The 67,622-nt window shown below is 53.4% G+C and overlaps 4 protein-coding genes across 4 annotated transcripts; 3 read left to right on the forward strand and 1 right to left on the reverse strand.

Annotated features, from left to right (window-relative positions):
* Positions 1 to 10,748: 10,748 nt before the first annotated feature.
* On the forward strand, positions 10,749 to 12,312 carry ITPRIPL1 (ITPRIP like 1). Its single transcript, XM_044417445.1, has one exon. The coding sequence runs from the start codon at positions 10,749 to 10,751 to the stop codon at positions 12,309 to 12,311; it is 1,563 nt and encodes a 520-aa protein (XP_044273380.1). The 3' UTR covers position 12,312.
* A 3,483-nt stretch (positions 12,313 to 15,795) lies between these two features.
* Positions 15,796 to 27,037, forward strand: NCAPH (non-SMC condensin I complex subunit H). Its single transcript, XM_044417392.1, has 18 exons — positions 15,796 to 15,831; positions 17,006 to 17,243; positions 17,461 to 17,554; positions 17,663 to 17,755; positions 18,427 to 18,565; positions 19,258 to 19,379; positions 20,031 to 20,220; positions 20,629 to 20,720; positions 21,181 to 21,386; positions 21,588 to 21,742; positions 22,791 to 22,897; positions 23,362 to 23,484; positions 23,619 to 23,732; positions 24,319 to 24,480; positions 24,788 to 24,904; positions 25,497 to 25,582; positions 26,236 to 26,311; positions 26,463 to 27,037. Exons 2-18 carry the CDS (start codon positions 17,011 to 17,013, stop codon positions 26,520 to 26,522), a joined length of 2,169 nt encoding a protein of 722 aa, XP_044273327.1. The 5' UTR covers positions 15,796 to 15,831; positions 17,006 to 17,010; the 3' UTR covers positions 26,523 to 27,037.
* A 12,376-nt stretch (positions 27,038 to 39,413) lies between these two features.
* GKN2 (gastrokine 2) lies at positions 39,414 to 44,632 on the reverse strand. The gene is made up of 6 exons (XM_044417367.1): positions 44,616 to 44,632; positions 43,336 to 43,392; positions 42,533 to 42,664; positions 41,620 to 41,730; positions 40,406 to 40,556; positions 39,414 to 39,496 (listed from the first exon to the last, which is right to left on the reverse strand). The coding sequence occupies exons 1-6, from the start codon at positions 44,625 to 44,627 to the stop codon at positions 39,414 to 39,416; spliced, it is 546 nt and encodes a 181-aa protein (XP_044273302.1). The 5' UTR covers positions 44,628 to 44,632.
* Positions 44,633 to 47,811: 3,179 nt separating this feature from the next.
* On the forward strand, positions 47,812 to 55,766 carry GKN1 (gastrokine 1). The gene is made up of 6 exons (XM_044417369.1): positions 47,812 to 47,820; positions 51,531 to 51,572; positions 53,013 to 53,150; positions 53,855 to 53,965; positions 54,279 to 54,420; positions 55,669 to 55,766. Exons 1-6 carry the CDS (start codon positions 47,812 to 47,814, stop codon positions 55,764 to 55,766), a joined length of 540 nt encoding a protein of 179 aa, XP_044273304.1.
* Positions 55,767 to 67,622: the final 11,856 nt, after the last annotated feature.

The raw sequence follows: 67,622 nt of genomic DNA on the forward strand, positions 1-67,622 counted from the left end.
TGGAAATCTTCCTGTTCTAAAGCCTGATCCTCGCTGGGGGCTCCTGGCCCTCTTTCGCGTGCTAAGGACTCCTCCGAGTCGTTAGGCACAACAGCCAGCAGCCTCCAAGTCCAGCTCCACCATTGCTCCCCCCATTTCATTCTTCCTCTATCTTGCCCTTTGCTTAGGGGGAAGGCCTGCAGGTCTCTCGCAGGCTCCATGTTGTTGTTGTTTTTATAATAAGTTTTATTCAAAATAACCCTAATACAAAGAAAAACTACAAACAACATCAATCATCAGAAACATCAGACCTACTGGGTCAGCTCCCCACATTTTTTCTTTTTATGATAACTTAAAAACATATTTGAATCTATACGAAGTCCCGTTTCTCTAGCCAATAATAAAAAGAGTCCCAAGTTTGATAGAAATCAGTATCTTCTTTCTCCTTCAATGACAAAGTCAATCTGTCCATTTCTGCACAGTCCAGGATCTTTTTTAGGATCAGTTCATCGGTGGGTGGTTCTTCACTTTTCCAGTGTTGGGCAAATGCAATCCTCACCACAGTAATTACATGTAAAATCAAGTACATTTCTTGTTTACTAATATCAACAGGTAGAATGCCTAATAAGACAACTTCAGGTTTAAAAGCTAAGGATTTTTGTAACATTTCCTCGAGCCATTTGTGTATGTTAATCCAATACTTTTTCGCTTTATCGCAAGTCCAGCACATATGGTAGAAGGTACCCAATTTATGTTTACATTTCCAACATCCATTTGACATATTTGGAAACATCTTGGCTAGTCTATTTGGCGACAAATACCATCTATAAAACATTTTATACAAGTTTTCTTTATATGAAGTTGCTAATGTTACCTTAATATCTCTCCCACAGCTTTTGCCATTTTTCTAATTCAATATTGTATCCAAAGTTTTGTGCCCACATTATCAGTTTCCTTAACCTGTTCATCTTCCATTCTCCTATCTAGTAAGAAATTATATAGTCTTTTAATCATTTTCTCATCTGATTTAAGCATCACCTGATCAAATGCATTTAAATCTTTATAAAAGCCCCACATTTTATAGTCTTTAGTAGATCTCGATTGTATCTGCACCTTATGCCACCAAGAAATATTAGATCCTTGTTCTTGCATTTCTTGATTAAATTTCAATCCTCCATCATTATCCAAAATGTCGTCATATCTTACGATCGTTTCTAAGGTCAAATCATTTGGATATACAAGAGCTTCCATAGGTGAAAGCCATCTTGGTAATTTATTATACAATTTTGTCTTTAACTTTTCCTACACCGACATTAATGATTTCCTAATATAATGACTTAAAAAAGAACCATGCCTTTTCATACCACATATAAGCATGACAACTCATTTGCAAATCATGCCCTTCAAGATACTCAAGATACAAGATTCTCTTATTTCTTAAGGTTTTCCAATCTTTTAGCCACGTTAAAACAGAAGCTTGGTAATACAGCATCCAATCAGGGAGACCAAAGCCCCCATTCTCTTTAGCCTCCTGAAGTATTTTTAGTTTAATCCTTGGTTTCTTCTTTCTCTATATAAATCTCGAGATTTGAAAATTTAAATCATCAAAACATTTTCTATCAATTTTTATGGGAATCATTTGGAATAGAAACAAAAGCTTTGGTAATATATTCATTCTAGCTAGTGCTATTCTTCCCAGCAAGATAATTGCAAATTAGCCCATTTTTCCAAATCACTCTTAATTTCCTTAAATAGTTTATCATAATTGTCTTCTTTCAGAGTGGTACGCTTAGCTGTAAGATAAATCCCCAAATGTTTGACCTTTTTAACAATCTGAAAGCCTACTTGTTCCGTCAGAGTTTTTCTCTGCTCCTAGGTGAGATTTTTTGCTAGCAATTTCGTCTTTTCTCTGTTTATTTTAATCCCAGTAACCTCGCCATGCTCTTCAATCCTTTGTAGGAGTTTAGGCATTGCTACTAAGGGTTCCTCCGTTATGAAAACCAGGTCATCTGCGAATGCTTGCAGTTTATAGCTTTCCTCTCTGATTCTAGTGCCTTTAATGTCCATATTGCCCCTGATATTTCTGTTTGACACTTCTAGGATCAATCTAAACAAGAGAGGTGATAGCGGGCATCCTTGTCTTGGACTCTTTGCAGGTTCCATGTTTAACACGCAACAGCTTCCCATTGCAATCAACTCCAGGCAGGTGAGATTCCCCTCTGAAACCCTAGTCTCCAACCTGGTTTCCTCCAGATGCATTTGCCTACAACTCCCATCATCCCCAGGCAGCTGGCAAGCACCCAGCTGGAGCAGACCCTGTGGAGCTAGGGCCTTTCTACACAACATTGCTGTGCCAATGTCCAGTTTTGGAACGACAGCATGGAAATATGCAACTCTGCCCCGACAGCTCTTCCCTCCCAGCAGTTCCACCATGTAGCCTCTAGGTGGTGCTGTGCTCTAGCGGAATAACATGGATAGACCAGTAGAAGCTTCTCTTTCAGAAATAATACCCCATTTTCCTTGTTCTCAGAAAGTGCTCTGAAAAAAACAGAAGCAACCCTGTCCTCGAAAGAGCCTGTATACAATCAAGAATAAGTAATGATAAATGCACCACGCATGCCTCCCGTAGAAATGCTCCTATAAACACTCGCACTGCTAAGAGGCAAATTCATAAATGTCTAAAGAGATCTCCCATTTTTGCCCATCTGCAAATGAGACAAGGAAAAAGGGAGGGAATCGTTTCAGATCAGCCCTTCTTTTTTTCTGAGCTGTCCTCAGGTGCAATTCACAACTGGCAGGGTAAAAAAATTAAATAAAATTATACATTGATGACATATTTCGGCAGGATTTGCACATGGTAGCACATCATGAGTGGGGCTGGTTGGAGCTGAGGGTCAGACTAGATGGCCCGGGAGACCCTTTCTGACGTGCTCTGTTTCTATATCAAATCCAGCATTTATTTCATTGTACAAGTCTAGGATATTCAGGCAGGTGAATAGCTTTAGATCACTGATTCTAGCATAGAAGCACCACATCTTCAAAGGACCCCATTGTTGGGATCTGTTTTCACCATTTTGCTATTCATGGAATCATGGAATAGTCGAATTGGCGATCCATTTTCTTGACTGTGCTTGGCTTTTTCCAGCCACTCCTGCTGCATCCTTCCGTTTCTGCACAATCCGCAGTTCCTTCAAGATAAGCTGCCCCAGGCTTTCCGTGCAGCTGCAGCAGTTTCTGGTCACGCATCTTTCCTCCCCCCTCGCCCAACAGCTGTGCTCGGGCAGAGCTAGACAGGATGGAATTTGAAGACAGCTGGGACAGCTGGGAGGTCAACCCGCTGGAAATATTTCTCCCCTCGGCAAAAAATGGCTCCAGCCCTGAAGTTCAAGGACGGGGTGATCCCCCGCCAAATCCCTGGCTTCACAAAGGCAAGATTCAAGGGGGGGGGGCTCTGCTTGACAATGCCCAGGTATGCTGGTGCATCCAAACAACCGGATGATCTGTTCTGGATTTTAAACTCACAACAGCCCTGCAAAGAAGGCCAAGCTGCCCCAACTAAGTTCATGGCAGAACAAGAACCGGAATGCAGCTTTCCCTGGCCTAAGTCCAGCTCATGACTCACCACACCAGAGGTGGGGACTTACCCATCAGCCTCTAGTGCAACTGGTGAGTTTAGACCCCAAACGTCATTTGACAGCAGCTCATGGGGCGGCTTTGACGCCTTACACCAGTTGTGCAGCACAGAGCTAGCATCTCTCTTTCCACCAATCAGACCATTTCATGCTTGACAGTTTCTATATTCCTGATAGGTTAAAACAACCAAAAAGAATCATGTCTATCTTGATTAAAACAAATTTTCTAACCATGCCCAGTTTCACATTTTAACTTCACCTGAAACATGGCACCACCCTAAAAACAGGAATACAACGGGCCTTGCTTTTGCCACACTGATGCAAAGTGTGTTGACTTGGAAATAAGCTGTGGAAAGGGGTATTTTGAGCAAGACAATGAACATCTGCAATCAGGTATGTGCCAGGCATCCTGACTGCATTGTTGAGTAAGAAGAGAAGACACCGTCTCAGCAGCAGTGAGCCTCATCCCCAGTCCTTTTGCGGGGGTCATTGTAAGGGCGCCCATGATGGATTGCTGTGTCATCTGAACCCACTGAGCTGCTCTCATCTTGCAGCTCTTGTAAAGCTTGCCTGGACACCCACTGGTGCCATCCGCCCTGCAAAAACCCACAGGGCGTGTGGGGCAGCCAGCACTGGCTTCTTGCCCTCGACATCCTGATCGTGGGCTCTTTGCAGTTCATCGTGGTTTCTTCTCTCTATCCGTTTTCTTTCCCCAGAATCTCCAGCTTGACAGGCAATGTCAGGATCTTCATTATGACGGCCACTGATGCTCCTTCTTTTGTACACCCCACGTAGATCCCAAGGGGTTTCCATCATTTATGTAGGCTGCAGAGAACAAGAGCTTCTCTCGGGCAGCGGTGGAGAAGGTGCCTTCCGAAAGAGCGCAGCAGTTCCAAACCCTGGGCATTGACCCAGGAGGCGCCAGATAAGCTTCTTCTTCCCTTTGCCTCCTCTTGCCAGCTGTCAAAAAGGAATCTGTCAAGGAAAAGCCAAGGAGCGAGAGGTCTTTGTTCACAAATAGGCGATGGTGAGATTTACACTCCCTTTGTGGTGATTTTTTAAAGTATTATTATTTTATTGCCTGGGCACTGTAGATTTTGCAGTTTCCCCCCAAACTCTAGCTGCTCCGGAAAGTGCCAAAATGCAGCCCAGCCCATTTGCAAGAGAAAAAGGGACCCGCTTTTGAAGCAGGGAGGGCTGGTGGGGCGGTGGGTGGTTCTTCGTTCAGACATGAATAGCTATCTGTGTCAGCTACCCCAAACAAGGCCTTCCCTGTAGGGCACCGAGGGAGGAAGTGGGTGAGCCGTGCAGCCCAAATCCCTTCTGAGCAGGCATGCAGAGTTTTGCCCTGCTTGCACGTAGACGCAGCGCTCATCCTCGTTCCTGGGAAGACACGCTTCCGACCGAAAAACAAGGACTGTGGCATCTGTGGGGTAGATTCTTCCAGCCCTGCTTGGTCTCCCCCGCAGCCTTGTCCTCCACCACAGCGCATTTTCGGAGCGCTTCTCCACCATGCAATCAGGCCCTCAGACTTGCAGAGGAGCAACGTTAAATGCCTTCCAAGCAGAGAGCTAGCATGTCAGGAAGATGCTAGGTTGAAACATGCTAGTTTTCTACAAGGAGGGGATTTGCTTTGCATGCGGAAATGATCCGCCACAGGGGTCTTCCTGCCCCAAGGCCTGAAGCGGTACAGCTCCAAGTGAGCCATGCTTGAGCTGTGGTGTGTCTTCGTGCGTGCGGACCGCTAAGAGAAGGGGGGTGAGGGAAGGCGAGGGGGTACGTGTCTCCATGCCCTCGCTGCCCCTCCAGCCTCTTCCCGTTTTTCACAGCCCTCTCCTCCTTTGGTCGTGAAGCTCCAAACATGACAACCATTTTAATGGATGGCTATTTGGAGCCAGACTGGGCTGCCGGCCACGGTGACCTTCTCTGGACAAGCTAAATTTGTTCCACGGCAAACAAGTCACTTTATTTATAGCTGCGATGACAGGGTCTTTGAGGCCTCGAGTCTCTCCAGCCCAATGGCAGTGTGCTTTCTATTCCACCCCAGAAAATATGGGGTACTGATTGGGCCCACAGGTAACAAACTGCGGTGGACAGTAATCCCAGCTAAGGAGGCTGAGATTAACTGGCTGTCGTTACCAGGAGACCCACGTAACCCAAGCCAGCCGCCGGCCTGGGGGATATGAGGGGATATGGAATCACTGAAGCCTCAGCACCACTTGGCACAGCGGGGGGGGGGGGGGCAGAGCCTCAGCATAAATAAACCCATAAAGGTTATTCGAGCACCCTTGGCCTGCGGTGTCTTCAGCTCGCCCTGCCGCAGGCTGCAAATACACCAGCTGTTGTCGAGTCACACCTTCTCGGCATGCCTGGGCACTGCATCCTCCCAGCATGGCTGGGAGGGCCTCCTGCAGGAGCCGATTAGCTGGCCTGAAAGGGCGCTGGGGTCACGCTCTGCACAGGCAGCCCCTTCTCAGGACGGGCTCGGCGCTCTGGTGGAAAAGCAGGGAGACCACCAAGACGACCAGGGGCATTTTGCACATGAGAAGCTGGAGCTCTGGTCCCACTTCAGCCCAAATAAGAGAAGGTGGAGGATTTAAGGGAGAGGGGGAGATCCAACCTGTGTAAATACTGAGACTCACTCATACCGTTGATATTTTATTTGTTGGTAAATAGATATGCTTCATATAGGGCTTTCCTGTACGGATCATTTTTCCCTTTGTGTTTTGAAAAGTATCTCCACAGCCATGAGGACTAGAAGCATGCCTCATCTTTTAAAATGTTTGTAACAGAGCTGTTTGTAGAAGTTTTACTGGCCAACCACACGGAGGCACCTGGGTCCTGTGCATTTAAGGTCAGTCACCACTGGGATTTTCTACCGGGCGTCCTGCCAGCATCTGAAACCCGGCCTGGCATGTGTGCAAACCCAGAGCAGGTGGAACGACTCCGAGTGCAGCCTAACGCACAGGGTGCCCCAAGTCCTCCATCCCTGCATCCTCTCTGACCTGGAGCTGCCCCCTCCTCTTCTTATGAGGTGTCACGTGGCCGGGCACAAGGGGGAGGTGATGGAGGCGACATGAAGGGACTTTCCAGCAGAGGAGCGGCGACAGGGGACAAGTGTCCACAGGCCCTGCTCCGATGGGAGGGGTCTGCTCGCCGCCATCCTAACTCAGCAGCAGAATGCTTGCCAGCGCTGCCTGCGCAAACTCGGCTGCGAAAGCATCAGCGCAGTGGCTGATTCAGGGAGAGGCAATCTAGCCTCGCTTCCACGGGACCTGGCCACCCCAAAGGCCCCTTTCGGCTGACGAGCCCATCCTGCCACCCTTCCCGTGCCACAGGAGGGCAAACCGCCTGTTGGGCTGCTTCGGGCCTTCCGGGGGCCTCCCTGCCAGCGCAGGGCTTTCGGACCTCCCTGTCCCATAAATCAGCAACGTTGGCCCAGACTCTGCAGGGGGCCCGACAAAGGCTATTCCAGGCCCACCCGCCCTCTCATGCCTGCCTTGGACATCTGCAGCCTAGAAAGAAAGAAATGAGCCCACTCCAGGCAAGGGGCTGCTAAACTCTGCTCCGAGTCCGCCTGCATTGGAGCTTGCCCGAGCTGGCCCCGGTAGCCCGGCGGAGCCCGGCATTCCTTCCTGCTTATTTCTCCAAGGCTCCTAAGAACAGGCCACCCGTGCTGGCACGGCAGGGTCAGCCCATCTCCGCCACAGGAGCCCTTTGCTCCAGCAAAAGTTCTTGCAAGCCACTTGTGGGAGCAGCGGTGCTCCCACCCCGGCCTTTCCCGGAGCCACGGAGTGCCCGGACACCTGGGGACGGCGCTTTTATCTCGGTGGCATGCTGACCTGACCGGTGGGGGCTGGTCGGGGGATGGCGGAAGGCAGGACCGATGCACGTCCTCCAGGACAAAAGACCACTAGCACATTCGCTGGGGGGAGAGGGCAAGCAGCGCACAAGCCACATACGCCGTGGCGTCAGGCGGGAGCGGGGCCTTCGCAGCTCGGGCTGAGACTTCCCCCGGAAGAGCCTCCTCTCGCTTTGCTCGGAAGGACGCATCGCTGCCCGTGCAGGGTGTCCTTTCTGAAAAGCCAGTTGGAGGGACCGATTCTGATGGATCGTTGTAACTTAACTGGCCCTCCCTGTCGTGGCCAAAGCTACTGGGTAGGCCAGTAAGCCTAGTGGTGAGGGCTGTGGGGGTTCTTTTGCTCTCCTGAACTCAAGGAAGGGGAAGCTGTGATCCTTCCTGGCTTGACTCCAAGTCCCATGGTCCCTAGCCACCGGCCATGCAAGTAGGGGTTCATGGAGGTTGGCATACAAAGACATTTGGAGAGCCAGAGTTTGTTTGTTTATTATTTAAAGCGTTTATGTCTTGTCCTATATCCTATCAGGATCCCAGGAAGGCTTTCATAAAAAATAAAACAGCAGCACTTGAATAACATCTCCATATAAAAATATGTAATCAAATAATTCTAACCATTAAAATACTGAGAAATAAAAAGGTTTCGGCCCAGCACGGAAATGAATGCAGAGTCGGTGCCAGGTGCACCTCTCCTGGGAACAGGCCTCTTTCAAAGTGGGCTCCTGGGAAAGGACCTCACCTCCGGGCAGGTGGAGGAGGCATTCCTGCAGACATCAAGGCCCTAAACCAGAGTTCCCCCAGCCTGCCCTGAGTGAAACTCACGGGGGCGGTGGGCAACTGAAGGGCCGTCCAAGCGGGCGCAGCCTTCCCCCTGCCGCGGTGCGTTGGTCCGCCCGTGTGGAGCAGGCGCCCTCGCCCCCCGAGAGAGCGGGCCTCTTGCCCTCTCCTTGTAAGGGCAGGCAGCTGTGACTTCACAGTCAGGCAAGTAATAATGGGGAGCACTTGGTGGGTCAGCTGCGGGAAGGCAGGGGAGCTGGAGACGGGGTCCCCAGCCCTCAAAGCACGGGGTGGCGCAAGATGCTACGATGTGTGGGGGGAGTGAGGCATGGACCACCCCTGGGCTGAGGTGCACTGCGCTCCCAAGAGCTGCGTGCCTCTGAAGGTAGGTGGGGGGCGGGGAGGGGAGGGGGCACGGGCTCACCTGGGGCATGCTCGAAGGAGGGCTGCCGTGTCTCTTTATGGACCCTGAGCCCTACATTTTATCAACAGCCGGACACATATCTGTATATGTCCCTGACTCCCCCACCCCCAAAACCCCCCACCTGGGTAGCCCTGTATAAAGCCCATTTCAAAAGGAAGCCTGTGTTTTGACAGTCCTTGTCAAAACTGAGGGCTTCCATTAAAGGGGTGTCTCTCTCTTCCATCTTCGCAACAACCTACAGTCTCATGCAAGTGTGGGTGGGGGGTCGTGAGGACACCGAAAAGATTCAAGTCCCACTGATCAGTCCGATTAAATGAATAACATGGAGGCTCTTGGTGCCAAGGATCCCATGGACCAGCCTCTTTCACAAGCAAAGGTGACTCATGACCGGCAGTTTGACAGCTGTCGAGGGGGCAAACAGTAAGAAACCAAGCTGCCTGCAGCCCCTCCCGATCGGCCCCCAGGACTGGTGCTTGCGGAATTCTGCGTGCAGGCACCTTGCCTGGCGTTGCCCAGAAAGGCATCCCGACGTGGAGCTGTGGAGCCCTCAAAACACACTGCCTTCCCCCTTGGAAAGCTCAGTCTGGGAATGTGAATGAGGCAGAGCAGGAGAGGGGTTGGAATGTGTCAGGAAATGTCAAGGTTAACGAGTGAGATTTGTCGGACAACTGCCTGGGACCCCAGCAACCGCAGGTTCGGGAGGAGGCATGGTGCAGCGGGAGGAGATGGCGGCCAGGGCAAGCTTGACGAGGGGCTTTTACCGCCCTTCCTGAGCGGCTTGCCCACGGGCTACCCTGGCTCAGAAGCTGCAACAACCGATTGTGCATGCAAGGGCCCCTAAACAACCGATGGGGCTACAAGGGGGCCCATGACAAAGCCACCTTGCAGGGAACAGGCGCAATTTGCGAGACGTGATAACCCCTTGTGTCTTGTCACCCCAATAATGGCACGGCTTGGTTCTAGAGCTACGAAATAAAAACATGGGTTGCATCCAGAGTATGTCCCAACCGCAAGCGAGTGCAGCCATTTTCCACACATTGAGGTTTCTAGGATGTCTTTCCAGAGGACCATCAACTTAAGCTGCGATCACACACTTTGTTAGTTTGTTTCATTTTTATAAGGCCTAATAGCTGAGGCTTTCTGGGTGGTTAACAAAAGTGGTTAAAAACACACAAACAAGGAAGAGAGAAAGAGAGAAATAAGACAAGAAAATGACAGCAGTTGCAACCAAATCAGCATGGAGGTATAGCAGTGGTGCAGGATAAAATGCAATACTAAAACTAAAATTAAAAAGTTGAGCTGTTGAAATACTGGGAAAATAAATAAAAAGGGTTTTCACCTGGTGCCAACAAGACTATGAAGGAAGCACCAGGTGTATCTCTTTAAGGAACTCATTCCATGGCTGGGGTACCACAACCAGAAAGACCCCTTCTTTTGAAGGCAGCTCTTGGGGAACTCTTGAAGATGACTTCAGGGTCTAGGTAGGAACATACGGGATGAGGCATTCCTTCTGATGAATGGCCCCCTTTCCATACCCTGTGTGGCTTGACAAGATATATTTTTAAAGTTCAGCAACTGGAACTGAATGTCACGGTCGGATTCTGATACTGATAGCTTTATTTTTTCATTCCTTTTCTTCAACATGCCATTTGCCTTTTCCACAGCACACTCCCAATTTCAGTTCCCTATCAGTCATTTACTTCCCTGGACATTTGCTTCTCCAACAGCCCATGGGAAAGCCACGCGGACGAAGTGCTTTGCTTTTGGCACCAAGAAACCCCAACCAGGGGCAAGTGCTACAGACACCCTACCACAATCTCCCATGAAATTTTGCTAGTTTCTTCTCTACAGACTTGATGATACAATATACCATCCAAAAAAAGGCAAGCTTCCCTTGCACTCAGAAATGTACCTTTTAATAAGGAAGAAACACAAAGGCTTTTTCGGTCCAGAGAACGTTCTTGAAAATGGGACACAGCCGGGTTTGGGCAGCCCCACTGTCCACGCATCCGTCGCTTCCCATTTCTCCCGCTATAATAGTTTTCTCTCCTGTATGTCCGCAGGGGCAGCGGCTGTAGACATGGTTTTGGGTGCCCTGCTCTTCCTGGCAGTAGTCACTCTGGTGCATCGTCCTCTGATGGTCAGTGACTACACGGACCTGGCCACACTCCACCGACTTCAGGAGCACGAGAAATTGCTGGAAAAAGAAATGGGGCATCTGCAGGAAGAATTTGACCAGGAAGACTGGAACTGGGCTTCCAGAGCATGCCGGGAGGACTGGGTCCCCACTGACCTGACACCGGAAGATGTAACGTGGGACGGGTGGCCCTACGTGGGGGTGGTCATTCTTCTCCTCTTCGGGTGCTGCAGACACTCCATGGAGAAGGAGCCCAGTGACGACTCCAGTGTGGACAGCTCCAGCACATGCAGCAGCGAAGACTTCGACGACACAGAGAATGAGCTCGACGCCGACGAACCCAAGCAACGAAGGCTGCAGGCCTTCTACGACCACTACATTAAGGCAGACATGAGTGACCTGGCCGCCATGTGCAGTTTTGTTGAGTGCTTTGTCAACGACCTGCTGGAGGCATGTCGGAATGCCCTTCCGTCGCCAAACACCCTTCTTTTGCTGGAGAACTGCATCGGGGTCAACAGTGCCTTCGAGGGATGGCACGCGATGAAGGAGTGCCACCCGTTCAGCGTCCTCGTGCCGGTTCTGCCGCCCAAGGGGCACTCCCTCCACATCAAGACAAGTGACTCCGAGGGTGCGCCAAGAAAACATGGGCACGTTAAGGTCGACCTGGAGTGCGTGTGCAAACGGGAGAGGCTCCTGGGGGATGTAACCTGCTTTCTGCACCACCCAGAACACACATGGAGCAAAGACGAGGAGGGAAACTTGCTTCTGCACGCCTTGTGCTCCAGTTCGCACTTGGACGTGGAAAAAACGGTTCGTTGGTTCCAGAATCTTGTGGGCAAGGCCTGGAAGAGCATCCAGCAGAAGTACAACCTCAAGGTCTTGCCCCAGCCCTCCAGCACCACATGCCGGCTGGAACTGGCGTTTCGGTCGGGAAGGTCAATCCAGCTGGACATCATCCTTGGGGTGCAGCAAGGAGACTCACTGGTCTTCCTGGCCACTCACGATGCGGAGAGAGGGAATTCACCGGGCGGCGGGTGGCAGAGGACCTTTGCCATCCAGGAGCTGCTGTTTTTCAAATGGGTGAGCCAGCAGGCTCCCAAGGAGTGCTGCCACCTGAAATGCCTCCAGCTCCTCCTCTTTTTCAAGGAGTCCAGCCCATCGGATCAGAACGTGGTGCTCACCAGCTATCACTACAAAACATGCTTGATGCACCTCTTGCTCCTCCAGCCCCTGTCCGACTGGAAGCTGGCGAACATAGTGCGGAGGCTTCAGGACCTCCTCCTCTTCATGCAGGCTGCCCTGCGCGAGAAGCACCTCGAGCACTTCCTGGTCGGGAACCTCTCCTTGCCGGTCCAAATTCCTATGCCCAAGGCACTCCGAAGTGCAGACCCCCTCAATCTTTTTGAGCACTTGGCACAGGACTCCTGTCTCCATGCCAAGGCAGTGGAGGAATTTGTGGAGGTTGTCGAACAAGTGAGAGCTTTGCTGTCAGACCTGGAAGAGTAGCAAAGGTCCGCTCTGCCAGAAAAGAGGGCCTTTGTTGGCTGGCGGAAGATCTGCACATTCTAGCAGGGCCGGCCCTGTGGCCAGAGAGGAAGCAAAGCTGGGTTAGACACATGGGGCCAGTGTGACCATATCCAGCTGGGCTTGAGTGTCTTCTCAGGGTTCCCCAGCTTCAGAGACCTGGAGAAAGGCAGGTGAGCTTGCCAAGGGCCTCTCAAGCCAAGCCCGCTTACATTCCCCAGGCCAGCTGCTCTTCTGTATTTTTATATGCTCTGCTTTAAAATGAATTTGCTCTACTAGACTTGAAATAAAGGTTCCACCAAGCAGTGTGCTTAAAGCCCTAGTCTGATAGTTTCTCTTCCAGGCCTCCCGCCCATTCCCTGTCTGTCGTTAGAATTCCGGCCAGCTAATTACAGGCATCTAATGGCTACAGCTTCCCTGGGGAAGACAGTAGTGTTAAGGAAAACCAAAGGCAGAAGAAAAGTGGGAGCAACCATGAGGCAGCTCAATTTGATAAAGGAAGCCACAGCCTTGGGTTGACAAGGGCTCAGCTGAGCTACCTGTCACAAGCTGGACTCCATTTGCACTTCCAAAACACCAGACCGTTCTTTGCCAAAGATCTTTATTCACCAAGAGATTTCCGGTAAGTACAGTGAACAAAGAATGGATCTCTGAGCGTGCACAGAGCGATTATTTGAACCCCACCCAGCAGCTACTCCCGAGCATCCTCTTCTCGAGTACCCCTGGGCCCCTCCCTTTGGGTGTCCCTCCTTCCTGACCGTTGCCCCTCGAGTTGGCTGGCCCATCTCTCCCGACATCACGTCACGAGGTCAAGCGTTCTTCCAGGCTAGACTGGCTGCAGAAGCTCCTCTCCCATGCCCCCTCCCTGCATTTGTAAATCCGACTATTCTCCCCAGTTGATGCTTCTCAGCATCCCCCTGAGCATCTGGGGAGGGTGCCCATGAGATAAACCCCGCTACTTCTTCCACTCCGGCGTCTGAGGGTTCTGGTTCCCAGGGTCCCTCCACTCCTGACGAGTCTGAATAGGCCTGGCCGTGGAACGTGCGCAAGAGCAACTGCCCCTTTCATTTGCTACACTATCGTTACCGGACTGAGCCAGTCCACAGCTGGGGCAAACCCGGGTGGACCCCAGACCCGAGCCAGACAGAGCCTGAGACGAGACTTGGAGCCAAAACCAGCTTTCTTCTAGTGCACTATAGAATAAAGGGAGACAAAAGGGGACGTTCAGCCCAAAGCAGTGGCTCCAAAGTTGCACCCCAGTACATGCGTTTCATACCCGAGGTAGCCAATTCGGTCACCTAACACACATCTACTGCATCGATACATCAACGGATGCACCCCTCCCGTGCTGGAGAAAGAGTCCTTTCTTCTGTCAAGGACCAGACAGTTCCCATGCCTATTTCTTATCTGCTCGAGATTCACACAGGCTTGCCATGTTCTTACTCCCTGCACATGTGCAACGTTCATGGCGGCTGGAACCAGTTCGCACTGTCCCTTTGATTACTGCATTCGAGGTCAGGCTGGTGTGTTAGCTGTGGGTTACACAAAGTTCGTTTTGCTCTTCTCTGCCCTCCCTTCTGGGGCAGGATAACTGTGGTGTTTTTACTGTGTGGCCTTCCTCTGGCCAACTACTTTTGGGGTGTTGTGGGGTGCTGTGTTGGGAAAATTTGGATAAATCCTGTCAGAAAAACATTATTTCTGTTGCACTGTGGGATCAAATCCCGCCTTCCTTCTGAAAACCAAGCTGTCACTGTCTACAATGGCATCCCCCCCCCCCGCTCCTTTCGCTCACCTTTAGCTGTAGGCTACAGTAGGCCATTTTAGTCCAAATATACATTGTAAATAGTCATTGCTGGAATTCAGTTTATAATAATCTTTTGATAGCCCAGAGGGCTTCATGTGCCCTGATCATGCAGAATGTCTAGAGTCGAGATAGGGGTCTGAGCTTATCATGAATAGTTTCTAGTGGCTTGAATTTGCATGTCTGAGCAGACCTGGAGATGGGTTCAAGTTACTCAACTAAAGTGTCAATACAATGCAATTAGAAATATTGTAATCTCATTGTTACAGTATGATTGACTGGCATTCCTTTACCTGTTCTGTATGTGATGATTTCAGAACCTTATTGTAATGTCTACATTCTGTCATCAATTGCCCTGTACCTGTATGTGACTGGGAATGTATAAAAACTCCCTAGTTGTGTTGAAGCTTTGCAGCAGAGTTCACCTCTGCCTGCCCGGTATTATTGTGAGTGAACTGCGGGAACCTTGGGTTAATGCAATAAAGCCTAGATGGTCTGGACGCTTGATCTTTCCCACGAACCTGAGTTTCATTCCCTCTTCTCAAATTGAGATTCTGGGATTCTGACAGCTGCAACTGGTAACACTATCAAGGATGAGGCCTTCTGTTATTTATCACACTTCTCTGCTGCCCATAGCCCGCAGGCTCTCTGAGCAGTTTACAGTTGTTAAAATTATATACACAATCAATAGATATACACATTAAATAAAAATTCCGGAATGCATTCACTCATAGGGTCAGTGTTGGCTGCAGACAACTGGAAGACCCATGACAACAGCAATTACAGGGCATTTCAGCTACTGGGGGGGGGGATTTCAATGGGGGACAACGAGGAAGGAGGGTCTGTCCAAAAGCAGTAGGCATGTGGCCGCCAGGTCACATGCTTGCTGTTGCCCAGGACTGAGGCAAGAAATCAGGTCAAACTTCCTCCCCAAATCGCTTTCCCTATGCTTAATTGCGCTGCTGTTTTTAATGAGAGCCAGCGTGGTGAAGTGGTCAAGGGCATGGGGCTGGGGCTCAGGCAATCTGTGGTTCAGTCCTCGCTTGGCCTTGAAGCCAGCTGGGCCACTCCCAGACTCTCAGGCCAGCCTACCTCACAGGATTGTTGTGAGGATAAGAGTAAGAGCAGCAGAAAGAGAATGATGGAAGCCACTTTGAGTTCCTTGGCAAAAAGCAGGATACAAATATAATAAATAAATAAAGCTTTATAATTTGGATCAGATTTGGACACCTTATGCACGTCACAGGGAACAAGACTGGAACAAATAACGAACACGATGAAATTGCTCCTCTTTCCAGGAAGAGTCCATGTTATCTCATAATTTTCCACATGCCTCCCGCAGTTGCGAATGTGCATAACGCCGGCCGAGGGTAGAAATCCTCCTAGCGTGCATCAATAATCAATGAGCAGGGTCAGTGAACTCGGAGAGAAAAAGCGCTGCATCCTCTACCTTTTCGTAGCTCTATGCTGACAACCGCTCTCTTCCGATTCAACGGCTCCCTCGCGCCGCCCGTTTGCGCGAAAGCCGTTCTCCGCGCGCTGATGGTACGCGCAGCCGCGCATGCGCACGGCCAGCGCGGGTCGTTTCAAACTGGAGGCGCTGCCGGCCCGAGGAGAGCGAGCTTCCGGCCGGCGCTCGAGAGCCGCTTGTCGCCTGAGCGCCGCGCGCGGCCGCGGGAAGTCGGCCCGACGCCCGGGCAGGTGTGTCGCGCACCGGGCAGGCTGGGCTCCAAGGCCCGCCTGAGGGGAAGGCCGCGGCCGCCGGCGGCGAGGGGCGCGCTGCGGGGAGAGGCCGTCCGGCACGCCGGTCGTGCGGGCCCGAGCGGGCGAGCGAGCGCTGATCGGCGCCTCTGTCGTGCCCGCAGCCGGCCGAGGGCGGGCGGGCGCCCCCGCGGGGCGGAAGGCGGGAACCGCGAGCGTCTGTACGCGGCTTGCGTGGCGAGCCGCGCGGAGGTGCCGCGGCACGACTGGGCGCCGTGCAAGCGTTGCTCATTCATTTGCAAGCGGTGCATTGCTTAGCCCCAGCTGTGGCATGCCAGGAGAACGAGTCGCAGCTGCAGTCCCATGCAAGTTTGGGCGGACAAAAGGTCCTCCAGCTTCCAGCATGCCCCAGCTAGCTTGCTCGGCTGTGCTGGGAGGTGGAAGGTTTTCCTGCTGGCTGGGGCGCGCTGGGAGTTGCAGGACTTTTGAGTCTCAACATTTGCTGCGGATTGTGCCTTAAACCGCTTTCTTGGCTGATGCTTTGCTCTGCACAGGGGGTGATTTGAAAATCATGGGCAACATTTTTAATGCAAAGGCTTCTGTGAGTTCTGGTGGACCTGACCACAAAAAGTGCTGCTTTTCTTGGCGTAAACTGAGCCCAATAGGCCAGTACTGTCAAAACTGGCTGGCAGGGCACCTAGCAGTTTTTTGGACACTACCTGGAGATCCCATGGTTGGAACATGAGACCTACATTCCTAGTATGTGCTTAACTGCTAAACCACAGTGCTCCCTCCCCCTTTCGCTGCACTTCTGTGGTAGAAATGCCTGGCCTCCTCTAATTCCTGGTACAGATATTTCTTATTTAACTTGCCTTTCCCTAATGAGAATACTACAGCAATAATGCACAAAAATATAACTGAATCAAAATATAATCAGCTTATGTGGAAAAGATAGAAGAACCAGCCAGTGAAAACTCAGACTCTCTTTTTTTTAAAGTACAGTGCAGTGTTGATAGGCTGAGAAGAGAATGTTAGGACACTTGTAGCAATGGTTCCTTCCCACCAGTGAAAGTGTTCTTTGAGGAGAGGAAGGTTTCTCAAGTGATGTTTCGGAAAATGTAGACTGTTGGCCCAACAGTTACATAGGTCTCATTAGCTGTGTTTTCCTTCATAGCAACAATGAACTCCTCCACCCCACAGTCTGCTGGCAGCAAAGGAAATATCTCTTCCGACAGTGTATTCTTGTCCCCTGGCACTAGACGGCAACCTCTTAGTGCCTCTGGTACCCCAGTGTTGGAGAATTGCCCTGGAAATGATGACGAGCGGGAAAGGAAGCAGCGGCGACGCTCCAGGGTTATCGAGCTACAGTTTAGCACTGATTCACCTCTGTCACTGCAGTCCCCCTCCAACAAGTAAGAATGGCTTGGGCAAAAATTGATTGTATGCATAAAAATTAGTACAGCACCATGTAACACTCCGAGGTTTGCTTTGAAACTTGGAAGTGAGACTTGTTTTACAACATGTTCAGTTTACAAACTTGCTTTCTTGTGCTTCACTTGAAAGATCAAGTTTTGCTTTCTAATGTCGGTTTGTGTGCACATGTATTTGCAATCTTTGCTTGCTTTTCAGGCAGGCAGAAGCATCACTGCCGACATTCCCTCAATTGTCAAATGCTCAGATTGCTGACCATTACTCCACATGCATCAAACTTTCAACAGAAAATGTAAGTCTAGTTTTTTTCTGTTTGGTATTTTAGCACACAATATAGCCTTCACTCAGGAGTAAAAAACGTATTTGTCCATACTTGCAAACTTGCTGTTCTCAATTCCAGAAAATCACCACAAAGAATGCCTTTGGCTTGCACCTCATTGACTATATGACAGAAATACTCAAGCAAAAGGACTCTGAGCTCACCAACTTTAAGGTTAGACTCCTTCCTGATGGTGTTTCTTGTGACTCATGGAGTGCAAGCAGAAAATGTGGGGCTAGATTTGCACCTCCTATGATTGGGTAACTTCTGTAGTGTCTTGAATCAATTTCCATACACTCTTAGAGAGTGGTCCGTGGATTGATTGATTTATTGAATTTCTATCTTGTCTCATACTACTGAAAATACTACTTTTCAGCCTGGCACAGTCCAGCTTACACATTTAACTATATTCCTTTTGAAGGAGGTTGCCCACTGAACTACTTCGGAAAAGGAATATTGACTACTTCATAGTGCCCCCTGAATCTCTTCAGGCTCCATTTCCCAGAGTTTCAAAGTGCCATGCTGTTTGCCAGAAGTAATTATGAGGGAAGGGGGTGTTGATTTAGGAGGCACCTGCATAGATAGGAAGATTTGGGTAGCTTCTGCTGAGATGCTCCTATTAGTGTTTCCAGACAGAGTGTAACTTTGCATACATTTCAGATTGATGCTGAAAGACCAGAAGACTTTGAGGGGAGGAGGTAGAGAGGGAAAGCCAAGACAAAGAAAAGGGAGTCTTCTTTATTCCTGCTGACAAATACCCACAGTGAGGAGAGAGTACCTAGAGTCAAACACCTCTTGTTGCCTCTCCCCTCAAGTCAGATCCCTTCCTTGGTTTCCTCCACTAGGTAGCAGCTGGTACCCTGGATGCCAGTGCGAAGATCTATGCAGTGAGAGTTGATGCTGTCCATGCCGATGTTTACAGGGTTCTTGGAGGGCTGGGTAAAGATTCTGCACCAGCGGGGCCTGTGGAGGGCCAGGATGCAGGTGTGTCTGTTGATGCAGTCATCTGAGCATTAGATCTGGACTGCCACATATAGAGAAAACCTGTCTCTCCTTGGCAGAGCACACACTGGGCATGTGCAGGGCTGTGGATTCAGTTCCCACTATCTCTGCAAAGAATTTCAGGTAGCAGGACTGGGAAAAATTCTGCTGGGACGCTTGGAGAGCGGCGGCTTCTGCTGCTGCTTGTTGGAGCACATGGTGCTGCGTTGGGCCAATGGTCGATTCAGGACATAGCACCTGCCTATGTCCTCAAGGGTTGGGCTTGCTTTGGTGTGTGAGGCATCATCTCTTGAGCCTGCAGTGTAGCGAAGGGGCAGGAGCAATGAAGGAGGCCAGCAGTCACCTCTCCTTGCAGGCTGGGCGGATGCACACACAGAGGGTCTGAGAACAGCCTGGGGATCCCTCCCCAGACACATTATCTCCCAACCCCCTTTGAACCAGGCTCAAGTATGAGTGCTTTCCCTGCTGCGCGAGCGATTTGTCAGCATGTTGTTGTGCTTGTCAAAACATAATTGTGAGGGTGGTGAGCTCTGTTTGCACAAAAAGTTCATTCTGACCGGCAGAAGACACTGGGCCTTGTTGCTGAGTAGTGATGGAGTTTGTGTGCCTTGCCGTAGCTTTAGCCTTGCTGAACACTTGGTAAGCCCAGCTCAGACCTGTTATCCTTCTTGAAGGTGGAGCAGCTACGGATTCTGAGAGATCCAAGAAAAATCCAAGTAAAAGGAAGCATCTGTACAAAACCATCGAACAGACTTTGAGTAATATCAATGTTTCTGAGACAGACCGCAGGTGTGAGGTGAGATAAACTACTGTGAAGGTAACTTCCCTCCTTTCACTTCCTGAAGCATTTGGACTGTTTGCCTTTCCTCCATGGCTTTATCTTAAAAGATTCATTTGAAACACTGGAACTTACAATTGGTGATGGTGGGGAGGGAGCTCGTGTCTTGTCTGTGTGTTGTGAGGGTCGTACAACCCACCCAGCTGTATGTACAACAAAGCCCCCCCTTTCTGGATGTGCAGATTCATCCCCAATGCATACATTTGGTGTACATATCTAAGCTCTCACACCTCCATTTGTGCCTCAAATGGCGGCGTGTGTGCAGAGGCTTTGACCACAAGCAGCTCTGCTGCACGTGCAGCTGGTCTCAGTGGTTCAGAGGCAGGCGCTTCAGTTGTTTAGTCGCTGGCGAGCCGTGATGATGCCACATCGGGGGGGGTGGGGGGGAGAGAGGGGAATGTCCAGTGGGAACCAGGGGGGCCGCCTCCCTGCTTTGCTTCGTGGCTGCGTGGGCAGTAGCCAGTTGGCGCTGCCCGCCCTTCTGCTGACGGCGTTTGACTGCTCACAGAATGTCTGCAGCCGACCTAAAGAGTTACCCGTTTTGAAGGGTCTCTCCCCCAGATCCTTAAACATGGCCTTTTGTGTCTTTCCTCCTGGCTTTGTGTCTAGATCGATCCCATGTTCCAGAGGCAGGCGACCTCTTTTGATGAGTGTAGCTCGGCTGGTGTCTTCCTCAGCACGCTTCATACGTACAGCCATTTCAGTGAAGTCCTCTTTGATTCCATGGTCACACCTTTGGCGTCTTCTCCAACTTCAGAATTACCACGTTCTTCCCCCGTAAAAGTGGAAAACTTAAAATGTAGGTGCCAGCTATGATTAGCATCTTGATCCAGTTGTAAAATATTTGACTTAGGTTGCATGTTTTTAGTGAACCAAAAGCCATTGCGTTTTGCTAGTTCTCTTGCCTAGTGCCATCCTTGACCTAAGGGATGCATCCACACCCTCCCTTTTCCTTGCCCTCTCCTTTCTCAGTCCATCCTCAAGCTCTTATCTTACAGTGGTACAGCATGATACTAAGAATTCAGGGGCAGGTAGCTCCCAGCAAGGCTCTGGGCTGCTTAGAATTCTCTCAGGTGCTCTTCACCTAGAATCTTTGCATGTCTGGGGAGCACTGAAGCATGTGAGCTTTGGATAAGAGTTTCGGGCGGGTCGTATTATTAAAAAGCCTTCCTTTGGGTGAGCTCTCCTCCTCTGCCCTCCTTTCCAGCCATCCTGCTGCAGTGCGCCAGAAAGCGCCCCATTTGCCCTTCCTTGGCTGGCTTTCTCTTCACTCAGTGGAACAGCAAAACCCATAACGAGGTACGTCGCCCAGGGCTCACTCTGTCCTGAGTGAGATTAGCGAACTGCATCTCGCCATGGGGCTCCATTTCAATGTTTAGTTTATCTCCTGGAGTCTCCTTCCTTTCCTGAGCTTTCCAGTGGATTATATTTTGCTGTCACAAGCCAGTTTCTGAAGGTTTGGTGCTAAGTGCTTGATCTTGGGAGCAGAGGCACCCACGGCCTCATGGTTATGTATAAGAACCAGACAGAAATCCCACTATTGCCAGATTATAAACCACTTCCACTGGCTTCTAGATATTTCTCTTCCAGAAGAGAAATATTCTCTAGAGATGCTTCTGGAGATAGCTCTTGCAGAATTAAACCACGCCTACTGGCTTCTGGGGACCCTTTTACAGGAACATGTACTTACATGGCTGGGCTTTGTTGTCATTGTTGCCTCCAAAAAGATTTTTCTTTTAAATTTTTGTTTTGCTTTAAGTCGGTCTCAGCTCTGCTGGATAAATTTAAGAAGAGCGACCAGGCATTCGATATCAATGCAGAGGCTGATGGCGATGAGGGGGACTATGCCGAGGGCCCAGTGGAAGATGATTTTGATGCTGATACCATGGATAGAACAGTCGCAAAGGATCTTGGGAAGTTTTCAGAAAAGCTGGAGGCATGTCAAGCAACACCAGGGAGCTCAAAGTATGTCCAGGTTTGGATGGTTTGTGTCGCCTGTTAGGAAATCTAGTCAGAGTTTATCCATTCTCTGCACAGAAAAATTTGAGGAAATAAACTGGATAGGGAAAAGCCTTGGCGGGAACATGGTTTATAAAGGGGATGAAAGCTAGGAGGGAGTTATTAAACCTATGAAATGTTAAACCAGGCTCTGTGTGTTTCTTCCAGGAAAGGTGTGATTTCTCTGGGGGAAGGAGATGTGGGGTCCATGTGCCTTCATCTGTCCATGAATCCCAGTGAATATTCTTACTTCAGCCCCGGGACCATGTCCTTGTGGGCAGGCCCAGAGCACTGGCGTTTCAAGCCCCACCATAAACATACAGGTACGGATGTGGAGAAGGCCTGTTATCACGTTTTCTGCTTGCACATTGAACTTTATGGTTGTATTTCTGATTTTTATCACAAAAGGCCTTCCCACAAGTAGCACTGGTTGTCGAAGCTTTACCTTGATCCTAGAAACAGAACAAACATGAGGCTGTGTGTGTTGTGTCTCTCATATGTAAAAGTGCTTCTTGAAGTCCTTGCCTAGCACGGTTTTGTAGCTCAGCTCTGTTGCTTATCTAAGTTATCACAACATAACAGAAAGAAAACCTCCAGAATATTACAGAGGTGAAAATGCACGTAGATTAGAGCACATGCCAGGTGGTGTGGAGCTGACAGACTCCCCAGTCCTGATTTCCGAGGTGCACAGCCAGCATGGCCTGGGACGCGGGAGGTCCAGGCTCTGGCCTCCATTTGGCCGCGCCACTGCGAGGCTCATGTGGCTGGCGTGCCATGCAGAAAGGAATTCTGGCAGCTGCCTCAGGTTCCTTGCTGGGAACAAGCGGGATATTCAGACAGCTCACTGCAGAGAAGCCTCTCACGCCAACCAGGATGTATGTACAAGGTGACAATCGAAGCATTAAACCACCCTTCTCTCCCACCCCGGTCTACTTCGTCCACCTCATCTAGTCTGGCGTGCAATTTAGCGACCGCCGTTATGAGAACGAGGCCCCTTAAGGTCTTGGCATCCTTGTTATAAAGAAAGAAGTCTGTCTTCTGACTGGTCGGCCGGCTGGTTCCCGTTCTCAGCAATGCAACAAGGTATTTCCCTTGTGTGTTAGATCAGCTGAACAAACACCAGCCATGCCCAGAAAGAAGCAGCAGCAGCAAGTGATAAAATCAGTGCAGGCGAAATCCTGTGCATGCTGAGTCAGAAAGAGGAACTACAGTTCCCAGCATGCCTGGGCCAGTATGGCCAGCTGGACCGTGCTGAGCATTGTCGGCCTTCCTGTTCAAACGTGTCAGGTTGAACCATAGAACTTCTACCGCAGATCCAGCCACGGTTTCCCCAAGTTGCCTTGCATCGTGCCCTCTATTCATTCTTTGCAGGTGATGCCAATGCTGAGAAAGCAGGCAGAAGAAAGACTGCCAGAAAGGTCTTTGAGATCAATTTTGAGGATGAGATTGAGTTCGAGCTTCACTTCTGCAAAACGCGGGTAGGTCTTGATTGGGTGGCCTATGTACTGACAGTGGCCCTTTCCAAAAAAGGCAGAGATGACTGTCAGCTTGAGAAACTGAACAAACCTGAAAGCAGGATGTACTTTCTATGTGAAATTGGTGTGGAAACAGGTAGTGCGTGGCATAGAAATCAACTGAATAATGTCTGTGGCCAGTGAGGCCGATGCAGACCTTGTCCAGGGGGAGAAAGCTTCACCGTGCTGGAGCGTCATGTTGAACCGACAGCTGAGTTGGTGGCACACAGCTGCCTCCCATGCAGGCGACCCACGTCGGCATGTTCAGGAGCTGAGGATTCTGAGAGGGCCCCGGACATACCAGCATGTGCACAACTCCTCCGGAAAGAACGTGCAGGCGCGCCTCTCGTTCATGCTCCTCCGGAGGACGGTGCCCGTGTGGAGCTGCGTGGCTGTGAGTGACGGCTGCTGCATTCTGCTTTTCTCAGGCAGCCACGACTCTGGCCAAGTCAACCCTCGGCAATCAGAGCAAGAAAAGCAGCACCCTCCCTGCCGACTTCCATTATGACCCTGACAAGCTCACCCGCCTCTTCCTCAAGCCAGCCAATAGGGTAAGCCTTGGCTGCTCGGGCCGAACTTCCCCCAGGGCATGTTTTGCATAGCCTGGCAGGAGACCACACTATGAGTTTTTCTTCGGAGAACCAGCACCAGCTGCTAATTCCTCCAGGTGTTTTTGTTTCCGCAGCTGTGGAAGGTGCCGAAGCCGTTGCAGATCAGCTCATCCAGTCATGATGACGGGGTTGGCGAGTATGATTACAATAACCCCAATGACACCTCCGATTTCTGCCCTGCATTGCAGGTGAGTTGGATAATGGAGAGCTTGCTGCTGTGAATGGCATCTGCTATGTGATTCTGTTGCTTCCTTTAGTGGCCCTCCTTCCCACTCCATCCCGCGTTCTAGACACCTCTGAATTTCCTGAATCTAGGAGTATCTTTGTCACATACACACCAGTACATGTAACTTGTCTGGATCCTTCTCCAGTTGCACCTGGAGGCTCTTGGAAGCCATGGGCCTCCGGGCTAGGCCAAAATAATTCCCAGTTCCCACTTGCATTGATCCATGGGTTCCTCCTGCACGCAAGGGGAATGCGCAATGCTGTAGGCAACAGTGAGGAGCAACAGATAGTTGGGGTGGTGCCAGAAGCCTTGCGAGAAGATGAGTGTAAAGGAGGGGGGGGCCTTTCAACCTCGACCCCAGAGAGCCCAGGTTCCGCAGTGTGAGAAACAGCAGCTAAGCAAGGGTGCTTGACATCTTTACAAAATAAAGACGGTTAGCATTCTGTCAAGGCTGCTTCCTTTGGGGAAAAGGCTTTCTGTGACATTACACCAGTGCTGAAAACTCTTTTGAACCTGTGTGGACTTCCCTCCCTGTCTTTTGTGTTCAGGATGCGGACAGCGATGATGACGGTCCCATGGAATTCGTAGGCCAGGGTGGGATGTTTGAAATGACTGCCAATCCTGCGAGAGGGGCAGCTTCCGATGAGGGCCTCCATGGACGCAACGTCAGCACCTACAGCGAGTCGAACCTGGTGGCCGAGCCGCAGAGGGTGCGTGCCGGGTGGGATTCTGCCCGGCAAAGTGGCTTCCCTTTGGGGGCTTAGCAGCAGCAGCAGAGGTCCCTGTGTTTTGTTCTCCTGGAAATCCAAACATTTCCTGGGAATCAGAAGGCTGGCCCCAGTTTTAGATTTGCATCCTCAGTCTGCCTGCTTACTCTTAATTTGTTTTTTGTTTTTTTTTATGCGGGCACAGGCGGCAAGTGACAGACAGTAGGTTGGGGCGTGTGCCTGGATACCAAGAGGGTCAGGGCTGAAAATCGCTCCTGATGCGTGTTCCTTCCTTCCTTCAACCTCGCAGGTAAACAAGATAGATATTCAGTATGCGAAAACTGCCAAGGCGATGGACATGAGGAGGCTCAAGCAGGCCATGTGGTGTCTCCTGACTGATGCCCCGAAGAATCAGACTGAGGAAGAGGTAGGCATGCTTTCCCCTTCATAACATCACGGCTTTCCTGGGCTGCACCGGATGACCTGAAGCACCTGCTTCCTCGGTCCAGCGCTGCTAGGTGAGCAGTCTTCAAGGGCCGTGCCACCTGCGTGCCCAACACTGAGAGCGGCTCCATGAACAGCTGAATTCTGCCCACCTGGCATCTTCTGGGTGGTGCCTGGCGGTGGCGAGGTGCTTGGGACCCCTTCTCTGGACGCTTGCCAGGCTCCTCTCTTGGCCTGGGAGATTTGGTTTCTCAATTATTAATGCATTCTTCAAACGAACTAGCCTGGGGGCTTTACCAAGAGCTGCTCCGTGCCTGAGAGCCGAGACCTCACCTTTCCCTTGTACTCAGGTTCTTGGGGAAGCGACTTTTCATTCATTCATTCAAAACATTTCTATGCCGCTCCCATCGCAACAAAGCCTTGGGGCGGCTCACAAAGAAACCCTGCTGACCTTTTGGGAAATTACTCTTATTCGTTTACTATTTATGTGTTACATAAACCACACATCGATGAGAAAAGATCAGCATATATAAAGACTTGGAATCTGCCGACATGGAACTTCTTTCTTTCTGCAGAAAGCGATTGCGGGGAAAACCACCTCTGTTCCAGAGGTGTCCGGCCAGAAGTCCTTCAGCGGCCTCACCAGGGATTTGCTCCACAGGTACATGGGGCGCCAAGGTTCCCACCAGGACGCCGGGGCGGGCAACAGGTCCCCTGCTCCGCTTCGCCTCACGCCCCAAGGTGAAGCCCTGTGTGCAAAACCGCCTCCTGGGTGGCCCCGGCTGGCCGGCCGCAGAGAGCCATCTCAAGCCCCGCCACCCTGTCTGCTTCTGTGCATTGGCTTTGAGAAGAGCGACTGCTCCGTGTCACCCAGCGTGCCTCTGCAGAGAAACTGCAGTGAACCCTTGAGATCCTTGGTGTGCTCGTTCTGCAAGGCTCCTCCGCCCCCCCCGCCCCCCCCAAAACGTGTTCGCGTCAGCTGTGGAAGGAGGAGCCAGCCTGCCGGGTTTGGCATGACTTGGCCGTTCCTTTTTGTTGCCATTTGTTGCCATTTTGTCGCCGGAGGGGCCATTCCGGCAAGGTGCTGCCGGCCAGGCTGGCTGGAGCTCTCCTTGCTCTTGCTGGTGAGGGACGGAGGTACCGAGGGCCCGGCTGCTGCCCGTCCACCCGCTGGTCACATCCCCCTCAGCACTGCAATGCTGTTCAGAGCAGAGGGGCAGGTGAGCGGTCTCCGGACACCAGCGCTGAGCTCCTTCCAACTGAGCCAGGCGCTGTGCTGCCCTTAGCCTCAGCTCCACTTTCTGTCTCTTGCAGGCTGCCGTCTGTGATGGCAAGGAATCTGTCTGTGCCGTTGGCGTTTGCTTGCCTCTTGCACCTGGCCAACGAAAAGGTGTGTGCAGTGTGCCCATCAGGGGCTGAGGACACGCTGGGGAGATGGGCAGCTTCGGCCGGCATTCTAGTACCAAGCAGGTCGACTTTGGGAACAAATTTCTAAGTGAACCGTATCTGAAGGCTTGGTATGTTTGCGGATTTGTTTCTAGAACCTGAAGCTTGCGGGTGTGGAAGACTTGTCTGAAGTCTTGGTGCTGCAAGGAGATTAGTACATGATGAGTAGACCGAGAAGAGCCTGGACTACCTGAGAGGGGATGCATCCTAGCCAAGGATATGCACAGATAGCACGATCCCGTGTGAAACCTCTGGCCGCCCGTGCCTGGCATCCCTCCGAAGGATCTCGGCAGAACCTGATCCTGTCCGATCCTGTGCCTGGCAAAGAACTCCTGAGCCATCAACACGTTGTTTAAAATGATGGGCAGGTGAGAGGAACAAGCCTGTTTTGGATGTTCAATTCTTCCGTGATTTACACACGCTCTCTCACCCGCCATGACCCTTTCAGTGGGCTCCCTCGGCCCCAGTCCACGACTCCCTCAAAATTCTGGCAACGGTCACAGTGGCCGCAAAGGACCGCTGGGAATATTCAGCCCCCTTTTAAAAATGTGCAGCACCTTCTTGTACAGAAAAGAGCCCTGCCTAGTGTTTCTCTTGCTTCCTTTTTATATATTCTTCTCCCCTTGCATTGCAGTTGCCTTAAATGCTCTTAGGTGCTTGTCTTTTTAAAGGAATAAACGGATTCAAAATGGAATACTCCCCACTCCCTTTTGGTGGTTTTCCTGGCAAGTTCAATTTTTGAAGAAGCCCTTATGGAACGGTCTGTGACTCCGCTGAGGCAAATGCCCAGCTTTAGTTCACTCACTGCTCTGCCTGGCGCATGTGAGGTCAGAGGCTTGCTGGGCGTGGTTGTTGACCCACCCGGGGGGCTGCTGTGCATGGTTTCGCTGCCTTGTGCTCAACTGCTCCTCCAAACGGGGCTCCCCCTTCGCACCAAGGGCTCCTTTCTGCCCCACGACCATCGCTATGCGCTCGCGTTGTGCCTGCGTGTTCCCCTTTGCCTACCAGCTCCCCCAGCCAGGACCCCCCACCCCCACACCGCATGGCATCTCCCCCGCGTAGTCCGAGCAAGACCCATGCACCCTGCCTTGCCCCGCCTCTTTTGCCAGGCCCGGAACGCAGGCAGTGGGAGTCTGGCTGCGGCACTGACACCCAGGACGATGGAGAGGGGGGGAGCAGGCGAGGGTCAGCAATACAGCTCGGTGCGTGGCCCAAGGGCAGAGTCGGGTGGGCGAGGTCCGACTCCGTCCAGGCAGGGCTTGGCAGAAGCAGAGGCAAGCCGGGGCCAGCCTCCCGCACGGCAGAGGGAGCTCAGGAGGGGCAGGACGGGAGCCCCTGGCAAGGCAGGCCAGGCCGCGGGTGGGTAGGAGTCTGGCACACTCCGTGGTGCGCCTGGAGCAGAGCGGCAGCCCAGGGGGGCCCCCAGCACGGCCCGCGATGGCGGGGTGGCTGACGGAGCCGCCAGGGAAGCCTCCCTCTGAGGGGGAATCGTGGCGCTCCCAGCTGCTCCTCGGGATCGTCCGACTCTGCTCCAGGCCAGGCCCTGCAGTGGTGTGCGGGGCCCCGGCCTTCTGGCGCTGGGGGAGCTGTGCGGCAGCTTGGGCTCAGGGCCGCTGGACAGACGGCGGCAAGTTCAGCTGCTGGCAGCGGTGACGGCCCTCATCCGTCTCTCCAGGAGAACCTGCTCCAGTGCAGCCCGGTTTGCCTCCGCTTTGCGTTTCCCCCTCTGGGGTGACGCTTTGCGCGGATGGTGCCAACCCTGAGCGATGTGGAAGCGGAGGCAACGGGGCAAAGCGAGGGGAGCGAAGAGCAGGACGGGGCCATCACTTTCCGCGCACCTGGCAGCTTGCGCAGCCTCCAGCCCAGAGCCTGCGTCTCCCATCACTCCTGGCGGTCCCACTTCCAGGGCTTTGCGCGTCACGCTTCCTGCTGGACTTGCGCTGCTTCTCCCGCGCGGGCGAGAGTGTGGGCCACTCCTCCTGCTCCTGCGGAGCTGGAGGCCTGCTGGACAATGTGGGCCGTCGCTGGAGCCGAGCATTGTGGCTACTGCAGGTGCTGGGGGCAGAGCCTGGGGAGGAATATGTTGCCTTGCTGGCTTCCTCCAGGTTTACGCATGGGGCATTTTCCCCAGGCTGGTCCTTGACAGATTGGTATCGGGGCAGAAACCCCAAGTGTGGCAATGTTTCCCCGTGAATCGGCATGGGCAACTCCTGCAGCGGGTCTGGGGCAAGCCAGCCCCACCAAATCGCGCAGGAGCTCCTGCTCGTCTCCGTGGGGTCGGCTCCCAGGAACCCGCCACCAGGCCGGGCTCTCCACGAACACGTCGGGGGAGGAATCCCTCCCGAGGCTTCACCTTTCCTTAGCACAGCTGCCTGACCATCACGGACTGTCCTTCCATGAAACTGCCAGACAGCTGACTACAGCTTCCATCATCCTTAGTATGCAGGTGCTCGTAGACCCAGGCTGAGCAAGGCTTCCTTGAATATCTTCGAACCCGATGCCGTGACGGCTACCATTGTTCATGAGGTCTTGCGTGTTGCACTTGGTCTTTTTCTGATTGGATGCAGAGAAGCACCTGCACGAGGCCAGGCATGCCGTGGGCATGCAGGCCCCGCAAGGGGATTGGGGAGAGGGTCGGGCAGACCCTGGGAGGGGACTGGGTGAGGGAACAATGGGGGCGAGAGGAAGTGTAAAATGAGAGCAAAGGAGGAATGTGTGCGTGTCGCTGCCTGCCTGCCTGCCCGCCCGCCTGCCTGCATGTCGGGAGTGGGCACCCGGTGGCTTTGCTCAGCTGAATAAAATCACTGCACGCATCTCCGCCTGACTGGACCTCAGTGGCGCTTGGGCTGGTGGGTCTGCAAGTCACCTGGCTAGCAGGGACGTCAACAGTCCCTCACGGACAGCCTGCTGCAGCCCAGGCACGGAGAGCCCCTTGTCCCTTGCGCCACCTGCAGGCAGCCCTGCCCTCCTGGCGTTCCCATCGGGACACCAGCCCTCCAAGAACGCCGGGGGGGGGGGGGCGTGCGCCTCATCACCGCAGGGGCCGGCCTGCTCCCCATCCTCCCGCCGGGGCCCCAGGCTCTCCAGGCGGCCCAGACCAAGCGCGCAGGCTGCCCTTCACCGCCGGGCGACCCAGCGGGCAGCAGCCACTGCTCCTGAGAACCTTCAGGCAGCAGCTGGAGCAGCAGCAGCGTGGCGGCCCGGCTGCCCGGGCAGAGCACGCCCTCGCCCTTGGCGCACTCCTCGGGAAGGCTGAGCAGCTCCTTGCCAGCGGGATGTGGGGAGGCACACGTGCGCCACGCGAGAGGCCCGGCCAGCGACACAGGCCGGCAGGATGCCCTCGGGGCTGCCCCGAGAGAGCCTCTTGGGACAGGCGTCTTGCGAGGCAGTTTCCAAGGGGGCCTTCAAAACAACCTTCTCCAATCCAGCAGCCTGCAGGTGTGGGCCTTCTTGGCTACGGGAGTCACGCCATGCCTGCCTGCTGTCGGAGGAGGAGGAGGAGGAGGAGGAGGATGTAGCATTGGTACAAGGCCCCCACCCTGGCACTTGCTGTTCCGTGGATCTCGGGTCAGCCTGCCGAGCCTGTCAGCAATCGCGGGCAGGCTGAAAGGATCTTGAGTGGGGACGGGAGGGAGTTCGTGCCCAACCTCTCAAGAACCTCCTCATGGGACAGCACGAGCTCCCCGAGCAACATCAGGAAATGCCAGATGTGCTCGGGGGTGAACATTCCAGCTGTTCAGCTCCCTGGTTAGAAGAACTGGGTGAGACGCCTCCATGGTTGCAGGCCTGGTGCTTGTTGTGTCCATGCTTTAGAATGGGGGTGGTCTTTGGCACCCATACGTCCCGCAACATCTTCCTTGCTGCCTCCTCAAGTCCCGTCACTTCAACCCGGAGCTGTTCCACATATTCCCAATGCGCTGCGCCCGTGTGAGCTGGAAGCCTTGCGCTGCCCGCAGCAGGTGCTCCTGTTTCCCTGACCGTTAGGCAGGGTCCCTCTCAGGTCTACCGAGAGCTTTCCCTCAGTGTCTCACGCCAAGGGGAGAAGGGAGCGTTAGTATGTACAGGGCAGGAGCCTTGAACGGGACGGTACATCAACCCGGCAGAGTGAACCTGGGCTGAGGCAACTCTGGAGGGAGACAGTCCACGGGAAGCGTTGGCCACAGCCCGAGCCCAGGGTGGGCGAGGAGGGCCCTCAGGGCCTGCCCTGCCTCTGGCATTTCAGCAGCAGGCCCTGGCAACCAGGGAAACGGACGCAGGGAAGCTTTGGCCTTCGCCTCTTCCGTTTCGAGACCCTGCCCACCGTTGTCCCTGCGCCGTCCACAGCACGAGAGTTGGCGGCACCCCATCAGCTGTGCTGCCAACAGCAGCACCCCAAAAGTAGTTGGCCAGAGGGAGGCCCCAAGAATAGCTGCCCGCAGGAAGGCCAGAGAGTGAAAACACCACAGTTCTACTCTCCCGGAAGGGCGGGGGGCTCATTCGGCGCGACCCGTCCGAGCGTTCGCAGGGCCGGCCAGGACGCTGCCAAGGATGCACATAGATTTGCTTGGAGTGGCTGAGAGTGGTTTGTTCTAAACTAAAACCTCAGGATTCAGGTCTTATTGCAGGGTTGGCACCTGGCGCTAAACAACTGGGCTTCGGGGTGCCGTTTGGGCACGTGGTGTCTAGAAGGGTGGCCATCACTGACCTAGGGAATAAAGCACATGTACCGGGGTGCCACTTTCGAGACACTGCTTGGGCTGAGCATCCCCTTTCGTCTCCCTTTATTATATAGTGCACTTGAAGAAAGCTGCCTTGGCCCGAAGTCTCGTCTCGGGCTGCCTTGGACCCAGGTCTGGCTCCGGCCGGGGTCGCCCTAGCAGTTGGCTGGCTGAGTTCCGTGACATGAAGGTTCTATTTGTGCTTTGTGAGTTGCCACTAACAACTCACAGTTCTAACGACTGTTGAGCAGCACGTACAGTTAATCCTACAGAGTCGAGCAAATGGAGGAAATGCAGTTGTCCAAACAGGTCCCTCCCAGCATGGACTGGGAGGAATACGGCCCTCCCAGTATGGACTGGGAGGATGAAGATCCTCCCAGTATGGATTGGGAGGAAGACGGTCCTCCCAGTATGGACTGGGAGGACCAGGGGGAGGAAATGATGGACTTTCAAGTTTACAGGTAGGATTTGAAGTCGAAGCAGGATTTGAAGCAGGTGCCTGCTCTCGTGTGCAGCTCGCTCCCAGTTGCGGCTCCTGCCCTGCACCATCCCCTGGAGTCCACCCAAGCCCGCGCCCTCCGCTCCAGTGACCCCATCCGGCCACCCCAGCCTCTGCTGCCCCCTTCTCCTTCAGCCTGCACTCCTTCCCAGCACCAGGGTCTTCTCCCAGGAGACCCCCCTCCTCATTAGGTGGCCAAAGCTTTCAGCTTCAGCTTTAGCTCTTGCCCTTCTAAAGAGCCGTTAGGGTTAATTCCCTTGTGGGCACGTTAAGCACACACAAATCTCACCTGCAGAAGAATTTGCCTTCAACAACACAGAAATTGGGCTTGTGGCAATGTTGCCTGCTTCGTCTCAGTCCTCCATCCGCAGGGAGACTGTGGCCCAGGAACCTGAAAGGCGGAGGCTTGGACGGGCAGCAGTGAGGGCCATCCACTGCACCAGCTCTACCATTTGCAAGTTAGACTCCCAGTGACTAGTCAGATGTTCAAACCTTGGGGAGAGATCGATGTTTTACAATCAAACTATACGCGGCACAGCCAGATGCATCCCATGAACTTGAGAAGTTCAGCAAACAGCTCAAATGGCTGGCTGTGTGAAAGTCAACAAGCTGGGCAGATAAGATGCACTGTCTATCAAGCCCTAATTAAGCCAACTCAACACTTGCTAACTGGCCGCTTTCCTAATATTTTGTCTCTTTGTCGTCTCCTCTGCTTGATTTCCCCCCTTTCCTCTCATACAGCCTCCACTGCCTATTTTAACCCGCCATGTTTCCTTTGCCTAGATAATGCATCACACGGGATCTGTGCACGTCCACGTCGATGACTCCAGGACTTTAAGAAAACTAATTGATTAAATTAATTAAAATTAATTAAGTTTAAGAAGTTTAAGTTTAAATCTCCTTCCTCTTAATGAGCATTTTGCAAACATTCCACATCGGGAAGCTATGAATTAGGGCAATTTGTTCCCGCAGGAGACCTGATTTCCCTCCCCCAGGGCTCATTTCTTTTGGCCCGGTTGACCATTTTCAGCCCTCAGTCTCTGAGATCAGCTCAGCATGTGTAAGGCCCATGCAAAGGGGTCGCTTGCGCATCACCCAAAGAAGTGCAAGCAGGTCGCTCAGAAGGCCAACAGGAGCGGACACGGAACTTCATGAGATTGCTGTCTGCCCGTTTCTGTGTGTGGACACACATTTAGAAAAAATTTCCACCGTTTAAACAGAAATGTAACACTTCTCTCCCTAGTACAGAAGACTCTAACCGGTGAGCCGGTTCCTTTTCAGCTGAAGGGCAATTCCAAGGCTCTCCTTTCGTGCCCTTTGAGCTGCTTTAGTCTTTAATCCAAACAGCAGTTTGATAGCCCTTCAAACAGAGGGTGTCTTCGAAAAGAAGACCGCCCTCCGTAAGACAGAACCCATCTGTGATCCCTGCTAAATCCAGGTTTCTGCTAGCCCAGGCTGCGCTCATGATCAGCAGAAGCAAGCAGGTCCCTGAAAGAGTTTGGATAAAATCCACTCATCTGCTCCTCGGGTAGAAAGCAAACACGATTGTTGTCTTAGGTCGGTTGCATTTGGGATCGCAAGCCACCTGGAATTGCATGCGCTCATGGGGGAGTTGGTTCATAGGGAGTGCAGCACAAACGCTGGATGCGCTCACCAAGAACTCAGGTTCATGGTTGCACCAAAGCAGACTGGAGTGAAGGGAGCTGAGCCCTGGGAGCCCAGTAGATCCACCCCCCACCCCCCAGAAAACAGTCCCACACGTGGCCCTCATCAGCACCACTGGATTCTTGCTGAGTGCGGCTCAGCTCTCGGAGTGTCTCCTTCAAGTTCAATCTTTCTGCAAAGCAGAGGAATTCTGCCCACAGTACAAAGACTGAGGTCTTGAAAGACATCGTGCCATTCAGTTGCCTCTGGATAGCAGGACAAGAGAGTTCTAGGCCGGCCTTCTTGGGGCTGAGGCAGTGCCAGAATTTGACCAGCTTCCTGTGACTTCCAGGAATCTTTCGGAGGTCCCCGTCCCCCTCGGGAGAGCAGGACTTGCAGCAGGGCCAGGCAGCGCTTAGCGTTGGGCTCCCGGGGGCGCGTGAGCCGGGTCCCTGCGGCAGCTTGGATGCTCCACGCTCCCACGTGCGGAGCTGCAGCCGGCTGCCCCCCACAAGACGGTTGCCGAGCGAAGCCAGGCACGGTCCCGGGGAGGGGCAGGCTGACGCTGCTAGGGGCTCACACTGGAAATGCTCCGTGGGCCCCCGGGCACCGTGAGGCTGGAGAGAGGGAGCAGCCACAGCTTGTGCCGCGGAAGCACACAGAGGGACCCGCGGTGTGTCGGAGGCAAACACAAAGGATCTCTCGGCAAAGTGCTGGGGAGGCCAGTGCAGGGCAAGGTGCCGAGAGGCTTCAGGGTCCTTTTCAGGGGTGCTTTCGGGCACCACCGCTTGGTCCTCGAGGCGAGGCTTGGGGTCCACCGCCCAGAGGCCTCCTCCCATTGCAGGGGGGTCTGGACCGGGGGCCCTGCGCTTATGTAGATCGGGGCAATGAGCTTCTCTCACTGCGACGGGAGCTGCTCCCCCACCCACAAGAGGAAGCTGGGCCGCTGGTCTGGATCCGGAAGCAAAGGCTAGGCGCTTTCCTGTTCCAAATTGCTCGCTGGGTCCACACACAGGCCGCGCGAACACCAGGATTTAGTCTACAGAGAATGTCTACAGAATGAATGGAGGATCCTGTGAACATAGGATTTAGCCTACGGGGGGTGCTCTGATGGATTTAGGATCTGTGAACATAGGATTTAGCCTACGGGGAGTGCTCTGATGGATTTAGGATCTGTGAACATAGGATTTAGTCTACGGGGAATGCTCTGATGGATTTAGGATCTGTGAACATAGGATTTAGCCTATGGGGGGTGCTCTGATGGATTTAGGATCTGTGAACATAGGATTTAGCCTACGGGGGGGGGGGGGGGCTGTGATGGATTTACTGTTGCTGTTCTTAATTGCTCACTGGGCCCAGACACAGATCACACATGTGCACGCGCACGCACACCTTTACACTGGCTATCTGCACTCAAGCGCCAGGCATGTGTCCCACCCCCTGTGGTGTTCAAGCACAGGCCAGGGCTGAAAACCGAGTGGCACAGTGCCTGGCCCCCTGGCACAATCATGGAGTGATCACTCCTGGCCCGTCGTCCTTTTCTCACGCCGGAGCTGCCCAAGCTGCTGTCTGCAAACTGTCGTGAAAACCCGAACTGGAGAGTTCTTATGGGTGCGGCCCCGCACGTGTTTGCTGGAGAGGAGGCCTCTGGCTCCCAGCCTGCTCCGGCCGGCCAGCCGGCCGTGGGCTGGGGTTTGCCGGCCTTACGAAGGCCCACAGCCCTTCATTCCTGGGAGAGCGGTGGTTCTTGTGCGGCTGCGGCCAGATTCAGTTCTCCAGATGCCACCCTGTGGTCACGCAAGTGCCGTTTGCTGCAGATTAAGATGCCGGCGTCTGCGCATCAGCCCTACAAGATTTCTCTGGAAGAGCAGAGAAGGCATGTGCATGTGGGCCAATCAATCTCCTCTGAGATGAGCCATCGTCAAATACAGCGTCTGGACCGTGCTTCTGGCTGATGCTGGCCATCATTTGGCTCATGGCTGGTTCAGATCAAGCACCAGGGGAGGCAGCATCTCATTCCTGCCCCAGACATAAAAGCGAGAGGCCTTGCCCTGCGCAAGGGACAGGCTGGAGTGTGTCAACACAACTGCACGTGATCGGCATCGTGGTTTTGCTGTTCAAAGAGCGTAGCCAACTAAAGATGGCCAAGAATCTTGCTCAAGTAGATTTTAATTCGTTCCTTCATTTTGAGGCATTTAGTTTATTTTCACGCCTATGAATATAGGATTTAGTCCATGGAGGACATTGTTCCTATGATGGATTGCTCCCTCTTAAAATGACAGCCCAGCCCTGCGCAAACCGTCCGCTGTTTCCTTGACGTCCCACAGCAAAACCCTCCTCCTGCTTGTGTCAGGCCTTGCCCCCTTTGTCTGGGGAAACTACACCAGAGAGAGCCTGGCATGGTCCCACACATACCTTCTGTATACACCCCTGTAAAAGAAGCTGTGGCATCTCATAGACCGCAATCCCCACCTTCACCTGCCCGCTTCCCCACCTGCTGCTTCTCAGGCTGCTCAACAGACGTGGTCCGGAAGGTCTTCGAAGGCCTGCTCGGGATGCACAAGAGCTTCCCAGGCACCCCTTTGACCGGCTGCCCCGCTTCCTTGCAGCAGACGGATTTCTTGCATGCACAGACTGACTTTCTGCAAAAAGGGGCTTACAGTGCAAATGCGTCTGGTGACAAGAGAGCCATGTGGAGGAAGGAAGCCGTGTTGGGTGAGGGTCACTCCCCCCCGTGCTCAGGCCAGGAGCACCCTGCTCTGGGGCTCCCCAGGTTTCCCTCTGCAGGCCGTCTCGGCACTACGTGTCCCCTCTGGAGGCCCTTGTTCAAAGCGGGTTGCAAAGCTGTGGGCCGATTCCGCCTCCTCCAACGCCTTCAGCACCTGCCTTGCAATCTCTCAAGGATGGAGACACCCTTGGCCATTTTCCCTGATGGCATTTGGACTCTCTTGGCATGAAGTAGCTCTTTGCGGTGTGTTTCTGGCTTCCCAGGGTGTTTATCTTTTGCTCCTGAGAAAAGCACATGCCTCAAATACTGAATAAGAAATGCTGGCTTTCAAGGCAGTGCCGTGTGGCCGGGAATCCGACGAGTGCGAGCAGAAGTCTCCTCTCTGCGGGTTCACGAGACCCAGTGGCTTGGTTTGGCTCTGCTGTGGGCAGGTGGACAAAGCAGCCTCACCCTGACGGGCTTGATGCCGCTTCTCCAGGGTCCTTTGCAAGGTGCCTCACGGCATCGCTCTGTCTGCACCGGGTAGGAGTGTTTTCAGGGGCCATTGCCCCTTCACGACCTTGGTGGTGGCCCCCGGAGGTATCTCGGCCTCCTGCCGCTAAATTCCACCACCGATCTCCCACCACTGGGCTCCGGCACTGCCATTCTTGAGATCTTCCTACAGAGCAAGCGTCTCCCACTGTTCCTAGCACCAAGGAAGTGCAGCAGGCATGTGGGTTGCTGAGGCGTGGGTGCGCACGCACTGTGCTCAGGTGTGCATTTGTGTTTGGCGGCCCCCGGCCACCACGCAAGAACGGCACAAGGTGTGCGCTGCTGCTCATGGAGTCTCAGCTCTCGAGATGCTTCCAAGATCAGCGTCTTCCTTGCCCTTTCTTCACTATTTGCAGATCTTCTGCTCCAGTGCCTGTTCCCAGTGGATTGATCTGTGGACTGGGCTGGCAGGCTTACAAGACCCCCACAAGACACCCCCCCCCCAGCATTCTTCAGAAGCGCTTCGCTGCAGGTGATGTTAAATGTACCACTGCTAAGCACTGGGGTTTTGTTTAAGAGGAAGCACTGCTTGAACTTTTACTGAGAGCGCAGTGCACAGAGAGGGGGAGCTTTGCCTTTCCTTCCCAGTGTGATCCCTGCAAAAGTCCACAGCTGTCAACTGGGAAATGGCTCCCAGTGGCACCAAGGAGTCTTTCTCCATCACTAGTAGCAATCTGGAGGGTGATTTTTGTGGAATGGTGGCCAAAGAGGGGAGGGAAAAACCTTCCATCACACACAACCTCCCTTCCCCAACACCACAAAAAGCCACACATACAATTAATTCTTCAAAAGCTACAAAACGAATCTGCTTTAGAGCAAATAATTTAGCATTATGTGAGACCCTTAACCCTTCTGGACTTGGAAAAGAAGTTGCAAGAAGCGTGTGTCTCCATTCATCTTTTGTCCACGGTGACATGGATTGTATTCCAGGATTCTGAGGTTTTCCTGAATTTGCCCCTTCTAATGCTGGAAATGTTACCAGGGCACTTTTCAGCGCCTGCTTGTCGTTCTAAAAACTCTCCAGCCAAGAAAGACCATGTGGGAACAAATGCTTATGTGAGGAACAGGTGTTTCTAAAAAGAGCGAGCCATGGAAGACGATTGAGACACTGGGGTTGCCCGTGCAGAGACTGTCGCTGCCCTGGTGGGCCCGGGCGTGGCGGCTGCTCGGCATTCTCCCCGTCCCCCCCCCCCCGCCCCGGCCACCCCCCAAAGGAAGCACTCGTTCTATCATCCCCTTTCCCAAATCCGCCACTTTGCTCCTGCAGCTGTCGGCACATCATACGTCACACAGGTAAGCAGGCGCTCTCCAGGTTAGCGCTGCCAACAAGGTGGGACTCCAGATGGCTCTCGGCACTTTTCTTTCCACCACTAAGCCTCCATCTGAGCTGGCAGGGTGTCCTACACGGCAGGAGACAGTCCTCTCTTGGACAAGCTACTGGAGAGCAAACCCCCCTTCGAGGGCATCCTCTCTTTGAAGGGCTCTCTGGCCCAGACCTGGCTTAAAGAGGAAGGGTATGAAGAAGGGCGCACAGGAGCCTGGCGGATGCCCGACCCCCCCTTGCCCCCGGGCGGGGGGAGTGGTACTTTGGTGCACGCGGCTGGTGGGCTTGCGCATTTTGCGTGCTTTGCACAAGAATTGCACGGGGGGTGTGCACGAGAGCCGCGTTCTGGCCTAGTCCTCGCGCCCCGAGATGAGGTGCTCGCGTCCACTCTCACACGCCTCGCTCTCCCTGGGCGCCTGGGCAGCCTGCCCGGGGCCTCGCCGGCCTTCCCGGCTTTCCTTCAAGCCAGTGCGGGGTGGTTCTCAGAGCGCTGGCCCGGAGCTCAGAAGGTCCGGGTTCGAGCCCCATCCGCCACGACACTCACCACGTGATGAGGCAGCGCTATCCCCCTCTGCCTAAGCTACCTCACAGGGTTGTTGCTGGAATAAAACGCAGGGCAGGAGAACCCTGAAAGAGGAGACATTTGGGGAGAGGATTGTAATTCTACTATTTGTAAAGGTAGCGCTGGACGTTCGCTAAAGACGATGCGTCTCTCCCGGGCGGTGTGTGCAGGGCCTTCCCTGTGCTGGCCCCAAGCCCTGCTGAGACGCGGCGTCCTGTCCCGGAAGAGGGCGCCCCCACTCCCATTTGTGTGGGCCAGGGCTGGGTTGCTTGGCAGCAGCGGGAGGGGGCAGAGGCTTGCTCCCCTGCTCCCTTTTACCCCATCACTGCACGCATTCCCGAGCTGGGGGAAAGCTGAACAAGGCTTCTGGCAGGGCCACGCCGGGCAGCCTCTTCACTCACGGTCCAGCCCGGGAGCCCTTTGGGCTGCATCCACGCTGGCGCACACAGCGATGGGATGCTCTTGTGGTCGCGTGTTCCGGTGAGCAGGGAAGCCGCCCTCGCCCTTTGAGCCAGTGAAAAGCTGGCTCTAGAGCATGCTTGGCTGCCTGCCAGAGACCGTACGTGCCGCCCTCACTCGAGGTGGACCAGGGCGCTGAAGGCAAAGGGCCCACCTAAAGCATGCAGTTGGCTTTGGGTGGAACGGGGGGCGGGGGGGCGGACGCTGTTGGGAAGACTCTTTGGCTGAAGGCCAGCTGAGGCACTGCATTTGGGCTGCTTGTGCAAAGAAGCAGACTTCCCAAGAATGCCTCGCTCGTCCTGCTCGCTCCCAGGCTGAGCCTCCAGCCCCCCCTCCCACCCCCGAAGCCCAGAAGCGATGGGCCTTCCCCTTCGATGCCAGGGAAAAGCTTCTGGGGTATTTGCAAAATAAAAGGAAGGCAGGCTCTGGAAGGTTCCTTTCCTTTATTAGCAGGTCTGGGGGCGGACGGCCCCATTTGGCCCAAGCACAGGGGGGCTTAGAAGCTGGGGTGAGGGCGGGGCGGGTGACCGTGCGGAGAAGGCGTGGGTGGCTTCTTCAGCGGGAAGAGCGCAGAACTCGGCACTTCAAGAGGCTCGGGAGACCTACAGGTTGAGATCTCCACAAATGGAAATGCCCAGAATACCAAGGATGCCTGCCTTCACGCAGCCGCCGGCGTGCACTGCCCCTGGAGAAGACACCGGAAAGCCAATGGGTTACTCTGAGGGAGGGAGGGCAGGAGGAAAGATGGATGGACGGAAGGACGGAAGGAAACCAGAACATCCTCTGCACTCAGGCCTTCTCCCATCAGCCATTCTTCTGAGTCTCTTGCCCCTTTCTGATTTTGTCGGAAGTAAGGATCAGCTGGACCCTGCTGGATTTGTTCTGGATTGTTTGGTGCGCACCGGATCAGGTGTGTCAAAATATCTTGGCACTGGATAGAGCAACTGGGTCAATGACAGCCAAATGTTTTGTCATGAGGAAGAAAACGGCCAGAGGTTTTCTTTGAAAAGGTTGGCTCCATGCCAAGAGGCAGCCTAATTATCCCAGCTATGGATGAGTTCGTTCTTGTTTCTGATGTACTAAGAAGCCAGAGAGTGGACTGACATGTTGTCAATTTGCAGAAGGAAGCTGAGCTGGCCAGCCTGGTAGACTTCTTGGAAGACCCCTCCCAGAGGACCGCCCCTCCCTTCCTCCCTCCTGTCCAGGTCTAGGCCCATTGGCTTTGCTGCCTGCATTCATAAACTCCATTGGCTTCGATGGGTGATTGAGCAGCCGTCAGCTCCTTTAAACGGGGTGATTTCTTATGGGCACCAACTGGGGATCGGCAGTACAGTCCTATTCATGTCTCCTCAGACCTTCGTCCCATTGAGGCCACCTAAATACAGCACTGCAGCCCGTAGGCAGGTCCCGATGCCCCAAAATGGCCCTTACCAGCGTCAGGGTTGGCTGCACCCATAGCGCCATGTTCGGGAACCAGTCCAGAGCATCTGTCAAGCCAGCCTAGCCCAATCTTTCTGTCGCTCGCGCAACCTCTCCGCATTCGAGGAGCACTCGGTTCCCAGAAGCAGCATTTGGCGGGACAGTGGATACTCACCCTCAACTCTCTCGACTTCGTACACGGGCACGTCTCTGCAGAGGCTCTCAATAGCGCTGCCGAACACAAACCACTCCCGGATCCTTCCGAAGAAAGAGCTGGGGGTGTACTTCACCCACACTTTTCTGGGGGACATCATCTTGTTCATCATCTAGAAGGAGAACATCCGGAGAAAGTAACCCTCCCCAGGGGCAGCTTGGTTCATCTGTGGCAGATGTCTCATGGCCCCACCTTGGATAGACTGGGCTCCCGTCCACAGAAGCTCATGGCATGACAACCTTGGGGGCCTCTTTGGCAGCTTTCCTCACAGGTCCCCGCCAATGTTGTGTGTGATTGTGCAATGGATTTTTTAACACTTGGTGTTAGGAAGCACACGGATTTGGGCCTTGGATCTGGAAACCCGCATCAGGCCAGCTGCCATTAGCAACTTTCGGACCTGGTTCCTGATTCCTGCTCAGTCCAGTGAGTCAAAACCATTCCATAGACGGCCATCTCCTCTCTCCAGGGAATCCTGGGAAGGATTGTTCTATGAGGAAGGAACCCAGCTCTCTAACAACTGACAAGTTCTGGGGCTGCCTAGACCAGCGGTCGGCAACCCGCGGCTCCGGAGCTGCACGCGGCTCGTGAGCCCCCGCTGCGGCTCCGTCGCTCAAAGGGCGCGCCGGCACAGCCGCCGGTCTGCTCCAGGCTCCACTCGGGAAGGCAGCTGGTTAAGTAAGTCTGCATTCCTCCACTGAACAAGCTTCCTGCATGTTACAACCAAGCCAAACGTTTAATGGCATGTGGGTAGATCCATTTGCTTTTACTGCTGACGAACTTACGGGGTTTGCTGTTTAATGCATGCAGCCCTTTAGCAGTGACTTTGACTCTGCAGGAAGCTGTTCTCCTATTCAAAACATATGAAAGGAGTCCTACTAGTTTATAATGTAAGATTAAAAATAACCCTTTTTAGTGACTGAACAAGAGCTGCAGCGAACTCATAATGCAGAGACACACAGCATTAAGGTAAAAGGCGATATACGCAGTCCTGTCTTCACTGCAGGTGTCAAGAGGGGTTTGCGGCTCCCGGTGCTTTCTTTTGTGTGGGTCCCAAGGGCTCTTTGAGTGCTGAAGGTTGCCGGCCCCTGGCCTAGGCGAAGCCCTGAGAGTTGAGAAACCCCATACAAATGTATATTGCAGAACAGTCCAAATGCCTGGAATGACCTGCACGTTACCTGTTTCTCAAAAGCTAAACGTCCAATTTCTTCCAGCTCTGGGATGAACCCCCTTGGCATCTTCAGAACAAAGCAAGCTCGTCGGGAAAACAGCCGAGTGGCGATGTACCCCTGGAATTCACGGAGTGGGTGAATACCCCACAATGTCAGGAAAACTGAGCCTTCCGCTGCTAACTGGGGATCCAGGGGAATTCTTTGGGGTGGAGGCTGCCTTCCACGCCATTTTTCTGGGCACAAAGGTGGGGAACAGGCCAAATAAATAATAGATATGAAGCCCAAGGAGCGGAGCGCTACCCTTGTGCAGCTGCTGGGGAGGCCCGGTTGAACCTCACATGCTTTACAAGAGGTTTAGTTTAATTTAAATATCATCACCTTGATGCACCTTCGTTTGAGCAGTTCATCCATAGCAGTGCTGAATAATAAAATACCAGCAACGGTGCACGTAATGGAAGCCACATTTGTGAGCCACCGTTATGCAAATAAAATAAAAATATTTTCTGTAAAAATACACAGAAATCTGGCTGTAGGATACTGGGAGTTGTGGGAATTATTTATTTATTTATATTTAGTACAGAGCCCAGATCTCCTGTGTTCCAGCCCCGCACTCTAACCACTAGTCCACTCTATCTCTTTTCTGTCTTAACAAGCATAGGGGAATAAGTGAGCACCTGGAGTCCTATTTTTCTTGGTAGACAGGCAGGCTCCAAAGCAGACCAAATAAAAGCTGCTGAGAAGAATGGCTCAGCCTAAAATTCAGGTTACTGCCTCTGGTGATGGTGTTGTGGCCTGCCTGAGTTGCGAATATCACGCGTTAAATGGTTCTGCCTGGGCCTTTTTCCACAGTGGACTCCAGAGGGGTGTGGACTGCACATGCAAAGAAATGTGTTGTGTAGAAAGGAGAATTCACACTTACATGTCGGTAGTCAAAAATTGTGTCGGAAGAACAGAGCCCTCCATATACGTGGATATTGGCTATTTGATTTTCATTATCTATGGAGACGGTTTGCTGGACGTAGTCATTATTGTTGCTTGGAATGCTGTAAACCTGCATTTAAAGAGGACAACATTTTTGCTTTCATTTCTTGTTTCTGAGAGTCGAAAAACATTGCACAAAACAGCCGTTGCTTTGGTTTGTTAGTCTCACAAAGTTACACTTTGCTTTATCTTTCCCCTAGACCCAAATGGCTCAGAATAAATAACTGAAAATACATTAAGCAGAAACAGTAAAACAAAGTACACAAGAGCAGAACAGAAATAACCAAATGATCAAATACACAAAAAGAGGTAGCATAGAAATGAAACAACCTCATCATCATCATCACTATTATTCAGAATAAAGCTGATTAGGAGGCACGTCCTGTTACCCCCACTTTCTCAAACCCTAAAGTACTGGCTGACCAAGGAACATGCGGAATGAAAACCGAGCAAGAAAGACCGTGTGCCGACTCCCCGGCCGCCCGCCCAGCAGCCAGGCGCCTTTTGGATCTGATTTCTCTAGAGTACGTGTCACCTCGCTTCCCCCAGTCCGGCCCTCACAACCGTTGCACAATATTTTGGGGCTTCCACAGCATCCTTCAGATCCTCTGAAAGTGACAGTCACGAACATATTGCTGTGATGGTTCAGAGCAAGAGGTGAAATGAGAGCCCAACAAACCGGTACGGCCTCATTGCTCATCTGAGTTACTGCCACGCTGAAGCCAAGAGCTGATTGCTTACCTCGAAGGTGGCAAAAGCCGGGCTCCAGAGGAATCCCACAAGCAAGGTTATTGCAGCCTGGAAAAGAAAAGAGGAGTCACTGTTGTTCTTGAGGAGCCAGAGTGGCACGTTGAGCCTACAGAGTTGCCAGGGGGAGCTTGCATGTTTAGCTCGCCAAGTGGGGGCGCCTTATCTGCCCCCGGAGGTCCTGGCCCCATGGGCGGATGAGCTGCCGCTCTTTCAGAGAGACCGAGCAACCAGCTTTGGGATGGTGCTTCGCCGCACTAGCATTAGGAGGGAAAAACAACAGGGCATTTCTGGATGCCACCGTCAAGCCGAGCAGAGCAACCCAGAGGGTGCCCAGCCAGCCAGCCAGCCAGCCTGGCTGCACTCCTTGGGATGGAGGTGGGGAACACATTCCATGTGGTTCCTTGCCACCCAGAATAGACTGTGGGACGTCTACCTGCAGCCTGGTGGGAAAGGGAGGGCTGCATCCTGCCCTGGAGTTTTGCATTGGTCCCTCCTCCAGATTGTCTTTGCTGCTCAGCTTGAGCATTGCCGGCTGACTATTATGGGTTGCAGCCCTGGTTTTGGAGAAACTCCCAAGCAAAAGGAAGGTCAGGCCCACAGTTCCTGCCAGGATCACCATGCCAGGAGATAATGCCAAACTTCAAGTCGGAGCACTTTTGCGATTTCGTTTTGGTTTAGCATCCTGTATGGAAATGGACTCCGCTCCCTTGGTAGGATGGCACCCCAAAGGTAACACTGGGCTCCTCGGGTGCCACTTTTTGATTTCAGGGAGGCTCACGGAACAGAACATGCTGGTGGACACCCCCCGCCCCACCCTGCCAAAGACTGGAGATCCGTTGCTGTTTGGATTATAGGGCACAAGAACCAACATGTTGTGGGTGTTGGTTCTTGTGTCCTATACATGCACATGGTGGGCATGTCGTGAGCGGAGCCGGCCGGAGCCGGGGGTCAGACTAGATGGCCCGGGAGGCCCCTTCCGACTCGCTCTGTTTCTCTGGATCATCCCTTGGATCAGACGTGCTTCTTGTCCTCAAAATCAGACCCTGACTTCACAGAAACAGTTAATCCAAACCGCACGCCCTTGCCGAGGAGACCTGCCAACGTCTCGCGGGAGACCTGCGCTCAGGAACGAAGACTCCCTTCCAGTCACTTCCTGAGCTATTTGCACGGACACGCCGGATTCATCGCCACCTCGGCCTCCTTCGCCCGGCACCCACCGTCGCGTCTAAATATACCAGGTCTGCCAAGAAGACGGTGCCGAAAATACTCACAAGTCTGTTCATTTTTCTTTCAGATAAGAGGAGGAGGCGGAGGAGCAAATGGAATAAAATTCCGGAGACTTCAGACTTTTATATCTGGCCTGTCGGTGTGGGGAACATTTCACAGAAATACACCCCGGGCACCTGGGGCCTCCATATCTAGGGGACACACCAAGGCACACAAGGCTTATCTGAGCTTGGGCCGAGTTGATAACCAGCCCCAGATATTCCTGAGCATGTTTGCCAGTCATGACAAATTCCAAACTGGAAACTGGGCAAATATTAGTTGGCCCTTAGGCGGAAGCTCGTGCACGCTGCTGTCCTCCAGCCTCCCTGACGCCCTCCGGTTCCGTGTGTTGCTGGCAGAGAGGGCTGAAGGGGATCTGGGGAAAAGTCTCCAGCAAGCTCTGGGCCATCGCTCAGTAGGAATAGGGTAGGGTCAAGGGGGCCGGGGACAGTGAGTGCTGTGGGCCCGTTCCCCACCCCGACCCCAGTGTGGCATAGCGGTGAGAGGGCTGGGCCATGGATCTGGGAGCTGCCGGTCCCAGTCCCCGCTTGGCCCTGGGGCCCACTGGGTGACTTTGGGCCAGTCACTCACTCTCAGCCCAGCCTGCCTCACAGGGTTGTTGTTGTGGGGAGAAGATTGAGAGGAGGAGGAGAATGATGTGGCCTCCTTGAGCTCCTTGAAAGGAAAAAAGGTGGGATAAACATATAACAAGCACATTAATGAATAAAATAGACTCTGGACTCAAGTGGCCAAGTGCCAAACCTTTTCTGTGTTCACAGTGGCCAGCAGTGACAGCTCTTTGGACGCTGGTGAGCAGACTAGATTCAAGAAGCCACAACAAAGGGATCCAGCACTCTTTCTGCGCAAAACCGATTCCTCGCACATCCCCAGCCTTGTCATCCACGCTCAGGGAAGGGAAGGCAGCCCAGGACTTGGAGTTCCCCTGAAAACTCAGAAGATGCTGCTGCACACGCGGCTTCCACTTTGCATCATCTTTAAGTAACAAGCAGCAGGCAACTAAGATGCCATTTGTCCTGGAAACTGCCCTTGTGGGAAAATGTCCATGCCAAATTGCGACCTCACATCCTGCCGCAATCTTTTTTCCCCCGGATTTCTTTTCAGCTGGAGCGTCTGTCCGTTTATCCCGGGGGCTTGTGTGGTCCTGGGTGTCCATCACTTCCCCAGGAGCGGTTGACTGAGAGGCGCTTGCTTGGAAAGTCCCTCAGCCTGCACTTTTCAACTAGCACCGTCGTTCTCCAGTATTTGCACTTCCCCAAATTTTGCAAAGGAGTTCTTCAATGAAAAAAAATGCAAAGTGCATATCCTGGGGAAGTGCTCACCAAGCAAACATTGGAGGAAAAATAATGCTTTTAAATGACTTTGATGGGGAAAGCACCTGCAGAAAGTGAGCGCCAGGCAGGAGTAGGAGAAACTACATGCATGAGTGTTTTGTGTGCGCGTTAAGCAAAGGGTCAGAGTTTGGGATGAACTAAACTCAGGGTTGAAAAACGAGGAAAGCGTTCTTTTGTGTGCAGTAGGTTCCCTGCATGGCCTGTGGGACTCAGGAGTGGACAGCAGTCCGACAGAGCCGTGTGCACAGGGCCCGGCCATGCCCCCTGCCTGAGCGAGGCACTGTTTCGCTGCCGCCTCGGGCAGCCAGCGCCTCTTACCCCCACATGCCTGCCTGCCTGCCTGCCTCCGGGCACACGGTGCCGCCAGCCCTCCATTCTCGCACACATGCGACCTTCAGAGCGAATGCACAGAGGAGACTGCAGGTCTGACTGGAAGTGGTCTTTCAGGGCTTCTTCCTCCCTGCTTTGGTGGGAAGGTGCTGCTTTCAGCCCGTCTGGCAAGGGAGGCTTGCAAATCGCTTGCCGAAGGCCCGGCAGGACAGCTGCACCCACGGACTGTGGGTTGCCCGCCTCTGGCTCAGCAAATGGACTTCAACCGATTTGTCCAGGTTTAATTTGCACGCCCATTAAAATCAGATGATTTCCTAAGGAAACCCTTTACACTGGAACTGAAATTGCAGGATACAGTTAAAATAAAGACACCCAGTCTTGAGCAATGCAGGTGTTGAAGCAGTATTTGGTATTTCACGCACCACCACTGCTAACAGAGCTCTGTTTGTTTTGTGGGACAGATCCCTGCCTCAATCAATCATTTTTTGAAACGACACCACCTACCTGTGTCTTCAGTGTGATTGAATGTTATCAAAAATATACAGAATATATCTCCTATTGACTGCACCTGGTTTATCTTTAGGGTGTCACCCCGTTCCCTTGCCGGGTAGGTACATGTCCCAGTTTTAAGGAGCACAATCCCAATGCGATAAGGGACCGTATCTCTGCAGCCCGTCCACACCTATGCTTGGGATACCCGTATATATAAAGTGGAAGTGTTCACATGTGTCTGGTCTTGCATTCTGTCTGGCAACAAAATGAAGCTGATTGTGAGTATAGACTTCTTTAATTTTCTCCTCCAAAAACCCCAGAGCATCTTAAACCAGCTGGATGATCTTTCTAGTCATTTCCAGATGTCCCTTAACGCTTCCCCTCTCGGATGCCGTGTGCACAGACCGAGGAACGGGGCTGGGAGAGGGTCCCATGGCTCGGTAGGATTGCTTCACCCAGTTTAAAACTGACTTCATAAAGAGCCGTGAGAAATGCCGTTTTGTGCAGGTGCTGATGTGACCGAGTCGTAGCTCAGGGAACCATGGTTAAGAACCAGGGTGCTTCCAGACAGCGGGCTGTGAATGCTCTCAGCCAAACCGTGGGGCAGCTGTTCTGTTTTCCACCCTTTGCAAGGTTTTGATCTGATTGCTTTGCCCCAAGAAAAAGGGGAAAGATGTGGCCGGAAACACAACGTGCCGACAGGAGGCGGCCCCTGTCAAATCCCGCTCATGAGCCAGAGTGACGGCACGGCCTCATCTGGAAGACCCCTGGGACATGGCACTTGGGAACGGGTTCCACTGGTCCTGGGGAGTCGAGGCTGATATATGGCTGGCAAGGCCAGGTTGTCTCTTCTGTCGCTCACCGCGATCATGCAAGGGGCTTGCTCAGGTTCAGAAGATGCCATCTGAAAAGGTGCATATGAGGAGAGAGACAGGATTATGAACAAGCGGTTGATGTTATCAGTCTGAACGTCTGAACTTGAATTTATTCATCATGATGTTTGTACTTTCTCTCTCCCTCTTGCAACATGACCAAGGTAGCTTACACAATCTTCTTCTCTAACTGCACAACAACCCTGCAAGGTAGCTAGAGTGAGAGTCAGTGACTGGCCCAAAGTCCCCCACTGTGCTTCATGGCCCAGTGGGGAGGACCCGGGTCTCCGATATGGCAGAGTCCTGACCACATGCTGTTAGACTGTTGTTCTCAGAGTGATGTTTGACTGAGAAAAAACTTTCTGTTGAGGCTGTTTTGCAGAGCTTGTCTCCATAATTTGATAACTCACGTGGCCAAATGTCCCAGATGAGCGCCCACCGTCTCCGCAGGGAGTAGCGGTGCACTGCAGCCCCCCGGTCACAAACGCCAAGTGCACCGGCCTTGTGCTTGCACGCAGTTCTTGCGAAAATAATCCTTTCGTTTCTATACTGCCCAGTAGCCATGGCTCTCTGGGTGCTGAACCAAACTTAAAAACACAGAAACAAGAAAGTGAAAAAAAGCAACAGCAGGGAATAAAGACACAGGAATTGCAACCAAATCAGCACAGAGGTATAAAAATGGTACTGGATAAAATGCAATATTAAAACTAAAGATTAAAAGTTGAGCTGTTAAAATACAAGGCAAATCAAAAGGTTTGCACCTGGCACTAAAAAGAATATAGAGTAGAAGCCAGGTGTACCTCTTTGGGCAACTCATTCCAAAGCCAGGGTGCCACAACCGAAAAGGCCCTGCACTTGGTAGCCACCCTCCTCACTTCCTTTGCCAGGGGCTCCCGGAGAAAGGCCTCCAAAGAGGACCTTTGGGTTCAGGTGGGTACACGTGGGGTGATGAGGTATTTCCCAGTTGCAATGTATGGCTGGGAAAGCTGGACCAATAAGGAGGGCTGAGCACCGAAGAACTGAAGCCTTTGAATGGTGGTGCTGGAGGGTTCTTCTGCGAGTCCCTTGGACCGCAAGGCGATCAAACCGGTCAGTCCTAGAGGAGATCAACCCTGACTGCTCTTCAGAAGGCCAGACAGTGAAGCTGAAACTCAAATACTTTGGCCACCTAATGAGAAGGAAGGACTCCCTGGAGAAGAGCCTAATGCTGGGAACAATAGATGGCAAAAGAAGGAGGGGATGGCAGAGGATGAGGTGGCTGGATGGAGTCACTGGGGCAGTGGGTGTGAGCTTGGGTGGACTCCAGGGGAAGGTGGAGGGCAGGAAGGCCTGGAGGAGTGTTGTCCATGGGGTCATGATGGGTCAGACACGACTTCGCGACTAACAACAACAACAACAACCTGGCCCCAAACCTTTTAGAGCTTTGAATGTTACTACCAGAGCTTTGAATCGGCCAGGAATTAGCAGCCAGTGCAGTTGGAAGAGGACTGGTATAATACGTTCATTAGCCTGTCCCCATTAATAGTCTCGCTGCCCCATTGCCTCCGAACTGTTTTCAAAAGCAGCCCCACGGAAGGGGCATTGCAATGCGACCGGGTGCTCTGATTGCTAAGGGCCAAGATGCTGTGAGCTCCGGGCTGGACATTTTCCTTAGGGAACCCCAGGAAAAGCCTCTCAGTTGCCCCACCTCATTCAGGGGAATTGACGGAGATTTCAGATGTTCCTCACTTCCTTCTGCAACTTTCCTGTGTTCTTCCACAGCTTTTTTGATATCAGAGAAAATCTGTTTAGGGGGCGAAGATCGAATCACTCCGTCGTGTCATTGGATTAACAGTGCCAGGGGCAACCTTAATCCATCATGTATGAATAAACCGATAGTCCTTTCATCAAATGAAAAAGTGTTATAATAAGCATTCTGGATGTCAACATTTGAAATTTGCTGCCTACGTGCAAATTGGAAATTGAGCCATTTCCTGCTCCACCCCTTGCCGCGAATAATTTGGAAGAGTACGTCCCACCACGTGCCTATTGGATCCTTGCCCGTCTTGGTTAATAAATAACTCCAAGCACGGGATTGGGACCTGGATTTTGGAAGTGGTTAACGCTTCTCTGAGGGAGGGTCGAGTGCCTGCCCCTTTAAAGGAGGCGGTAATACGACCGGTCCTGAAGAAAGCGTCACTGGATCCAGAGATGGCCACTAACTATAGACCTGTGGCCAACATCCCGTTTCTGGGCAAGGTGCTGGAGCGAGTGGTGGCGGGACAACTCCAAGCACTCTTGGAGGAAACTGATTATCTGGATCCTTTTCAGTCCGGCTTCAGACCCGGGTACAGTACTGAATCTGCCTTGGTCGCCCTGTACGACGACCTGTGCAGGGAGAAGGACAGGGGGAGTACATCCCTGTTGGTTCTTCTGGACCTCTCGGCGGCTTTCGATACCATCGACCATGGTATCCTTCTGGATAGACTTGCGGGATTGGGGGTTGGAGGCACTGCTTTGCAGTGGTTCCGCTCCTATCTCGACGGTCGATTCCAGAAGGTAGTGCTGGGGGACCATGTCTCTACGTCATGGCAGCTATGCCATGGGGTACCACAGGGCTCCATTCTATCCCCTCTGCTATTTAACATCTATATGAAACCGCTGGGAGAGGTCATCAGGAGGTGTGGGCTGCGGAATCATCAATACGCTGATGATACCCAGCTTTACCTCTCATTCTCCACTAATCCAGGTGAGGCAGTGGCTGTGCTGAACCGGTGCTTGGCCGAGGTAAGGGAATGGATGAGGGCCAATAAACTGAAACTCAACCCAGACAAGACGGAGGTCCTGTTGGTTGGCGGATCGGGTTTCGGAGAGGGTGGATTTGACCTGGTCCTGAATGGTGCAACACTCCCTCTTAGGGATAAGGTCCGCAGCTTAGGTGTACTCCTCGACCCGGAGCTTTCTTTGGAAGCTCAGGTGACAGCGGTAGCGAGGAACGCCTTCCTTCAGCTTCGGCTGATTAATCAGCTGCGCCCCTACCTGGAATACGACTGCCTGGCGACGGTGACACACGCGCTGGTGACTTCCCGCCTAGACTTCTGTAACGCGCTTTACGTGGGGCTTCCCCTGAAGACAGTCCGAACACTTCAATTGGTGCAAAATAGAGCTGCCAGGTTGCTGACGGGGACGGGGCGTTATGCTCACATGACTCCAGTCCTCCATCAGCTTCACTGGCTTCCCATTGAAGCCCGGGCCCAATTCAAGGTGTTGATTATGACCTACAAAGCCCTAAACGGCTTGGGTCCTGGCTACCTGAACGAGCGCTTACGTCCGTATATGCCCGACCGCCCTTTGAGATCTGCGGGAGAGTCCCTTCTCCGGGAACCCTCCATGAAAGAAATTAGGAGAGTAAGTACCCGGAGGAGGGCTTTCTCTGCGGTGGCGCCCAACCTATGGAATTCACTCCCCAAAGAGGTCCGCCTGGCACCGTCGTTACTGGTTTTTCGGCGCCAGGTAAAGACCTTTTTATTTAAACATCATTTCAATTGTTAAAACATATGATCTGGCCTGGGCAACTTCTTCTTCCTTCTCTTTCTCCTCCTATACTTTTATTTTATACTGATAATTTTAATTTTGTATTTGTAAATCAATGTATTTTTTGTATGTTATATTTAATGGTAATTTATTATGTACTATTGTATTTCAATGTATTTTATCATGTTGTAAGCCGCCCCGAGGTTTCGGCAAGGGGCGGCATAGAAATGTTATAATAATAATAATAATAATTTCATATGTGACCAATTTACAAGTCCGTTCCTAATTTTCATAAATTAAAAACCAGCCTTGGTTTAACAAGATCGGTTTCATGCTAACATGCTTTTGAACTCCGTTTCAGATCCTGGGCGTTGCATTGCTGGCCTCGGTCTTGGCTACTGATGTAAGTACAAGGGGAATTGTACACATTTTGATGTGTTTTCCTTTGGTTTTGGTTTGGAAACTTGCCATTGGAAGGGCCTTCAGACTCCTTTCATGCAATATGCAGATCTTAATACAGGAGGTTATATTATTGTGGTTATGTATTGTCAAGGCACCTCCAATGTGTGGTGACCCTGTGAACAAAATTGCCCCTGCATCCGTGTTCAGCAATTCTAAGTTCAAGACCGTGGCTTCCCCGATGAAGTCGGCCACCTCCTCGCTGGTCTTCCTCCTCTTCGACTAGTTTCTGTTGGCCCAGGGTATTCACGAAGCTCTTCTCCAGCACCATCTGGTGTCCTGAGTCGAGTTCTGGGCTCCACATTAGAGGAGAGGCACAGCTGGGTCGGAATCGGTTCAGCGCAGGGACACAAGGATGCTCGCCGGGTTGGGAAGGGCGCCATATGAGTCGAGACTGAGGGAACGGGGGCTTCTCAGCCTGGAGAAGGGGAGACTCCCAGGGGCTCTTTTAGCGACCTATAGGCACATGAGAGGATGTCATGTGGAGGGGGGCCTGGACCTGTTCTCTCCTGCAGCTTCAGGTTGGGTGTCAGGAAGTACTTCCCAATGGTTAGGACCCCTAGGAGATGGAATGGGCTTCCGAGGGAGGTGCTGGATGCCCCATCAGGGAAGGCATTCAAGGAAAGATTGGACAACAACCAGGTTGGGGATTGCATGAGCAAAGTCAGCTTCAGCTGGGGTCAGACTAGATGGCCTGGGAGGCCCCTTCTGGCTCGCTCTGTTTCTGTGTTTTGAATGCATCCATTTTCTTCCTCTTAGCTTTCTTCACTGTCCATCTTTCATGCACCCACATTACATTTATATCACACCTTTCTTCCTCTTACAAGGAGCCCCAAGGGGCTCCATTTTATCCTCACAACAACAACCCTGTGAGGTAGGCTGGGCTGAGAGTCTGGGACTGGCCCGAAGCCACTTAGCCAGCTCCCTGGCTGAGCAGGGACCAGGATCCAGAGCTCTCAGTCCCCAGTCCAGCACATGCACCACCAGCGTGGAATCCCACACGATGAGGCGACTCACGAGAGGCAGGAAAAGGAGGCAGAAGCGTGTGAAGCGCCAGCAGCCGCGTGCCTGGTCCTCCGCTCCTCACTGCCTTCTGCTCGCAAACGCCCTCCTTGGCTTAAACCGCCACATCCAGGCTCTGGGATGGGCATATTCAGCTATGTGTGTATTTAATGGATGCTTAAACTGTCGTTAAGGAAAGGATGCACCGTTACAAAGTGACTGGGAAAGGGTTATTCCAGCCTTCCTCCGCCAGCACGCTCACTTCTGTTTTGTGTTTTTAAGAAGAAATGCTTGTAGTATTTAAAAACCTGCTCCTTGAGAGATCTGGATTGCTTAAGCCTGGCCTTCCCGCTGATACTTGTTCCTGCCTTTTCCACCCAAGAATATCAGTGAAAATAACCAGGGAAATGTTGGCGGACACTCCCACCAGTCTGTGAACATCGACCAAAATAAGAAGGTGGTGAACGTTGACAACAACAATGGTTGGCACTCCTGGAACACCGTCTGGGATTACCGCACCGTAAGGAAATTTTCTGTCCTTCCTTCCTTCCTTCCTTCCTTCCTTCCTTCCTTCCTTCCTTCCTTCCTTCCTTCAGCAACAGGAATCCTCTCTCTTTACCTGTCCCACCGGTATCCCTTGCACTGCATCCTCCCAAATTCTGCTTTCATTTGAATGCAGGGACTTTAGGCATACATTTCAAATGCATGCAAGTTGTCCTGAACATGGTAAAATAAGAAAAGAAACACCTTTAATTACATTTCGGGGAAGGTCCCCTAATTCGTGCTTGATGCTTTAAAGCCCCAGCCTGGAGGACGATGAGCATCCACTGCAGCTTGGGGGCATAACGGAAGCGATCCCCCTCTTGCTCTGCCCTTCAGCTAGACCAGCGGTCGGCAACCCGCGGCTCTGGAGCCACACGTGGCTCTTGAGTCCCTCTGCTGCGGCTCTGTGCCGGCACAGCCACCCGGTCTGCGACCGAGGCTCCGAGTTACAAAATACCTTACAAAATACCGATAGGTGATGGTGAGGCATCCACTCAGGAACGCCGTGCTAGCGGGTTAAGTAAATCCCTGCATCCCCCTGCTATCGTGCAGGGAAGGAGCGGAACAAGCTTCCTGCAGGCTCTCCTGCAAAGCGGTTGTTAGCCACCATGCTCGAAGTGAAAGGCCCGGGGCTGCAGGCCCAGTGACGCCCGGCCGGCTGGTTCTCTTTTGCTCGGACAGGGCTATGTGGCGATGAGGATACTGTCCAAGAAAAGATGCGTCGTTACCAAGATGAATCCAAGGGTCATGCCGGACATCACAGTCCTTCCACAAGCTATCAGAGAGAAGCAGGTAAGGCCAAGAGGGCCCCGGTGCGCTTTGCTGGCCACTGATGGGCTTTGTTCTGGGTTAAGCGAAGCGACCTGGAAGGGTTTGGACGCCGGGGATGCGAAGCACTGGGGGCGCCTTTGAGATGCCTGCAACATTCAGTCGCTGAGCTTCCTGCAGCAGCACCCCGTTCGTTCCACCGGTCCTGTTGTCCGTCGTGGACCTGCAGGGAGTCCGACGGGCCCATGGCAGCAAACCGCTTTGCACGGGGCTGGCCGTGGTGCCTTTGCATTGTCTCTCACTTGGAGCTCCTGTTCTGATGTCTCCTTATGTTTAGAAAGATCTTACCAAGGCACCCGCCCGCAAAGAAGTCACTTACATGATTTCCCCCAAGCGGATTGCCGACCTGACCCCCTACGGGAAGAATATCGACGCCTTGTGCAGAGGGATCCCAACCTACGCTGCCGAAGAAGTTCACAGTGAGTAACGCTTTTGCAGCTTTTCCTGGATCAGGAGGTGTTTGCAGAACGTCTCTGCGTCACGGGCCCCGTGTTTCTGCCTGCCGCCTGTCTCAGGCGCAGAACATTCCGCCGGGGAGGAGCATGTTAAATGCATGATGACATAGTCTTGCAGTTCATTAATTAGGTCTCTAGCATACACTGGATCCAGATCTAGCCACCCTAAGAAAAGGCCCACTGAAATCAGTGGGGCAGGTTAACACATTGATTTCAACAAGCCCAAGAGCCTTACAGTCAACCCTGCATAGCTAACAAGATTTATAAAGACCTGCAACAAAGGCAACCCAACGTGATATATGGGAATGAATTAACCCAGGGATTGTGACAAACACCTCTGAGGATGTTCCTCAGCAGCAGCACGTTCTCGCTGCAGCCATTTCCCAAATCTAGTCATGGATTTGCGAACAGGAATTTCAGTTCTGTGGAAAGTAAGAATGCAGAGCTTTTTCGGCAGCTGTGCGGGTCACCTGCTGCAGCTGCCCAAAGCCCTCCAGACTCAGAGGATGATGGGCATCCAGTGGAAGGCGAGGAAGGCTGGGGGGGGCATGTTTTAACACCCTCCACACATGTGGACAGCCGACTCTGGCTAATTCTTTATCCCGTCCTCGGAGAGGCTGAGGCTCTGCTGGGATTCTTGAGCCAGTAGCAACATTCTCTTCAAATTATTGCCCTTTTTAATCTGTTTTAAATCTTGCATTGCAAATTTTAAGATGTTCTATATGTTTTAATAAGGTGCATTTTACACTGTATTTTAATATGCTGTTGTAAACCTCCCAGAGAGCTTTGGCTAATGGGCAGTATAGAAAATAAATGAGTAAGTAAATGAAGCAGGTGGCTGAGCTGCTTGGGAAGAGCCATGGACTGGGCCTCCTGGAGGAGTCAAAGGCCTCCCTTCCACCTCAGGGACCTACTGGAGGAAGGGGAGGAAGGGATGGAAGCCCGAGGGACTTGGAGAAGTTGCCCGTCCATCCTCCACCACTGCCATGGCTTCCTTCTCCCATCCTCCTGGAACGATTCAGCAGCAGTCCCACGGAAGCCATGGGGGTGGCAGGGTCTAGCCGATGAACCAGGAGAACCCCATTTGTTTCTGGGAAAGGCAGGGCTTGAGCTTCGGGAAGGTCAGTGCGGCATTGTCCTTCTCTGTCCAAATGATGGAATTGCCACCCTGGCAGCAGACTAACGTGGCCGCCCCCCTTGCGTGCTTTTCAGAGCCAGGATTTTGGTACTCCTCGGCCTCCTGTTTCAATGCCGACATCCTCCTCCTGCTCTCCTTCAACTACTGTGGAGAATCTAGCGGATGGTACTGAGAGCATCCTCTCCCTCAGATAAAAATCTCACCCGACATTGGATTCCGTTCATGTCTTGCTATGCTTGGAGTACAGAAAAACATGTTCATTGGAATTGGAAGCCAATTAAAAAGTTTGCATTAGCACATCTGTGTGAATTGTTTGTGTGTCATGTTTGAGACCCACCAGTGAAGTTTTCCTGTCTGATGTTTCCCCAAGAAAGCATGCAATGCTCAGAAAGGGTGTTTCCCTGGAAGTTCTGCCTAGGAACAAACGTTTGCCTGAGTGGCACTGAAAGTGTCAGAATCCAAGATTCCTCCAGACTCGTGTTAGCAGAATTTATTCTGGAACAACAAGGGGCAGGACGCCTTCTGCTAAATACTGGGACTGGGCCGGAAAATGGTGGGGAGGGGGAATCCACCGAAGATGCATCTGAGGGCAACTTGGGGGTGGTGCAGGGAGAGATTCCAACCTGGTGCTGCAGGGAAAGGGGGCGAGGTCCCTGGCTGCCTGCCCTTTTGCCCCCCCTGCTGGGGAAGTGCCAGTAGCTGGGCCTGGGTTTCGGGTGACTCGGCTGCCCTACCAGGCACCATGGGAGCGGGCTGCGCTGCGAGAGACGAGGCTGCGCAACCGCCACCTGGCCACCGCCCCGTCCCATTCCCATTCAGGCTCCACGGAAGCTTTCAGGTGATCGTTCGGGTTTTGCTCTGGTGACGAGCACCCCCTGCGCAGTGGGGGGGGGGGGAAGCAGGGCGAACCCCATTCCCTGCTCCCCTTCAAACAAGAGGGTCGCGGGTGCTCATTGCCAGGAGCGCCCCAGGCCGTTCCCAAGGCTGGGAACAGCTGCCAGGGCTTGTCCTTACGCAGGAGGTGCGAGAGAGATTCCCGGGGAACCTGCGGCGCGATGGATGTGCAAAGAGGGAGGCCCTGCGCCTCGCCCTCCAAAGGCAAGGCCTTCCCGCAGCGGCGCAGCAGGAACGGCTGCGGGAGAAGCGTCCCCAAAGCGCGCGGGGCGCGGCGCCGCCAGGGGGCGCCCTCGGCGCTCGGTGGGCCGAAGTGACCCGCCGCCCGCCCGCCCGCGCTCGCGGAGGAGGGGGAGGAGGCGCGCGCCTGCCCACCTTCCCTGCAATCTGGGGCAATGCGAAGCAGACAGAAACGGCGACGCGGGGAAGCGCCGGCTCCGGAAGCTGCCTCTTGCGCGGCGGGCAGACGCCATGTAGCCCCCGCCGCGCCGCGAGCTGGGGACGCGACGCCGCAGTAGAGGCAGAGAGAGCCGCCGCGGCGCGCCCTGCAGAGCCGAGCCGAGCCGAGCCGAGCCGGGCGGCGCAGCGCTCCGAGGGCCGCGTCTGGCCGGGCGAGGGTCTCCGTGCCGCCGGCGCGGCCGGATGGCGCTCCAGTGACCGCGCGCGGCAAGCGGACCGGCCGGGGCTGGCTGGACGTCGCCGCCATGGCGCTCGCCCCGCTGCGCCTGGGCTGGGGGTGCCTCCTGCTGGCCGCCTTGGCGGGCCCCCTGGAGGGGCAAGGGGGCGCCCGGCAGAAGGGGGGCGCCGCCTGCTACGGAGGCTTCGACCTGTACTTCATCTTGGACAAGTAAGTCCGGGGCGAGGCGCGGCGGCGCTGCCTGGAGAGGATGTGCGGGCGCTGGGGGCGCTTCCAGGCGCGGGAGGCGCGGGGCCGAGGCGGTCTCTGGGCGCGGGCGACCGCCGGAGAAGCCCCCGCTCCTTGCAGCCTTGCTTGGGGCGCAGGGGCTGCGCGTGCACGCAGACTCTCGCGGGCCCCTCCCGCAGGCCGAGAGAGAGCTCGGCGTGCGCCCGCGCTGGCTTCGTCGCGCGCCGCGTTGGACGCGCTCTTGCACGGGCAGCGGCTCTTAGCTTTGGGGTCCTGGCGCACGAAGCCCCTCTGCCTTTGCCCGGCGGAGGACAGCCTCCTCGTTGCGTGGCTTTGTTAAATGGGCCTTTCACGCTCCGAAGTAAGTTCTGATTTCGTCAGAGCTTTGGAAAGCGCATTGTTGCGAGTTTATTTTTAAAAGTCGGAATCGAGCTTTCTTTTCTTAACTCTCTGAGTCACTTTTTCTTTGTTCTCCATTAATGAAATGCACATTCCCCCCTTGCTGCCTCGCTGGCTAATGGCATCCAGAAAGGATAAGAAACGCTTGCTCATGCCGTTTCCCCCACAGCTGACTCGGTGCCACTCGCTTTGCATAAGAGGCCCCGGACCACATCGGGATTCGGGCCAGCTGCCCAAATGGGAAGCAGCCGGGCTGCTGGCAAACGCGCCGCGCGGGGCTGTCCCGCCACGGAGCCCCGCGGGCGAGTTCACCGGGGCCGCTTTGCGCATCCACCACGGGGGGAGGCGCGTCCCCCGGGGTTTCACTGGGCTTTCTTGCGAGGCAGGCCAGGACCCCCTCCGTATCGGGGGGGCAAAGGGGCTTGCGGGGAACCCTCCGTCTGGTCAGTGGTGCGGAGAGGGAAGGCTGCTGTTTGAAATGTGCAAGCCCTTGGCTCAAGCCCTTGTGTCGTCCACCCTAAAGCGCAGCTCCTAGGTTGGTTCTCAGCTTATTTTTACAGCCCCCTGGGGTCAGGGTGACCTTTCCCAGGTCAGGGTGCCTGGGAAAGGCTGCCGAGGCCGGGTGACCTCGCGACTTCACCGCTAGCCACGCAGGGGGCCAAGTCCTGGGATGCCTGGTCCACCCCCGATATTCCACCCTCTTGCCACCATGCGGGGACCGTCCTCATTTGGTCTTCTGTTTCACGCCAAAAATGCTTCTCAGACGTCACATGGGGTTTTGGCGAGCACTGAAGGCATTTCATGTGCATCCTGCCTGCAAGGAAGGGCTTTCAGACGTCCAAGGAAGTTGGCAGGGAGGCCCCCGGGAGCGCTGCAGCGGAATGCCCCAACATCGTCGCTCCCTTGGAGGGTGGCAGCAGGCGCCCCCCGCCCGGAGTGGGGACGCCTTGGCCAGCAGGAGCGGGCGTGCTGTGCCGGCCCTGCGAGGTGGAGCTTCCTTGGCCTGGCCTGGCCTGGCCTGGCCGGCCCTCGCCCAGCGCTCAGTTCTCCAAGGGGGCCTCAGGCAGAATGAGTTCTTGGCGCTCAGGCTGGGCTGGCAACCCTCTTCTTTGCTCCTTGAGGAAACAGGTGGTCTCGAGGAGAAAGTGGCTCCCATCCGTGGCCTCGGCCTCTCGACTGGACCGCTTTGATTATTTTGGGCTAATATTCCGCTCAGGGTTTCATGCCCGGCTTCAGGGCAGGGCAGGGCAAGCGCTGAATTGATGAACCTTGCAGATGGCTCACTTGACATGGCAATTTCCAAACAGAGTCAGGCCCACGGGTGCTCTGGACCAAGGAGACCGAGATGTGCAGAATAGATGCACTCCGTGGACTCATACAGGGCTGGGGGCTCCAAAATGCCACCAGCTTCCAGTGTCCCGTTTGGGGTTGTGAGGGGACTAGCAAGAGCTGCTCTGGAGGGGGTGCCTTAGGGGAAGGGAGCAGGAATTAAGTGCAGGCAGGCCTGTTTCCAGGGGGTGGGGAGCCCAGGTTTTCCAGGACCCCCCAAGATGCAGCACTCCCATTCTGACCGAGGGCTCAGTAGCGCAACCTGGATGCCGCTCAGACGAGGCATCTTGCCACCTGGCTCAAGAGGGCCTTTTCTGCCTGGCTGGAACTTTTCAAGGTCCCCGGCAGAGTTTCAGACTCTGAGCTCCTTTCCTTGGTATCTGGTCTTTTTTCCCATTGGAGAGAGCCAAGGATTGAACCTGGAGCTGTCAGCTTGTGCTCCAACATGGATCTATAACCCCATTACAGGCATTTCTCCAGGGAACCTCAAATCTTGGACTTGTCCAGCGAAGGCTGAGTCAAAACTCAGACCTGGGCCAGTGGATGGGGCAGATCCACACAACCAGATCAAGTGCAGCAGAGGTCAGAAGCAGGGCTGTCCGAGAACATGGCCTCAGATGAAACTGAACTGTGGTCGAGGGTGTAGCAAGACACATTCTCACTAGAAATATTGGGGAGGCTGGAGGGCGGGGCTACAGGTCACCCTGTAAGGGGTTATGATAGGTGGTGATGTCACCAAGAACCCCCCATTCCTGCTCTGTGGGTAGGAACAATGACTTGTGTAGTTGATCGTAAGGCAAATCAGCTTGTAACACAAAACTGTTGTATAGATGGAATAATAGTGGAAATATTTGGTAGACTTGTGGGAAGTAGGAGTCCATCCCTGGATGCACATGAAAACAGGTACACATTGGTTTGTCGGGTGGAGGTGAGCGAGGAAGGGGCAGCTGGCTGGCCCAGGGGTCAGTGAATGCCTCCTTGTGGGGGAGGGGTCTTGGGTCACCTGGAAGAGATATTGGTAACCCCCCTCCATAAGAGCCAGTGGGTTTGAAAACCATTCTCAGAATACCTTCGCGGATCAGGACACTGAGCGAGCGGCCGCGGGCTAGATCTGGACACGCCTGGGTGAGACTGACTTTCTGGCTCCACCTCAGGCATGGTTCAGGCCCTGTTTGGGTACTCGGACTGTGCTGGGTGTCCTATATGAGACCTGTGCCCAGAGAAAGAAGAGGTGTCCATCCTGGCCAAGAGCCAGGTGTGTTGACCCATCGCTTCTTGATCACCTGGCAGTCATAGAATCAGAATAGAAGAGTTGGAAGGGGCCATGAAGGCCATCAAGTCCAACCTCCTGCTGTTGCAGGACACTAGTTTAACACCACCCCGATCAGAGGGCTGCCCAGGTTCTTTTGAATGTCCCCAGTGTGGGGGAGCCCCCACCTCTCCAGGCAGCCGGTCCCACTGTCCTATTGCTCTGGCGGTGAGAAAACCTTTGTTGATACCTAGCCTGAACCTGGGTTGTTGCAACTTGACTTGACTATTCTGTGTCCTACATTCTGGCATCAGCAAGAAGAGATTCTGACCTTCCTCTTTGTGGCAGCTTTTGAGGTCCTTCTAGAGGGACACCATGTCCCCCCTCCGTCTTCTCTTCTCAAGCCTGAACATGCCCAGTTCTCTCAGTCCCTCCTCACAGGGCAGCGCTTCCAAACCGTGGATCATTTTTGTTGCCCTCCTCTGGACCCTTTCTAATTTTCCTGCATCGTTCTTAAATCTTGGTGCCCAGAACTGGACACAGTATTCCAGGTGGGGTCTGACTAGTGAGGAGTATAGAGGAACTACTACTTCTCGCGATTTGGAAGTGATACTTCTGTTAATGCATCCCAAAAGGGCATTTGCCCTTCTGGCAGCTGCATCGCATTGTTGGCTCATGTTCAGCCTCTTGTCCGCAGTTACTCTGAGATCTTTTTCTTCTTCAGTTCTGGTGGGCCATGTGCCCCCCATCTTGTATCTGTTTGGTGCTTGGTGCCCCGGTCGCCATCTCTTTCCGGAGGGGCTGCTCGGGCCGGGCCTTGGGGCGCGGCTTGTGAGCCTCCATTCCTGCCCAGCGGCTGATTTCTGGAGGGTGGCGCTTTGGGAACATGGCCATGGGGCTTCCCGTTTGGAGCGCCCCGAGCTTTGACCCTCTGTGCCAAGGTGCTCATGGTCTACGTATGAGGCGACTGTGCGGAGCGGTCTGGAGTGGGGGGCACGTGGGGACCCGCAGCCCCGCTCCTCCTTTTCACCGCAGGCAGGTGTTGTGGAGGGGATGCTGAGCTGCCGTCCGGGCTCAGGAAGGGGCTGGGGGAGAGCCAGGAAACGGGGCTCAGCCTCAGCGAGACGGCTGCTCTGCTGTGGGGGGAGCCCTCCTGCAGCGGGGGGGGGGGCCCTGCAGCAGCTCTGGATGGGCTCCCGTGCCCTGGGAAGGTGCGGGCACCGGTTTGGGAGTGCTCCTGGATCAGGCGGTGTCCTTGGAGGCCCGGGGAGCTCTGTGGGATGGGGCACATTGGTTCTGGTAGCCTCCAGGGCAGGTCACTGCGATTTATCACACAGCAGAAGAAAGCTGGGGCAGAATTTGGTCGCCGGCTGCGTGTGGGGAGTCGGCGATGGGAACACGCCAGCCCAGGTCCGCCGGGTTGCCCACACTGCGTGCCCTGCTGGCTTCCAAAGCGCCGGCTTTAGCCAGACCTACACAGCTTGGGACCCCCATACCTGGAGGACTCCTGTGCAGTCTTCCCCCATCCCTGAGGTCTACCTGGATGCTTTTGTGTGTGTGTGTGTGTGTGTGTGTGTGTGTGTCCATCTGAGATAAGCTGGCATGTGTGGCAATTTGGAGATTTTATATATTTTTTGATTGCATTGGTATGCTGCCCCATGGCCAAACCTCTCTGGCAGCTCACAGTGCAATATAAATATATTTAAAATACAGATAAAATAAATAACAGCAATGCACAAACCATACAACATAGTAAAATTAAAATACAATCTAAATAAACCATATAAATAGGAAACAGGAGGAAAATGAACTCACTATAACAAGTAACAATAACCAGTAAAACAGTCGCAAACCAATAGTCCAATCTAAAAGCAGATATTAATTTTTTAAAAGTCTTGACTTTTCGCTGAAAGCAGGATAAAGGGGGTGCCGTCATGCCTCCCTTGGAGGGGAAGGCGAAAGGTGTGATGCAAAGACAGAGGAGGCCCCTTTCCTCGCCGATTCTCCCCTCACCTCAGCCGGGGGAGTCTACGAAGGAGGGCCTCTACGGGTGGCCTTAGTGATCTGGCAGGGATATATTGGGATAAGGCTCCCAAAGAGAAGGATGGGCTTTTTCTTTGCAAACCCAGCATTTCTGGACTGCCCTCCCTGCGCAAGCTCACCTGGCACCTCACTGTGATCTTTCCAGCGCAAGCAAAAGCGTACCTACTTTCCCAGGTGCCTGGACGTTATTTATGTCATTTTGTGGGTGCTTTTGTGGTACTCCTTCTAGGCCGTAAGTGGGGGGTGTTTTTGCCTATTGCAGTTGGGGCGGTTTTCATATCATGCTCCAGATTTATTTTATTTTTATTTATTTATATTGCAATTTATATCCTGCCTTTTTCCTACCAAGGGCTCAAGGCAGCTTACATCATTCTCCTCCTCCATCTTATCCCCACAACAACAACCTTGTGAGGTAGGTTGGGCTGAGAGTCTGTGACTGGCCCAAAGTCACCCAGTGGGCTCCATGGCCAAGCGGGGACTTGAACCCGGATCCTCTGAGTCCCAGGCCCGCGCTCTTAACCACAGTTTATTTCGATTTGGAGTGTTCCTGCTATATTAAGTAGGGATTTCTGCATTGGGTGTAAGTTGCTTTGGGACCGTTTTGTGAGAGGCACAAAAAGCTTTTAATAACGCGACCATAATATGCACGATTTTCGACCGCGATGATCTGAACTGTCGCTCAAGCATTGCGTGGCCCTGGCAACTCGCTCGCACCTGCCGAGCCCCGGGCGTTGTTCTCATCTGGGGGAGTGAGGCGGAGCAGCCCCTCACGGCGCCTCCTGCCCGCATCGCTGCTGCTTCTCGGGCCCCCGCCGCCGCCGCCCTGGCACCGCCTGCTGCCGTGCCGGGAAGGCACCCGAGGCGCAATGAAGCCAGCCGCCGTGGCCACCAGCGCTTTGAGCACGGCGCATCAGCACGATGAACCGGTCTGCCGCTCAGGTCCTGGGACTGACTCGCACCCAGGCCTACTGGCTTGGTTTTGCAAAAGGACCACGGGGAGGCCAAGCCCCTTCTTCGGGTAATGCCGGGGTTTGCCTAAAATGAGGGGAATAAAGCGAATTACCGGCACAGTTCCGGGGGTCTGCGAGAGGTGCCCTGTCCTTCCGCAAAGCCAGCCTGAATGGCTTGGAAGGGCTCGGGGAGGTTTAGCTGCATGAGCCTGGTGAGGCGTTTGCAGCATCAGGTCCTCACGATGCTTGGGGCTGAGTCAGCTTCAGAGTGTTTGGAAGGGGGCGCTGTGGCAGCTTGAACCCCCCTGGAGGGGGGTGCCTCTGGGCTGGCAGGCCAGGAGAGGCAGAGCCAGGGTCTGAGAGAGGGAGCAGGCTTGGGACCCCTCAGCAGTCAGCGACCCACCCCATGGAAAGGGGAAGCCGAGGCACGCGGGCATAAGAACCTAAGCAAGAAGCAGCTGGTGTGGAATTCACGCAGCCAGGCAAAGAGATCCACATCCCAGTGGCTCGGATTCATGCGAGTGGGTTCTGGGGAGTGAATCCATGCAACCACATTCCCTGTCATTTTCCCTCTTGGAAGGAACCCCCGGTGGCTTGGCTTCCAAGATGAACCCCCTCTTCACGTAATCTTCACAACAACCCTGTGAGGTAGGTTGGGCTGAGCACCTGTGCCTGGCCAGAGTCAGCCAAAGAGCTTCCAGCTGAAGGGGAGACTAGAACCCAGAGCTCCTGAGTCCCAGTCCAACCACTGTGCCATACTGGTGGCAGCGGCAGCGGCTGCAGCTGCCGCTAGTGAAGGCAATGCTCAAGCCCAGGCAGAAAGGAGTGTTGGATCGTGGCAGCACGTTCTGAGGGCATCCAAAATGTACCCTTTTGCATGTTGCAGCAACACCAGCACTGCAAGAATGATTCACACCCGTGCATGCCTGTGAAGCTGTTCTCTGTTTGTTTTGGCAAAACCTGCTTTACATGGAAAAAGAAACCGAATCGAGAGTTTAATGTGAGGGGCAGGGAAAGAATTGTGGAGCCTGTGGGAGCACTTCTTTGGATCCCTGTCCCTCCGGTCCATCGCACAGAGGGTGAAGTGACTTTAAGAGCATGAGAGCAAAACCATGAGGCTGGTCCACACCGCAGCACACAGTGGCGATGCACTGAGAGCAGCACAACCCCTGGCACAACACTGCGTTAGATTCCCGGAGAAGTGATCGAATCGAAAGCGAAGAGCTGTTCCCTTCTGCTCCATACCCAAGTTCTGCACTTCACAAGACTTTAAATAAAGGACCATGAGTACAAATTCTTGCAAAAAGCCCCATCATCTGATCTTTTAGCAGATCCTTCAAACTAAGGGTTTCATTAACTCACCTTTCCACCCTTTGTACACTAAATGTTGCCCATCGACATCTCTTGGCCTTGCGTTTCACAGAGACCCACAGACAAATTCACATGAACCACAAGGCATGCAGACAGACACATGCGATTTAGTATCGAAGGACCCCCTTGGAGACCTGGGCTAGTCCACCAGAGACAGAAAACAGTCTATCGTAGTCCCACCTTCTGGGAAAGGTGAAGGTGGGCATGGAGTCTGGGGGATGCTGGCTCGGGACAGCTCTGAGGGGGGTGCTTCATGAGGAGCATTCCCCTCTTCCTTCACCTCCCCTGCCCCTTAGGGTCACCACCCCTCTTGATCTGGGCCAGCTCCTCACTTCAACAACCGAATGGCCAGCTGGCACCTCATGGCCCTCTCCATGCTTGGAATGGTTCTGTTCCCCCCAACTGCCAGTTCAGATGGATGAGAATCTCATTTCAGCTCATCTTCCTCAGAATTTGCCCAAATGCACAAAGTTCATAATTAGAAAAGAGAGAACTTGAGTTTTTAAACCCCAAATCTGGGAGGAAGCCAAAGTGATTCATCCACCCTTAATTCCTATGCTGTCTTCCCATCTTAGTTCCACACAACACTTTGGAACAGGCGCTTTCCTCAGAACCCGAGCGGATGGGTGCAGACCTGCCCTCTAACTGGTCCAAATCCAGCCCAGCCATGGCAGAACCACCTTGTCTCTCTGCATAAGGCGTCACATGTGGTTTCCCAGCATGCCTCCTCCTTTTCTCCTGAGATGGCACCATTTAAGGTTTGTGTAGCAAAAACAGCACTTCTAATGTGATGCAGCAGTCCTTGGAGGGAAGTGCCGTGAAGGATGCTTAAAAAGGAACTTGGAGTGCCAGTTGGTTTGCATTTCCCACAGTTCTGCGTCCAGTGGGAAGACTTCCCGGACAGAACACAGAGTAATGTTTAATCTCTCTCCCATTTTCTGTGCTACACGAATGACATTCACAAGTGGCACATTTCAGGTCTAAGCATTTCCGTGATCTCATGGCAGTGTGTGTCGCCGTTGAAGTCCGCTTTTGTTCGCTGAGGGGCCAAAATGAACAATGCCGGCTCTGTTCCGTGAAGTGCGGAATGAATGCTCGCCTGGAGCTTCCCTTTGATTCATGTCATGCCATTCTTCTCCGTGTCATATTGCCCCGTTTTATTTCCTCTGATGAGGAGCGGGGCCCGTTGAAAGAACCCGACACTGGTAAAGCGGGCGGTTTCCGCTCTGTGTCGCCTCATGATCCAGGGAAAAGCGGGTGTTGCAGGACTGTGCAAAGCTTCTTCGCCCCTTTGCAGCATTTCTGTCTCCAAAAGTGGCAAGACAAACCCATCTAGTGGAGATCAGGGGAAAGAACTGTTTGACTGTTGGGTATGGAGACTACTTATTACACTTTTATTAGAATTAGACTCTATTATTTCTTCTGTATTGAAAACTTTTCGGAAGGTAAATGCTGTGCCAGGGAGCTAGGAAGCGTGGCTCCCGGAAGGAGTGCACCCGCGTTTTTTCTGCGTCGTGTCCCTCAGTGCAAAGTTACAAGATCGTGTTGGTGTCGCTCGCAGGAGCACTGAATTGCTGCCCCGCTTGGAAAGCACTCGGTTGGAGATGCGCTTCCACCTCGCCTGCTTCTCAGAAGTAGCCACAATCGGTCGTGTGCCCGGCGGCCATCTTGCGTTATCGTGAATCTAGTTAGATGCCCACCACCGCCTGATGCCTCACCAAATGTTGCCCCCCCGCCTTTCGATGGGTTTCACCCCGTGACGCCACCAAATATTCTGCTGTCGGGCGTTTGGATTAGCCCTACAATGCGTTGCATTTCCGATGGAAGGCACAAGGAGAAGGGGGCGGCAGAGGCTGAGGCCGAGGGGGCTGGATGGGGTCCCTGGGCCGGTGGGGGTGGGCTTGGGTGGACTCCGGGGGATGGTGGAGGGCAGGGGGCCCTGGAGAAATGTTGTCTGGGGTCACAAAGAGTCAGGCGTGACTTTGTGACTGTACAACAACAACGTTGCATTTGCTTTTACTTCAAGGCCATTTTTTAGGTCTTCATTGATAAATATTTGTGGGAAATGTTACAAAGCAACATGAACAAAAAATAGAGCATTTTACTGAAAGTTAACCAAATAAGCCTCCAAGCTTTCCCAGACAGAGTGCGGCCCCTTTCACTGGAGATTCTGGGCCCCCACCTTGCAGTTGCCCACCTTGCGAGGGAAGGCTGAGGGGCCTGGGGCGAAGGAGTGGCAGTGAGGAGAGACCCCGCTGCTGCTCCGTCTCGTCTCCCAGCACGGGCGGTGCAGCTGCACGGCCTGGCCAAACGTTTCCGGGCTGAGCCTCCTTCCGCGGGATCTCAGGGGAAAGTCAAGCTGAGCAGGCAGATCCGAGCTTGGGACAGGTGATTTCCTGCTCCGAGCCAGCCAAATCCCAAACGCGGCGCAGGCTGCTTTGGAAGGATTTCAGATCAAACGGGGCAGGCAAAGCCGATCAGTCCAAATCTTCCTGAAGCTTCGTCTGACAATTCAGATCGGTGGAACCCAGATGCCGGATCTACGCAGCAAAGCCACAGCGGTTCTCCTCTAGTGCCCTGTTACAAGGCACTTCCCACAGCTCAGATTTCCAGTCCCAGGGGCTGAATTTCTCTCCAGCCTCAGTGCTTTGGGAAGGCATTTGGCGGTAACATATTGCAGGCCTGTTTCAAATTTTGCTCGGCTGCCTCTCTCCCCCAGGAGCAGGAATCTTCAAGGTGTTTTTGCCCAGTTCGTGGGTCATGGGAAAATAAAACATTGTATGTTTACATGGAATAAGTGCTTTTGCTGCCTTTGCTGAGTGCTCTGCTTGTCACCCACGCAAGTCCGGTTGCCTCCTGTGACGTCAGTGCTAAAGGGTCAGGCTTCCCACCCACATGAAAAAGCCTCATTCTGTTTTTCATTCATTG

The sequence above is a fragment of the Varanus komodoensis genome, unplaced genomic scaffold (assembly GCF_004798865.1).
Source record: "Varanus komodoensis strain SLA01 unplaced genomic scaffold, ASM479886v1 scaffold88, whole genome shotgun sequence".
Lineage (NCBI taxonomy): Eukaryota > Metazoa > Chordata > Lepidosauria > Squamata > Varanidae > Varanus > Varanus komodoensis.

Bases quoted from the DNA above. Each gene is read 5' to 3' on its own strand.
- ITPRIPL1 (XM_044417445.1), top strand. From the start codon at position 10,749: ATGGTTTTGGGTGCCCTGCTCTTCCTGGCAGTAGTCACTCTGGTGCAT.
- NCAPH (XM_044417392.1), top strand. From the start codon at position 17,011: ATGAACTCCTCCACCCCACAGTCTGCTGGCAGCAAAGGAAATATCTCT. The intron at 18,566-19,257 runs GTGTGTCTGTTG...TCCTTCTTGAAG, and splicing joins TGTGGAGGGCCAGGATGCAG to GTGGAGCAGCTACGGATTCT. The intron at 23,485-23,618 runs GTAAGCCTTGGC...TTGTTTCCGCAG, and splicing joins TCCTCAAGCCAGCCAATAGG to CTGTGGAAGGTGCCGAAGCC.
- GKN2 (XM_044417367.1), bottom strand. The intron at 40,557-41,619 runs GTAACGTGCAGG...TTCTCCTTCTAG, and splicing joins GTTTAGCTTTTGAGAAACAG to ATGATGAACAAGATGATGTC. The intron at 39,497-40,405 runs GTGAGTATCCAC...TGTCTTCTCCAG, and splicing joins CGAAGTCGAGAGAGTTGAGG to GGGCAGTGCACGCCGGCGGC.
- GKN1 (XM_044417369.1), top strand. The intron at 51,573-53,012 runs GTAAGTACAAGG...TTTCCACCCAAG, and splicing joins CCTCGGTCTTGGCTACTGAT to AATATCAGTGAAAATAACCA. The intron at 53,966-54,278 runs GTAAGGCCAAGA...CCTTATGTTTAG, and splicing joins AAGCTATCAGAGAGAAGCAG to AAAGATCTTACCAAGGCACC.